The sequence below is a fragment of the Corythoichthys intestinalis genome, chromosome 10, assembly GCF_030265065.1.
Source record: "Corythoichthys intestinalis isolate RoL2023-P3 chromosome 10, ASM3026506v1, whole genome shotgun sequence".
In the NCBI taxonomy this organism is placed as follows: domain Eukaryota; kingdom Metazoa; phylum Chordata; class Actinopteri; order Syngnathiformes; family Syngnathidae; genus Corythoichthys; species Corythoichthys intestinalis.
Genome location: NC_080404.1, coordinates 50,790,733 through 50,862,821, shown reverse-complemented (window position 1 = coordinate 50,862,821; position 72,089 = coordinate 50,790,733). Strand labels below are relative to the sequence as shown.

Below are 72,089 nucleotides of genomic sequence, written 5' to 3'. Positions count from 1 at the left end.
ATACGATCCAAACGGGTTGTTAGCATGTGATCTCTTCATATAGTTTGAATTTCTTTTTTCTTTTTTTTTGTGGTCAGGATCGTATCATATCACACAATCTATAAATGTATAGTGGTGTGACTGTGTTCTGTTCACATCCCTTTTTTTCTGTGTTGCCACCATGCGCCCAGCTGTTCACACATCTAATCTCTCCTGTCTTATACCACTTCATCATGCTAAGTCTGCCACTTTATCACGCATTCTTACACACACATAAACAATCACACACATTTTTTGCACTGATATCGGCAGAACTTGTTTTTCTTTTCTCACACACTTTACTGTCTATGAGCTTTTTATAGAAACACTATTTTCTCTACATTCGTTCTAACCCAAGATAAAAAAAAAGATAATAGAAGTCCAAAATAAACCATGTAAACATGAAATATTTTTCATTTGTGTTTTTACTTATTTATTATTTGTTCAAAGCTCGAAAACTGGCATTCATCTCATGATGTTTTATTCTCACAAGATACGTTTTTAGCTCGTTATTGTCATGTCATCGTCATGAAAAAAATGGTTCGCCGACAAAATATTTTCGTTATAGTCATCGCTGACAAAAACAACACTGCACCTTCTGTAGGTTCACCTAATGGCAGCAGTTATTACAGTTAATTATAGATTCAGCAAGGGTTGCAATTACTTTTTCATAAAGGGCAAGGTAGGTTTGTAATGTTTTTCCCACAAATAAATAAACTTCATTTACACTGCATTTTATGTTTACTTGGGTTATCTTTGTCCTATATTTGCATTGACAATCTTAATAAAGAGGCTGAACCATACTCAAAAAAGTAAAAATTTGAGACTGGGCACATACTTTTTCATGGCACTGCGCATGTTTCGGCCCATAAAATCTGGCCCTCGAGGCTTTGAGTGAACTTGTCAGGACCCTTCTCACTTGAGTAGCGTTCATGTGTCAGTAGGCTTGGGCGCACAGTGACAAGTTGTCATTCGATCTGATAGCTAAGTTGTGAAATTGTCAGCTGCAGGAAGTTGTTAGTTTGTAATAAATACTGGGAAGCGGCAATAAGTTGTGGTTTTAGTTAATAATCTTGCAAGAAAGGGATACAAATGTTACAGTGTAATGTATGCGAATATATACAGGAGCGGAAGTATTTGCACCCCTTGTGATTTTGCAAGTTCACACACTTAGAAAATAGGTAGCGGTCTGAAATTTCAATCATAGATGCATTTCCACTCATAGAGACACAATCTAACAAAAAAATCCGGATCCACATTGTATGATTTTTAGGGCTGTCAAACGATTAAAATTTTTAATCGAGTTAATTACAGCTTAAAAATTAATTAATCGTAGTTAATTGCAGTTCAAACCATCTATGAAAAATGCCATATTTTTCTGCAAATTATTGTTGGAATGGAAAGATAAGATACAAGACGGATATATACATTCAACATACGGTACATAAGAACTGTATTTGTTTATTATAACAATAAATCAACAAGATGGCATGAACATTATTAACATTCTCTTAAAGCGATCAATGGATAGAAAGACTTGTAGTTCTTAAAAGATAAATGTTAGTACAAGTGTTAGAAATTTTTTATTAAAACCCCTCTTAATGTTTTCGTTTTATTAAAATTTGTAAAATTTGTAATCAAAAAATAAACTAGCAGCTCGCCATTGTCGATGTCAATAATTACACCATGCTCACTCCTCAAACCCATAAAATCATTTGGACCCAAGCGCCAGCAGAAGGCTCCAAACACCAAAAAAACAAGTAACAAGCGGACATTACACTGCTGTCATTTTAATCTGCTTGAGCGGTGCATGTGCATTAATTGCGTCAAATATTTCAACATGATTAATTTAAAAAATTAATTACCGCCCGTTAACACGATAATTTTGACAGCCCTAATGATTTTTCAATGATTTATTTTTGATCTAAGGTGGTTCATATACACGTAAGTATTTGTACCCATGAGAATCAGCAATAATTTTGACACTCAAAGAGTTGTTAGTCTACCTTTACCCCATGAGTATCCACCCACCCACCACCCATTTCAGCTCATTATTGTGACCTCTGCACCCCACATTCAGTCATAATCCAACTGCTACCATGGGCAAGACCAGAGAGCTTTTGAAAGACACCAGAGAAAAAATTGTTGTGCTCCACAAAGCTGGAAAAGGCTATGGGACAATAGGAAAGCAGCTTGGTGGGAATAAACAGTTGCAGCAAATGTTAGAAAATGGAAAAGGCGAAACGTGACTGATAATCTACCTCGGACTGGGGCTCCATGTAAAACCTCTCCTCGTGGGGCATCACTCATGATGATAAAAAGTGAATGCTCAGCCTAGAACTACATGGCAGGAACTGGTCAATGACCTGAAGGAAGCTGGATGCACGTTTCAAGGGCTACAGTAAGTGGAACACTGACATGCAATGGTTTAAAATCATGCATTGCTCAGAAGGTTGCCCTGTTGAAGCAAGAACATGTGAAGGCTCTTCTGAAGTTTGCCAGAGACCATCTGAATGATGCAGAGGGGTCATATGAGAAGTCATGTGGTCAGATGAGACCAAAGTAGAACTTTTTGTTGCAAACTTTACTCGTTGTGTGTGGAGGAAAAAGAAGGATGAGTACAATCCTAAGAACACCATCCCCACTGTGAAGCATGAGGGTGGAAACCTTATGCTTTCGGGCTGCTTTTCGGCAAAGGGGACAGGACGACTGTACTGTATAAAGCAGAGGATAAATGTTGAAATAAGTGAAAAAAGATTTGCGTGGGGAAATGGGCCAAAATCCTTGTTTCCATATGTGAAAACCTAGTGAAGAACTACAGTAAGCGTCTGACCTCTGTTTTGAAAATAAAGGCTTTTGAACTAAATATTAGCGCAGATTTTCTCAGGGTACAAATACTTATGAACCCCAGTAAATTACAAATAAATTATTGAAAAACCATACAATTTGAGTTCCGTATTTTTTTTTTTCTGAATTATGTCTTTATGAGTGGAAATGCATCTATGATTGAAATTTCAGACCTCTACCTATTTTCTAAGTGGGTGAACTTGCAAAATCACAAGGGGTGCAAATACTTTTGTTCCCCACTATATGTATTTAATCTAGTATTTTTGGCAACGAATGAAAATGTAGACTGTCTTGTTTTAATGAATCTGAGTCAAAAAGACTTTTTTCCAAGTTGTTTGTTCTTTCCAATTAGTAAAAATGTATTTATTAAGTAGTAATTCATATAATTAAAGATATGGCGGAAAACACAGACAAGACTGAAAAAGCAATTTCTGCTCTTGCACTCGTCTTTAAAATAAACTGCTGTATTTTTAAGACAAAACAACTGTTGTGTTTGATAAAACAATATGTCTATATGCTGCCATAGCAGATTCATGGTGCATTAAGCCCCCGAACTACTTTTAATTTGTCCGTTTTACCCTGAAAACCCCCGTTTACAGACGTCACACAACCGCTTTTGTTTCAACCCAACCATAAAACGTAGGTAATTAATTATATTTATTATTGAAAATGTTTGTCATTTTTAACTTAGAATCATTAATTGATGTCTAATATTTCGTTTAAAAAAGAAAACGACTGCAAAAAAATTATTCACTCGCATATTTTGAACTTTTAAACAAGTTACGTCACAATGAAAAAAATGGTGTCTGTGAGGTCACGGATATCTACCTTTTGACTATCGCTTAGTGGTATTTTTTTGTTATTATCGCATTTTCTCTGATATTTTAGATGATAAATAATCGATCCAAACAAAGAAAAATTGAAAAACAACGTTTAAAAGGGTAAATATATGAAAAAGAAAATCTCGACCACTCCTTGATGTCTGCGATTTCTGCATCGCGACCCTTGTTATATTACCATGTTTCACCCATAAAATCCACCAAAAATCCGGCTGTGGCCATTCACAGCTGTGTCTTGACTCTCAGTGATACATGCAACATGGAGTTTTTGGATCGAAACAAGGTGAGTACGTGATAATATCTCGTTAAAGTCACGGCGTCTGTAATTCTGCTCTCGTGTGCTCTCACCTCCAGATAGGGTTTTGCTGTTTAAAAAACTTTTTTTTTTTTTTTTTTTTTTTAAAATGCTCTCCTGTTCAAAATATTTCTTTCCCCAGAAAATTGAGATTTTAAGCTTTCCAATGATGTCTCACACATGCATATCGGACAATTTTGAAAGTTGCCCAAATTGGGGGTCTCAGAGCGGAACTTCAAGTCACCTGAGTGTTTTCCGCCATATATATGTTTTTATATAGATATTAGGGTTGTTCCGATCATGTTTTTTTTGCTCCCGATCCGATCCCGATCGTTTTAGTTTGAGTATCTGCCGATCCCGATATTTCCCGATCCGATTGCTTTTTTTTTTTTTGCTCCCGATTCAGTTCCAATCATTCCCGATAATTTTTCCCGATCATATACATTTTGGCAATGCATTAAGAAAAAAATGAATAAAACTCGGACGAATATATACATTCAACATACAGTACATAAGTACTGTATTTCTTTATTATGACAATAAATCCTCAAGATGGCATTTACATTATTAACATTCTTTCTGTGAGAGGGATCCACGGATAGAAAGACTTGTAATTCTTAAAGGATAAATGTGACTTTGTATATTGTGACTAAATATTGCCATCTAGAGTATTTGTTGAGCTTTCAGTAAATAATACTGTAGCCATTTAACTGTTCTGCCCAAATGCATGATGGGAAGTGGAACCATGACTGTGCGTAGTGGTACCAATTGATATATCTTCTCTGTGTTGGGAAATAACATAGGGTGTTAAGAAAAAGAGTAACTACTACCTCTCTTCTCCACATTGCTTACAATGACATTTCTAATCGAAGGGAGAGGGATTGTAAGGCTTTAGCCAATTAAAAAAAGGCTCCAGAGGCTGCCAAAATTCACTCTACTCATCTAACGCTGCCTTTTAGGTCTATTTATAGGTAAAACGGCGCCATTACAGATTGAACGAGACTATGCGTGAGTGGGTCGTGCAGTGCATGCGTTAATTGCGTTAAATATTTTAACGTGATGAATAAAAAATAATAATAATTACCGCCGTTTACAGGATAAATTTGATAACCCTACCTTAAGCCTAAACAAAAGACTCTGGATGAGTGTAACATATTATGTCTGTAACGTTAAATACAATTAGAAAACGATTTAATTAAAAAAAAATATATATATATATATATATATATATATATAAGGGATGTCCGATATTTTTTTGCCGATTCCGATACTTTGAAAATGACGTGATCGGACCCGATCGATCGGGACATCTCTAATAGATATAATTCTAAAGCCGAAATGTATCTTTGTAAGAATATTTAATTGTTACAACATAAATTTTCTATGTCATTGTACATAACTTTTGTTTGTTTTTTTTGTTTGGTAGTTTTTGCCCTCGCTTGGCAGAAGTCTCGAAAACAATTAATTGATTTGTGGGGGACAACCCCGCAGTCCTATACAATTATGGGATTTAAAAGATTAATAAGAGTAACAGAAGTAAATAAGTATCTAAGAATGCCTGTCGGGCACGAAACGTTCAGGAGTCCAAAAAGTCCCAAACGTTTCGAGTCGACATTTTTGACCTAAAACTCCCACCTGCAGCCGTATTCTCAATGCATCTGTTTGCCTGCTGGCTTGTCTGTCTCACACACAGGTTCACACACATTCAAACCAGTAGTGAAACTCTGAGAAAAAGTGTGATGCATGACAAGAGGCATCTATCTGCAATTGGGTGTCAGGTTGCAAAGTGACTGAGAGTGTTCTACACTTACGTGTGGACCGTAAATGTGTCATATGTTTATTATTTTGATTGACTAGGGCTAAAAGGCACATAAAGGTGTGTTTGTTAAAGGAAACAATTGAGTACTTTGTTTTAAGTGTTATGCCTCACCTTGTTTCTAGAGTTCAAGTATAGTTTATACTTGATATAGTCGTATCTCAGATTTGTTGTCAGTGATTAAATATTTTTAAGACAATTTTTTTTTTTCCCAAAGTAGTTGTGTTTTAATGGATTTAATATTACTAATGCTGTTTACTTCATAATTTCATACATTCTTTTTTTCAAGTTAAACCTCAAACTAGTGCAGTGTTTTTCAACGACTGTGCCACGTCACACTATAATGCCGTGAAAAAAATCACCCTCTTTCGCCTAATTTATGTAAAAATGTTTTTGGAAAGTCCAATGGGTAATCATGCAATACTCTTCCGTATCAGTAGGTTTTAAAAGGTAGCTAATCACTTTGTTTAGTGCTGGAAGCGGTACGAATCGCATTGTGGCTAGCGGTAGCGATGGCTAACTAGCGAAACTACAATAGTGACAGCGATGGAAAAGGTTTTTTAAAAAGAAAGATGCTAACTCAGAACTGGACAAAATTCATTGAATGGCGGTCAAAAGTGAGCAAAGACTCTTTCCTATTAGAGAGTTTCTGGTATGAAGCAATAAGCAAATGCTAGCTTAGATACACCGGTATATCGGCTAGCTGATATATCCACGATTTTTGAGCGGAGCTCGTTTGTTTTGTCCGAACTAGAGTTTAGATACGTGTTCACATTTAAAAAACGAAACAGTCTATCTGAGAAAAAGAACTCTGGTCTGTTTAAAACGGACCAAACTAGTGTGAAAGAGCCCTTAGGACACTTTCACATTAGACCAGGGCAAGGCAAAGCAACACAAATTTCAAAATTCAACACAAGGCAATTCAAAGTGCTTTACTTCACATTAAGATCCACGAGCAGAGATTTTGTTCAAATCTTTTTTCTTGGTTTTATGATAGTAATTTAATAAATCATAAAAATCACATTAAATCAGGAAAGGTAAAACAAAGACAATTGAAACTGGAAATAAAATTATACATATGCAAAGAGCTTGAAATTTGAAACAGAGAGTTATGGACGTGCTGTTTTAAAGGAGCTAACAATTCAGACCTTCAGGTAACTTGTTCCAGAGGTGAGGAACATAATAACTAAATGCTGCCTCTCCCTGCTTGGTTCTTGATCTTGGAACATACAGGAGACCGGTTCCAGAAGACCTTAGGTGTCAAGATGCTTAATAGGGATCCGACGAATCAAGCATGCATTTTGGTCCAAGGCCATTAAGTGTTTTGTAGATGAGCAGTTGTATTTTATAGTTTATCCTTTGACTCACTGGAAGCCAGTGTAACGATTTCAAAACCAGTGTAATGTGGTCCTCTTTCCTTATTTTGGTAAGGACTCTGGCAGCAGCTTTCTGTACTAGCTGCAGCTTCCTGACTGATTTTTTATCAAGACTTTTAAATATGCTGTTGCAATAGTCCAATCTACTGAAAATGAGTGCATGCATAAGTTTCTCCATGTCTTGATGAGTCAGACGCCCCTTAATTCTGGCTATATCTTTTAGGTAGTAATAAGCAGATTTAATGACGACTTTGGATAGCTATCAAATTTTAGGTCCGAGTCAATAATTACGCCAAGATTTCTGACTTGATTCGTAGCTGTAAGTGACATTGTGCCAAGGTGCGTGTTTATCTTTGACTTTTCCTTTTTTGGCCCAAAAAGGATCACTTTTGTATTCTCCACATTTAGTTGGAGAAGATTCTGGCACATTCATTCACAGAAATGGACACCGAAATGTAAAGTTGTGTCATCTGCATAGGTGCGATGGGAGATGTCATACTGTTCCTTGATCTGAGCAAGGGGAAGCATATGGATGTTAAACAAAAATGGTCCAAGAATGGACCCTTAAGGGACCCCACATGTGAATTGGGTTCGTTCCGACTGATTGGTTTCCGATTGACACAAAGAAATCCCTATCATGTAAATAAGATGTGAATAAGGCTAGGTTCATACAGCAGGTCTTAATACACAAATCCGTTTTTTTTTTTTTTTTTTTCCCGACTCGAGTGAGGAGGTAACTTGACAGTCTGAACGTGACAAGTCCCATAGAAGTGGACCATTTCACATCCGATCTGGATCACTTTCGTATGTGGTTTAAATCCGATCTGGACCAAATTTTTTCCAGAGTGTAGTAGTGTTCTGAACTGTCAAGTCTCCAAAATCGGAATTAATGCAGCAATTATGTCAGAAAAGAGCGAGAGAGAGACAGGGTACTACGGTAGCGGTGCAGCTGTGCATCATTAGCGTTAGCGCCTAGCTTGACAGCGGCTTTTGGGGAAGGAGCGGGCTTGACAACAGTCATAAAAAATCTAAATGGTTTGAGGATAAGCCTGAAAATGCTTCGTTTTCTCTCTGCTCCAAATAAGCAATATTTCAAGATCGCCAACACGGCCGGGAGTCGGGGCAAACTGTCTGCATGTGTGTGCGTGTGCGTCATGTGTAGTCATTTGTTTTGATGCTCCTTCTCATGTGGGTCAGTTGCTCAGTGCGTCTCGGACTTAGAATTAGTGCGCATGCATGATACTTGAACGGGCTCAACGGACAAAGGCAGTCTGAACGGGCGCGCCAAAAAAACAGATATGACAAAAAAAATCGGAATTGTGCATTAAGACTTGCGATATAAACCTAGCCTAAGAGAGGACCAGGGACAACACTAGAAAATGACTTGTTGAAAAGGTTCAGCATTCACACTTCGCCAACTGAACTATCAGCCTCCCATCCCTGCTGGAAAAAAGGTTGGGGAAAAAACAACAGAAAAATGGAGCTTTTTGTTCATGTGTTTGTTTCCTTAATACTAGTAACAATGACCAGGAAGTCGACAGTTTCGTCAGGTATTTAATCCTTTATTTTAGAACTTGTGCTACAGAACACAGCTACTGTCCGCTGTAGGTAGGGATGGGAATCGAGAACCGGTTCTCTATATCCGCGTGTATCAATTCCATTGAATCCTTTGGTAGATTATCTAACGATTCTCTTATGGATACCAAACAGTGTAATCAACGTCACGGACTTTACGCATGATACACACCGACAAGTAAGCTAGTATCACATCATGAATGCTCACAGTGTAACCATCCAACAAGCGTACCATAAGGTATCGCCACCTAGTGATAATAAAGTAGTATTCACAGGCCAAGTCAATATTCATGAGACTACTTAAAGAAATGGTGATTTTCAACTCCACTCTCCGCTCCTTGTGTTCTAACCGACACCCAGCACCCCGAGGCGAATGAACCATAAAACATATTGAGCCCAGAACCTCATACAGTCCATTAGTCCAAATTAGAATCGATAAGAGAATCGATAAAGAATCGAATCGTTAAGCAATATCGATAATGGAATCGGAATCGTAAAACTCATCAATTCCCATCCCTAGCTGTAGGCAACGCCAACAACAACAGAACATAGAAAATGACAGTATCCCACCCCACGCTCACACGGTGCGTTTAGGAACAGCACGGAAAACACACCTGCCACATTAGAACCTGATTCTATGTATAAGATCATTTTGATGATAGCGATGATTTTGAAAGCATGCGCGCTGTATTTCTGCTTCCAAGGATGCACTGCGTGTAGCGTCACAGCCTGGATCATTGCAGCTACACACTGTGAAGCTGCACGTAAAATAGCAAAAGCGCACCCTGCTCTACTTGCATTCACAAGTGAAGCAGGGTGCGCTTACAGTGGACCGAGACTAACGACATTTGAGCGAACCAGAATTCGTTCATTTGGTCCGAACTAGAGTTCGGATGCGCATTGTCATTTACAAAACGAAGTGGACTATCTGAGAAAACTGTTCCGTTGAAACGGACCAAACAGTGCTTGTGTGAATGCGGCCTTAAACACCGAAATTGGAGATGATAGAGCCATTTAAAGAGCTGCTGACATTAGTGACTGTTGCGCAAGTCTCCAACCTGTGTCACTGCACGACTGCCTTTTCCGTGTTCACTTAAGGCAGTTGTTTCCTCCAGCGTCTCTACTCACGGCGTGGCGAGTGTTTATTGTGTCCGTGATACTTGACACTTGTGGAATAACGAGCATGTTATGATGAGTGATCAGCTTTCACACCGCCTCGGCAGGCTCATGCGAGAGCAGGTGTGAACAGGTCAAAGTGTCAGCGCCGAGGTGACAGTGAGGTGAGAGACGCGCTCGGGCTGACAAACTGGTGGAAGATGATGTTCCTGCACCTCGGGATATTGTGTGTGTGCTTGTATGCATGCACGTGGGTTTCAGGCAGCGCATTAGTAATCGGATACGTCTGCAGTAGAATGCTGGAAACGTGTACCTCCTTATCTAGAGGGCAAGTGAGCCTTTGTGTGTCATTTTTCTCATACATACCTGATGTGGTTGATAAGATCGGCCATGTGTGTGCATGCACTTGTGCATCTGTGTCAATTTTTCGTTTGATTCCCCACCTGAAGGAGCAAAAAAGTCCCATTTAAGCATGGAGTTAGCATTAATTGTGAGAACAATGCCACTTTGTTTAATTTGCTAATTAGGTATATTAGCAGACATACTTTGCTACAATATGCTGGCAGTAAAAGTCATGTTGATGTAATCATTTTTGTCTTGTCATTTTCTTGTGCCAACATTTGTGCCATTCATAAACCAATGGTGCCACAGTCATGTAAGGCAATGACAACCTATTGAAAACAAATTAGCATTCCATGTCTTGCCCAAGGACACTTCAACAGTGGGCAGTTGAAGCCCGGATTCTCTACTTACAGAATTTTCAAGTTATGAAACTACTTCCAGAACCAATTAATTTCAGAAGTAGGTGTACGACTGTACAAGGAGAAAACAAACGTATGGAAATTCTAGCTAAATATTGTCAGGGAACCGGGGCAGGCAGGTGGTGTGGACCCAAATGCTGGGAAACAAAAAACGCAGTAAGGCAGGTGGCAGTGAACTCAAAAAATGTTTAATAATATCTAACAAAATCACAAAGTACAACCAAAAGGACTAGGGATCAAAAAGGCAATGTTCAAACAAAAACTTACTTTATCGGAGAGTTTAGTACACGAGGGCTTGGGCAGGACTTTGACTTTGACACAGTCAATGACGCAGCAAAGAGTGAAAAAAACTGGGAGCTTATATACACACACAGACGAGGGGTAACGAGACAACGAGGAACAGATGGGCGACACAGAAGGATGCAGGGTGGCGATACACTAGGAGCAGGTCCAACAGGTGAATTCAATGGGAAATCACATGAACACACTAGGAGGGAACCAACACAAAACCTAACAAATCTAAATTCGTTTAGGGTTATGGTTTAGGGTTGGGGGTAGGGTTAGGGATTTAGGGTTAGCTGTTAGAGGTAGCTACTCCTGTCATTATAGCGCTCTGGCACCGCCATCTAGGCGATGACGTTGGCAGGGTAACGATTTCAGATGATTTAGAAATCAGCCCAATGGAAGAGGAAGATTCAGAACAAGGAAAATGCAACAGAGAGCAGCAAAATTCAATCACTGTTTTTAACTCTCTACTCCAACATTTTTACAGGATATTCTTTTTTTGTAAGTATTTTTCGCCAATTGCTAAGTAAATTGTACGGTCATGACAACAGTCTTGTTCTAAATGGAATATGAAATATTGAAAATGTCTTTGTTTAGTACGAAAGGGCAAAATGGTATGGCATAATGGTCAAAACTGCAAACTTCTTAAACGTCCCTAATGTTATTTTATGCCACCAGAGTTAGTCCAGCTTTTGTCAATTCCCTGCAGGGACTCGGAGACAAGGTGAAAGTGTAAACAAAAGAGTGTGAGAGCTATGCTACATGCAAACCCAGCTGAGCGGCTTTTCCAAGTCTCTTTCTCACCTTTCGAAAACGAAAAATCACACAAAACTACCCTGACTCATGTCAGACACAGCGGCGGGGTTGACTGTCTTCACCGATCAGCCAGCCCCTGGCGGCGAGCAGGTTTCGGCCCGTTGGTCTGCTGCGGCCCCGGCAGGCCGGTTGTGCTTGTCGCCGGGGACGAAGAGGGGAATGAACGCTGAAAATGGCGCATTCTCAGTGGGCAAACTGGCCGACGTCGGAGCGCGTAGTTGTCCAAGCCAAAGCCGAGTACGGAGCTCTATAGGTGGGCACGCGAAAAGGACCGAGGGCGGCGGAAGTCTCAACACAATCGAGAACCGGAGATGAGAGCTGGGGGCTCCCGGGGCCCAGGCCGAGGATAGCGCTTTATAGGCGGGCACGCCTTTATCAGCCGGCGACCATGGTGTGCAACGAGCCACCGGTTGTCGGCTGAGTGGCCTTTTCGGTGGACATGGAGCATTGTCACCCACAAAATTCAAGCCACCTCCTTATTAAAATGTTTGCCATAATCCTAGTATTTTCCTAGTATTTGACATTGTTATGACCCTGTGGGTCAATTGTTCTTTTTTTACTGCTTTTTCCACTTTGTGTGTGCGTGAGTTGTGTGGCTGATTGAATGAATTAGGTGCAAGTGCTTCTGATTCAACCACTCCTGATTGGTGACCCCTCATTGGCCAAGGTTTGGACTTCTGGCCTACTAAAGAAGCTTGCCACAAGCACTCTGCCTCCTCGCCAGCCAGACCAGCATTCAGAAACGCCAGTTCGTGTGTTCGGTTTCCAGCAGTGATTCCTGTTTTGAATAATCTTTGTACATAGTGTAAATAGTTGAGCAGTAATGTAGGAGGGAGATGCCTTTTTGTGTTTTGCACAGTTTTCTCCTGTTTTTGTTGCTAGGAGGTAGGTAAAGGAAATGTCTTTAATTTGACCTTTGTAGTTTTGTTTTGTTTTGTTTGTTATTTTGGCGACTGTCTCCCTCTGAGCCAAATAAAGAAACTGCTCTTGACTTTTTTTCGTTTTCACTGGCTTTTCTGGGTGAGGGTTTGATGGGAGGAGCACACCCCATGTTGCGTCCTGAAACCCCTAGACCAGGGCGTAACAACATAACATAACATACATATACCGTAGAGTTTACTCACTTCGTCATCCATCCAATGGTCTCTAAATTGTTGGACTTGTTTTGCCCATTTTTCGCTGTGAACAGGATCTATTGGAAATCCAAAGAGCCTCACACCACTCTCCCTGGTGTAGCAACAAAAGCCTGCAGCACATTGGACTGTCGTGACGCAAAAAAATAAACAAATTAATCGAATGAATCCGCAGTCCTTCTGCATACTATAGGAATGGCTGTATTATGAAGATGATTAGTCCGCTGATGTCACATTCGTCTTCTTCCTCAATCCAGACTCTGCCCGGAACTCACTCATTGTCATGGCGCGGGATTCAAATAATTTATTGAATATATCGAACGCTTCCACACACATCCAAGCGGTCCATTTCATTCAGTAGCATAAAATACTACGTGTAATATGAAATAAACATGCTTTTTTTCTGTCACGGGCACTTTAGGTATCTGTACATCAATAATGTTATCATTCTCACCTATATGTGACCTTGTATAGCCTATTGCCAGTTTTGATATAGTTTATGACTGATCATTGGGCTATAAACAATGTATAAACATGCTTTTATATTGTAATTTGTAATGCATAAAACACAATTAACAAGGATTTTAGTGTGACACTCTGTGTGAGCTATTCCAGGAAGGCAAAGTCTGTATTTATTAGCATAGCTAATAGAATGATCCAGACCTCCATGCCTGTCAAGCGTGGTTCACTCACTTCACGCACCTTTTCATACATATGTTTGTAATAAAGTGTCTGAACTTGACCGTGGAGGCACAGGCTTCTGCATTAATGCATGCGTCTGTGTTTATCGATAGAGCTAATGGATTTTCTGCCGAGCAATAGGTTGTTTGTCCAGTAACCCAACACGAATGAGCCACTTCATAAGGCGAGCGTTTCAAAATAGAAGCATTGCTCACGACTCTGTCGGACACGCCGCCGTCCTGACAGTCGTATCGTGTGATAAGGGAGGCGAAAAGGGGACAATTGTGACAATCCAGAAAGCAAGAATAAAGTATAATCTGGGGGTTAATAAAGAATAATCTGAAAATGGGAAGGTAACAATTGGGACTGAGTATTTTTAATGGTAGTAACCAGTGTTGTTACTGTAATCTGATTATTTTCTTTTAGTAACGAGTAATCTAACGCATTCATTTTTCCAAGCCAGTAATCTGATTAAAGTTAGTTTCTTAGTGTCTGTGCTTTACTATTTCATTATTGTCTCATAATATGTCTGTAGAATGAAGAATATTGTAGTCCTGTACGAAGAGCATTTTGAATAGAAAATGTTAGAAAGGTTACCGCTATGTGTTCATTTCCATGGTAACCGCTCATAGTTCTTCCTGTTTTGGCATAGGTGGAGTTTGACTTTTAGGGCAGGGGGGACACAGCATGTTGATGACCCCGAAACGCAGTGTCAGACATAAAATTAATTTACAAGAAAATTTATAATAATATGTTGACAATGAGCGTTTTTTGTTTCCCATCATTCTTGAGGGGAATTCTAAATCAGGCTGCTTAGGCAATACTTTTCACCAAGATCGTCATCCATTGAATATGGTACGCCCGCCGGTGTCGTGCCAATGTAGTTACCCCAGCCAAAAATTGTATCCCCTGGGCGGAGCCATTTGGAGGTAAAGTTTTCTCTTTATTATTCAATCCCAAAAAAAGTTGCTTCAGTCAAAAGATATATTTTCAATCCCAAAAAAAAAAAAAAAGCCGTGTCAATAAAAAAAAAAAAAAAAGTGTTTGAATGCAAAAATAAATTTGGAACACAGAAAAATGCACGTGAAAGCTATTTTTCTTTGATTTTTTTTTTTTTTTTTTTTTTTTTTTTTTTTTTTTGATTGAAGCAACTTTTTTGATTGAAGTAACATGATTTGTGTCTGGGCCACATTTTGGCTAGGACGTTTTTGTCTTTTTTATTCATTCATAAAATAAGATGCTTCAAAAAATATATTATTTTCAAAAAGAAAAATCAATCAAAAAAAAGAAAAATTTCAATCATAGAAAACGTTTTTGAATGCGAAAAAATATTTGAGATGTGAAAATTTTACATTTGAACTCTTCATTTTTCATTGAAAAACTTTTCTTTGCTTGAAGCAATCCCTTTTGTGTCTGGGCTATATTACGGGTAGGACATTTGTGTCATTCAATCATTCAATCTCCAAAAAAGTTGTGTCAATCCCCCCCCAAAAAAAATATATATATATATTTGAAAAATAAAATTGCCCTCCCCTAATTTTTTTTTTTTAATTATATGCAAAGCAAATGACCGTCTAAGGTGGTAGTCACATGATATGTTTGAAAAATAATTTTGACACATTATATTTTTTAATTTCATTCATTTTTGTTGCAGTTTAATTGCTTTACAACGTTTATATATATATATGAAAGTAAATTTCATGCAGTGACACTTTCTGGCCACCGGGGAGCCTGCCCCCCCCCCCTTAAAATCCGCATATGTTTTTTGGTCTCAAGTCACATGCGCAGGAATGCCCATTCGAGCCGAGTGCAGCCACCTGTGGAGATGTGCGAGGGAATGTCGATCTGTGAGGATCCATGAATGAACGTGAGTTTTTTTCCTTCATTCTGGAGGGTTCCAGCGATAGGTTGGAGCCGCTACGTGCGTGGCCGTTTCGTAGCTTTGCTTTTGCAACGGCTACTAGTCGGCGACCATTGTTTATATCATATTTGTGTTGCAGATTTATGCCGTGACGTGTTTGTTTGTTGCTGCCACGTTTTGAGGCCAAATTGCCGGCATGTGTGTACGGCGTACTTCCGGGTTGTGCGCGCGCATCCGCGCCCGCCCCCCCCCCCAATGTGTTTATTTCACCGTACAATTCATTTGTGTGTTGTTGATTATTGTGCAGTTGTAGAGGCTTGGAAATTTAAAAAGAAAATTAAACACCCCCATAACTGTTTTTTTTTCTTTCTTTCTTCGTGTTAAATTATTTAACTTTGAAATATTTTAATTGATTCTAACATGAGCTCGTTTTAGTTAAATGTAATTCCTACTTTGGCCTGCGGACAGCGCATGTTGCGGTCTAACAGGGAAGAGCGGAGGCGCCACAGACGAAGAAATGACTTTTCTTTTGTTGTGGAGTAAAAACGGCTTGTAGCTCAACTTGTGTCCTCTACTCTGTCATCACAGGTTGGTGAAAACTCTGCATCCATCTGTTTAGCATATATTATCACTGTCAGGAAGTGTTTAGGATGATAATATACGATGTGAAAAGAAAAAAAACGATGTTAGTTGAGCGTTTTTGAGTCAAACGGGATGGGGTTGTATGCTAACCTGCGGAGCTAACGGCCTAGCGTAGGAAGATGATCATATACAGGGGTGCACATAATTTTTTTGCCCAGGTTCTCAGAGGAGGACCTGGAGATATGACTTGGTCCTCATTGAGCTTGAGAGACGATAAATTTATGACAAGCTTTACTTAGAGCCAATTAACTTTAATTAATTATATTAACAATTAATGCTTGATTAACATCAACTGGCACAACAAAATTGCCATTACTTTGAAGTGAAATGTAAAGAAATAAGAAGCACCAATTCAAAATAAAGAGCATTATGCGGCTCCCACATTAACTCCAAGCCTTTTTAAAAGTGGGATATCCTCCTCATAAGACCTCATTGAACGTGCATGTTTAGCTTTGTAAAATGCGAGCAAAAACACGTTTGTCAGTGCATGTCGCTGTTCATTACCTTTATTCCGCCACTTGTCCATAGGGCGAGTGGGGTCCTGTTTGACATCGATAGTTTGCTTAATTGCCACATGCTCTGTTTTTTTCGTGCTTTTCAAAGTTTGGATGGCTGAAATTCTTTGACCCTACATAAAATGCGCTGCTCTTATCGGCGACATTGGGAATCTCACGGCACATTTTTTTTCGGTAGCTCCGGTGACGTCTCTGTCATCTGGCTGTCTTTTGACGGGGGTGGGGGAACACGGAAGTAATTTAGTGATGGCCAAATGAAGCCTCATGAAGCAATGAAGCTTTGCAGCCAATTGGTTTGCACATGTAGCAAAGCTTCATGGTGCTTCATTTACCCTATGGCGCCATCAAGTGGTCTAGAAGCCCAAGAGGTCAACATTGTTAAGAATTCAATGGCTATTTGCTTAAGACAAAGATATGAATGTGCTTGTGTTAGTAATTTAGTATGTGAACAAAATACAACAAGTGCTAAGGGTAATTTGTTATTCATTTTTATTTAGAAATAATAGCTTTCCCACAGTGGCTGCCTTTAAATGTTTTTTTTTGGGAAAATATTTCACCAGCTTTAGAAAATATTCTTTCACAAGGCACAGATGAAGCTGGGGTGCAGAGAAATGTGAGTGCCAGTTTATATAAATTTGGGTAGGTATTCTTTTGTGCCTCCCAGTACACTAATGGATTGTTCATTCTGTTGATGTTTGGTTCAGATAGGTACACACACACTCACATTTATATTAAAGTAGTTTTTCTCCCTTACCTTATTGAAAGCAATCAAATCAAAATGTTCCCATACAGGGGAGGATCGCTCTTTTCGCGCAGGTTCCATCGCAAGCAAAGGACAAGGCTCGAAAAAAGATTGCACTGGTTGCACTGTTGCGCACAGATGTAACAAGTACAGGAGCCCGAAATCCACAAAATGTGAGATAACAGGCGATCGCCATTGCGTTTTGCAACCAATTTATACCGTAGTCTGTCCTGTTTTTGCAATGTGCGCCAAACGTTGGATCACTTCCGAAGCACTCATGAGATTCGGCCGGCCACCGGCCGCCGGCGAGGCTTCCTGCGTCATCATTTCCGGGTTTTGCCGAAATGAAGTGCTCCTCTCTACAAGCTTCGTGGAAACCCCCCTCCTATTACTCGACACAAGCTTCGGAACCTCGGCTCATTTCGTCCCATCACTAAAGTAATTACTCAGTGTGGCCTGCCTCTTCAAAATTTTGAGAAGTTATTTTCTCGTGTCCGCCGCAAATACAGCGGTCAGCCATCGGTACGCAAAAGCGTTTGGAAGTCGTTGAGGGCCAGCGTATTTGTCTACGTCCAGTACGCATGCGCGCATGCGGACCTCTTATGTGCACTCCTGATCATATAGCATACCCTTGCGGAAACCTGTTGGTACATGTTAAAAACGGTTGTTACAGACATCTATTAAGAATATTTGTGTATATGTTTAAAACGGTTGTTACATACAGATTTATTAAGAATGTCCAATGTTGAATTTAAGAACAAGGTACACATTTTATTGTGTATTTAAATATTCAAAAATGTGTATGCGAATGGTTGAAATTTTTTTTCTGCCCATTTGGACTTAGTGGACTTTTGGAGGCCATTTCTTTTTTTATGTACATATATATATATATATGTCTTGGCATATATATATATATATATATATATATATTTTTTTTTGTAAAAAAATGACTTTTCTTTTGTTGTGGAGTAAAAACGGCTTGTAGCTCAACTTGTGTCCTCTACTCTGTAATCACAGATAGTCACACTATAAGCCCAATTGGTTCACCTAATTTGCCCTCTGAATCCCAGAGGAGCAACACAGTCAATTTGAATTGTTTTTTTATTGGCATTGATATGAATTTCTGAAATAAGGCTTAGTCTTCAAGTTAGCAGCGTTTCATTTGTCAGTGGAGTTGATTTCAACAAATTCCGTGCAGTTTGTCAGTTATTTTGTTAGTCTCAGGGCTCCGGAGTGGCTTAGCTAGCACGAGTCAATGGTAGTTGGAATCAACTCCATCGACTTGTTAAACCGTATGTGAAAAATTCTGATCTCTGAAAAAGGATACGGCGTCTACGTCTCCACTAGGTAAGATAGAAAACACGCGCATTCACCCACACGCAAGCAAACACACACAGCTTGGATGCCTGTATGTACGCACATGGGCTAAGCTACTATCCGAGCATATATCTTATAAGTTAATTTTATAGCTGTCACTGCGTTTTGGGGTCATAAATATGTTTTGACCACCCCCGCGCCACAAAGTCAAACTCCACCTATGCTTTGATTACTTTTTGCTCTATATTTGTAATATACCATGTAAAAAAGCGGCATTAAAGTTGAAATATTATCATGTTATATCATGGTTTTAACCACTTCTACTGGTAGCCAAAGTGCTGGACTATGTTCTAAAAATGGAATGCAAAAGAGGCTTTATTTATGGGAAGAAAATTGGCCTTAGTAAAGAACCTTGTGGTACACCGCAGCATGGCAATTTATTCCGCCAGAGTTCCATTCGTATTGTCAAGAAAATGAGAAAGCCAGTGCAGTTTGACAAATGACAATGCCACACAGGGCACCTTTGCACCGCTTTCTGTGGGCCTCCGGCCATTGTGATGGCCGCGCGTTAGCACCTCATCATTAGCATTCTTTTCCACATATTAGCACGGGCTCCTCCAATTTATCGGGTTTCGGTCCTTAGACGCACGCCATCCCGACCCCAGCCGACTTCAACCCCTAGTACAATTTCTGCTCGAGGCCTCTCAACAACAAGTAGTTGGGATAAAAATATCTGGGGTAATTAAGGCAAGGGATGTTGGTTGGGCACAGGCATGTGCATGTGACTGGTGTTGGCCAATCGTAAGACTTCTACGTGGGAGGTGATGAGTACTGGGTTACCTTCATGTGTTTTATGGTGTTATTTATATCTGGAGTTAACGTGTAAAAGCAAGAAGGTCAGGACATTACTGGAGCACCTTGTTAAATGTGTGCCGAGGAGAGACATTATTGCACTGATGCATTTCTGCCAGCTAGGGTCTCACCTATGAATCTTTTAAAGGCAGGACAACATTACACACAAAACGTTTAATCAAACTCCAGCCTAGTGTAACTGAGATATTAAATGACAGAGTCTTTGAAGGACCCCTGAAAATGCACTCAACAATACTGCCTTAAAAACAAAGCGGCAAACTTGCGGTGTCTTTTTAGTAATTACTTAGTTTTTACTTAGTAATTACTAGTTGTTGTTTTTTTTGTTATTTGATCTACTGATGATACAAAGGCTTATCCTATGTTAACTGCAGTGGATGCTAGCAATGTAGGAGTTGGACTTCCTCGTAAGTCCAATGGTCCCACAGTAGTAGGGCTTGTTTTGACCAAAACTGAAAAGTTACCTAGTGTTGCTTTAAGTACCTCAGCTAAATGACAATCCGAAAAGTCAAAAAGTATTTTGTTAAATGATGGATGATACACTGCCCTCTAGTGGCAGCGTTGGGTCTGGCTGGCCTGTCGCCTTGTATGACTGAGAAGCAGACTCAGACGTCTGACATGGATAAAAGATAGCGAGAGACAGCTAGAACAAAAATTGGTTTTTGCTACTTGGCAAAACGGATTTTGCCATGTGGCATTTTTTCTGTGCCATATGGTATTTTTTTGCCATGTGGCAAAATGGATTTTGACATGTGGCATATTTTATGCCATGTGACAAAATGGATTTTGATATGTGGCATTTTTTTTTGCCATGTGGCAAAATGGATTTTGCCATGTGGCATTTTTTGACAAGTGCCAATATTGATTTTTGCCATGTGGCAAAATGGATTTTGACAAGTGGCATTTTTTTCCCATGTAGCAAAATAGATTTTGCCATGTGGCATTTTTTTTTTTTGCCATGTGGCAAAATGGATTTTGCCATGTGGATTTTTTTTGACAAGTGCCAATATTGATTTTGCCTTGGGGCATTTTTTTTTTTTTTTTTTGGCCATGTGGCAAAATGTGTTTCGACATCTGGGAGTTTTTTGGTATGTGGCAAAATGGATTTTGCTTTGTGGCATTTTTTGTTTGTTTGTTTTTTTTTGGTATGTGGCATTTTTTGGGATGTATGGCAGTTTGCAGGCCATGCACGTCCATGCCATTGATGGCTATGCACGTCCAAATTTTCCATTCATATTAAATAGCATATTAAAAAACATGTGTGGCTGTGATTTTTGACCATACACTTAGCATTACAGCGCATTGACATTCAACTGGCAACCAAGTCGGGCTATGGCATTAGTGGCTTTGCACGTCCAGATTTTCCATTCATATCAAATGGCAGAAAAACTGTGCTTTTCTACCCAAAAAAATAATGCCACAAACCAAAATCCATTTTGCCACATACCAAAAAAATGCCATGTCAAAATTCATTTTTGCACATTGCCAAAAAAAAAAAAAAAAAAAAGCCACATGGCAAAATCAGTTTTGCCACATGGCAAAAAAATGCTACAAGGCAAAATCCATTTTGCCACATGTCAAAAAAAATGCCACATGGCAAAATCCATTTTGCCATATGGCAAATACTACTTTTGATTCTCGGCCCTACTGAAGATAGCTGCGCTCTGGTTTGGCCCACATAAGGGTGTAAGTTGTTTCAGCTAATATATGTCTGTGTATGCATTTGTAAGTTTACAGCTACAGTTTCTGGAGTTATGTGTGAGCGATTTGCAATGAGAAATGTAAATACGTTAGCATTCGAGCATTTAAGCTATTGGACTTTTGCTCGACAAATTAGGCTAATTTAATCAATGAAATTTACTTCTTGATGAGACTAGATGGGTGTTTGAACACCAATTGTTTCGTATCAAGTGTTTTATTGTGAAAATGCATGTAGTTTTGAACATAAGTGTACAAATGTGTGCTACAGTTTTTCAAATTTTCAAATGTGGGGTAAGTAAAAAGCTTCAAAATGCACAATTGCCTTGTTTTCTGTGTGTAAAACTGAAAAACTTCATATTGATTAAGGACAGAACAAGTCATAATGATAAAGTAAAGTAAAAAATAAGATACTGTTAGGTCGAATAAGGTACTGTTCATGGGACAAAAAGAAAAAAAGGAGAAATCGTGTACGTCGAGTACATCGTAACCCAGGGACTACCTGTATTTGTAAGCATTAAGCTAGTGGATTTTTGGATTTCAATTGACAAAATTGTATGGGTTTGTCGAATACTTTTGTGTTTACAGAAAACTTAGTCGTTGTTCATTAAGTTAAATTTTTTTTTTAAGTACCTCCCCCACACACAAACTATTTTCACTATTATAATGCTTTGCTTACACTTCGTGACCTCTCGTCTTGTATTTGAACATTGTTTTGGACGTTTTTTTTTTTAAGTTGGTTGTTAAAAGGTTAAAACAAAGTTTAACCCTTTTTAAGCAATCATTTGGGAATGGTCCTATTGGTTATGAAGCACAACAGGTGTGCAATGTGCTGGAGCTGACAAATTAGTGCTGACTCGCTGGTTACTCAAGACACGACGTGATGAGTGACGCACTGTTACTATTTCAAGACACTGTTCACATTGGCAGTCAGGCCTTAGCGATGGAAGAGCCACATGTTGCTTTGCAATTCAGACATGAGAACTGCTCTGCGGTGCAAAAAATCTGGAAATGCATTCACAATCAGAAGAGCTCAAAGCCAATGAATTTGCATATTCCTGCCAAACTATGACATTGGGAAATAGTTTACAAGCTTAATGTTAGCCACAGTTCATCCTCGGTATCACATGACCGCAATTATGCCCTTGTCCAGAGTGATCAGACACACACTTGTGCTTGAAAAGTGTTTTTATGGCCTGTAAGGGTGAGTATGTGAGAATGCCGATATAGAAAAAGCAGACATTGGTGGGAGGACTGAAAGTCTTAGAGCAAAGAGATGAGTGGGTGGACAAGAAAGGCACCCTCAGGAGTCATCTTTGTCCACAGCTCTTTGACAGCGGCATGACCATATATAAATGCTCAGACGCTCCCCGAAGACCAAACGTTAGGCCCAAAGATTGCAGGTTCAGAGGTTAATGTCACAGGAAACCCCCATTGTGTGCTTACCATTACACACATGACAATTAGAATGGGGAATTCACATACCCTCAGAAATAACAGGTTTCAAGGCAATTTTCAAATAATGTGAAATTTTTAAGTTGCTCACTGCCAGCCTTGTAAAAGTAGCCAACCCTATATTGCTAGCTAATTTAGGGCGTTGTCATTGATTACAGGACCCACAGAATATTGTGTTGTATGCCTGTCAGTTGTGAATTGTTTTTTTACTTAAGTAAAAGTACAGAAACAGAGGCAAAAAATTACTTAAGTACAAAAGTACTTTAAAATTTACAAGTACCGTAATTTCTGGACTATAAGGCGCACCTGACTATAAGCCGCCAGTCACCAAATTTGACATGAAAACTGCATTTGTTCATAGATAAGCCACACTGGACTATAAGCCGCAGTTGTCCTCATTGTATTATGGGATATTTAGACCAAAAGATATTAACAGGTAACACTTCATTTGACAAGGGCATTATAAGACTGTCATGAAACCAAATGAACCACCATGAAACTTTGAACCAATTGGCTGCAAAGCCTTATTGTTTCAAAAATCTTAATTTGGCCATCACTACTCCCTTGGGGGAGACAGTCAACCTCTGCTGCCACCTGCTGTCAACACTGTTGTCATCCAGCATTCCTCCTAGCATGCATTGCGGCACTACAGATGTAAATAACAATCAAAATTCATGTTATGTGATAATTATTTCTTCAGTTACTGTTCCAGTTGTTTCATTAATTGCTGGCTGTTGTATTTGGTAACATTTTCCTGGATAGTGGTGCTATAATACTGTCATAATTATTGCATGACACTGTCATAAGCATTATTGAATGCTTATAATAGATGTCGGTTAGTGTCATCCAGCAAATTATCTCACTTTTGAATGGACGTAAAAAATCTGACCTGGACATAAATGGAGTTAGTGACATAATATGCCACGTCACATATTGACATCCGTCATCAGCATTCAGTAATGCCCATGATAGTGTCATGTCATAATTATGACGTTCTTATGACATTCTTATGATGCCGCCGTCAAATTAAGTTTTACCTATTAACCCAAATAAATCATCAAATAAGCCGCACTGGACTATGAGCCACAGGATTCAAAATGAGGGAAAAAAGTAGTGGCTCATAGTCTGAAAATTAGGGTAATAGTATTTTCTCTGATGCAAAAAATGTGATACATATTTTATATTTTAAATATACACAACTGTGCATAGTGGGAAAATAAGAAAGAATATTGACTGCACTGTAAACAGAAGCTTAACAAGCTCAAAAAACTAAAACATTTAGCTTAATGGCAGATTGCAAGCAACTATCAGGTGCATATCCTTACCTTCTGTACAAAAGTGTGCAGCACCCATTTAAAGGCGAGCTGCTCTCCTTGTTGGTTTTTAACTCATTCATTCCCAGCCATTTTCACCAGTGCAACCCCCTTCGCTCCCGGCCGTTTTACTGGATTTTGACTGATTTTGCAAGGCCCACAGAAAATTCTGTTCTATTGCTATATAAACATGGAACCCACCAAAAGAAAGATTAGACTCTCTTCTTTCAGCAGGAAAAAACTTAGTTCATATCTTTTTCCATTCTTTAGAAATCAGCATTAGAAATAAGCTTAATTTGAGCAATTTTCCAATTTCTGATGAAAAAACAGAGAAATTGAGCTTTTTGTGAAAGCATACATTTCAAACATAACTTTGACTTTAACATATTTTTTTTTAGTAAAGTCAACTTTTAATATTTTACAGTGTAGCTATTTTTTTCTTTAGTTACATCCCAAACATCTGAATAATGTTTTCCTTTTACAAAATAACATAAACAACAAGACAAATAGAGCTTTTGATAGCAAAGTAACAATTTTTTTACACATAACTGAGAGATGACTTAAATAAACTTTTCCCTCATCGCCACCTGTCTCATAAAGATGGATTTTTTTGAGTCTTTCTTTTGAGGTGACCACTGCCTCGTGGCAGAGTTCGCCTGGGGAATTTGTGTTCCTGGGGGGGAATTGGTTTTGCTGTGCGCGTTTCCGTGTGGGACACTGGAGGGTGCGGGGGACTGGAGCGACCAAGCACTGCGGCGCGGGCCCTGCTCGGCGAGCAGCACGGACTCAACGGCATCGTCCGCTGCACTGGTGGTCCCGGTTGCTCTGCTCGGTCGTCCGCCGCCTGGCATCCTGGACGTCCGTTCGGTCGTCTTCCGCGGGCGCCCCAGCCATGCGGCCCGTTCGTTCCACTGAATCGCTACTGCCCTCCATTGGCCAGTTTTATTGCTTTAAAATGGATTTTCAGCATTGTGCATTGGAGCTAAGGTGAATCAGAACCCAGAGATGTCTCTTGTGAAAAAAAAAAAACGTTATACGTCTTTGGGACACTGAAACAATTAAAAATATAAGTTAATAAGTTTTTGGGAGCAAATGAGTTAATGGTCAATATATTGTTCATCTTTCTAATCTTGCTTGTACTCGTGTTGCTGCCTCTAGTGCTTCATTACGGTATAGTTGCACGGGCCTTATCGACTGCACCGGAGGCATGAATAATGAAACTTTCATTTCACAATGAGAGAAAAGCAAATAGACAAAAGTAACGTGTAAAGCAGGCGACAATTTGAAAAGTAAAATGTAAAATGTAGTGAAGTTAAAGTAAAACGTACTTCATATTTGTACTCAAGTAAAGTCAAAATACACAAAAATGTACTTAAGTACAGTAACGAAGTACAAGTACTATCCGGGTTACGACAGACTCGACTTCCGCGATTTCGACCATACGTCGCAGGGGTCATGTCCGCCATTGTCTCTCGTCGTTTTTTTTTTTTTTTAAGCTGCGTTGACAGTACCTTATTGTACCACACATTCTCTTAATTTTAACTTTATTAACATGACGCGTTCTGTTCATAAGCGGAGTTTAAGGGGGCGCCCAGCCTCCCCTCTGGTGGCCGAAAAGTGTCATTGCATGTTATTGACTTTCCTATATATATATATATATATAAAAGTTGTAAAGCAAGAAAACAAACAACAAAATGAATGAAATGAACAAAAAAAAGATATTTTTATAATGGGTCTAAATTATTTTTTGAAGAGATCATGTGACTAGCACCTTAGCCGGTCATTTGCTTTGCATATCATTTTCAATTAAAAAAAAAAAAAAATGGGGAGGGCAATTTTATTTTTTATAAATGATTTTTTTCTTTGATTGAAAATATTTTTTTATGATTGAAGCAACTTTTTGGGGGATTGAATGATTTGGACACAAATGCCCTACCCATAATGTGGCCCAAACACAAAAAGGATTGCTAAAATTAAAGAAAACATTTTTTAATTAAAAATTAAGTGTTCAAATGCAAATTTTTGAGTCTCAAATATTTTTTCGCATTAAAATTTTTTTTCTATGATTACAATTTTTCTTTTTTTGATTGAAATGATTTTTCTTTTGAAAATATGTATTTTTTTTGTATGCAGCAACTTATTTTTTGATTAATTAATAATGACACAAATGTCCTAGCCAAAATCTGGCCCAAACGCAATACATTACTTCAATCAAAAATGTTGCTTCAATCAAAAAATTGACTTCAATCAAAAAAACAAATTCAAATAAATATAGCTTTCAAATGCATTTTTTAAAATTTCAACTTATTTTTGCATTCAAACACATTTTTTTTGATTGAAGTGACTTTTTTTTAAAGTTGAAAATATGTATTTTGATTGAAGCAATTTAAAAAGTTTTTTTTATTAAGGCAACTTTTTTTTTTTTTTTCATCGAATCCTAAAGAAACAAATCTACTTCCATATGGCTCCGCCCAAGGGATACAATTTTTGACTGAGGTAACTACATTAGCACGACACCGGCGGGTGTACCATATTCAATGGAGGATGATCTTGGTGAAAAGTATTGCTGTCCTGCCAGCAGCCTGATTTAGGATTCCGCTCAAGAATGATGGGAAACAAACAAACAAACAAACAAACCAAAAAAAAACGCAAATTTTGAACTTGTTATTATTAATATTGTTGTAAGTTAATTTTATTGCTGACACTGCGTTTCAGGGTCACCAACATGTAGTTAAAAAGGTGAGAAGGGTGTGGAGGAAATATGTTCCGGTACACTAGGGCTGTCCTAAACGACAAATTTTCTCCTAATTAGTCAGCCAACTAGTTTTACGATTAGTTGACTAATAATTTTTTATTTTTTTTACTAATATAGCAATGAAATTTTTGTTGACGCTTATTAATTCACGAAACCATTTTTGAACACTTAAATTCTTTATTGAAGTACAAATAATCACGTAAATAACTCATTAATCACAAATAAACAATGAGGTTAAATGCTGATAGCATTTACTATTGAAAAAGAATGGAAAGTAAACAGATTCAGAACTCTGACTTTGCCTTTCCAACATTATTCAAAACAATTATTATTATTATTATTTTTTTTACCATTATTATTATAGTATACTACTATATGTAATAGTAGTATAATAATTATAATAATTACTCATTGCCAATCATATTTGTCATAAAGTCATTTGAAAGCTATTCTTAGTGTAGAATCTGTATTCTATAGTATTTACTCAACATATTGTAATATTCATTCTGAAGTATGTGGGAATAACTCCAGAAATCGTTATTTATATGACGAACATGACATGCTTTTATTTTGAAATGTTCACCGGAAGTACGTTCACTAAACCGCTAACCAAAAGCTATACACTCCGTAAAAAAACATTCTTCGTCATTGCTTGTGGTGTCACTAATATATTTTTTTCGTTAGCAAATGCTGTTAACCAGCTGTTGAGTGTTATTGTATGACTGATTAGAACTGTACTGCATTGTTTCGCCACAGGGTGTGCTGTCGTGTATTGTATGTTCGGTGTCAAGAAGAAGAAGAAAGTTCAGAGGCATTAGCGGCCTGTTCATAATTTCTCCCTCACTGCACTTTGGCTCTCATGGAGAGCACGTTCGCTCATGTGTTCGAAATAAACGATAGCCGACGTGCAAAGTAGCAAGTGAGCTGTAAAAATAGCGAGCCAAGTGGCGTAAAAAACGCGGGAGAGCTAAGTGAAGCTAACGAACAGCTAAGCGATACTAACCGGAGCTAAGCGAAGCTAAACGGCGCTAAGCGACTGATACTCAGTCCGTCATCGTGGAACAGTCCATTGTAGTGCGTGTGTGTGTGTGGGGGAGAGATAATATAAATGCAGCATTCAAATGGCTTTCTTTCTTGCATTGTTATTTGTTTGTTTGTTTGGTATGCTTACGTAATTATACATGACGAATAGTCGGGAGTGCTGCTGGCTCCGGTGGCCCAAGCCCTTGCTCGTTGGGGCAAGGGCAGCTGGTTGGGGGCCCCCTACTGGCTGGGGGCCTAAGGCGATTGCCTACTTCGCCTGAATAGTAGATCCGCCTATGCTGATGACCGTACATGGGTCACTCCATAAATGGAGGACATTGTTCCACCGCTCAAATTAAATTTAAATTAGTATATAAAATACCCCAAAAATCTGAAGTATCTCCTAAAATGTCATTTTCCCTGTAGTTTTAGAACTGGATTTCTGAAAAAAATGCAGTGCAGCATCAGAGTGGCTATATCTGGGACTTTAAGGGTGGGGTGGGGTGGGGGGGGGGGGGGGGTCCGTGGTATCACCTTTCACTAGCTGTCATTTATACTAGCACGACGAGACCCTTTATGGGCCTCAAGCAGACTTCAAACAAAGCCCAATGGAGATAGGCAGAGAGAGCAAGGGAATGCGTTTATGAAACGTTGGGAAAAGGGCGGTGTGAAGAAACAATCGGACAGATGAATGAGCAGGCAGACAAATTAACAAGGGACGTGGGAACATTCGCTTTGTCTTCCCAGCTTGAGTTTCTTCTTGGCTGCTTTGTGTTGAACAATTGCTACTATGTCGACGAGATGATAAAAAGTGACCGTGAAATGGTCAGGAAAACAAGATGGGCTTTTTGGAATCAGACACGATGAATGAATGGAGAAACAATTGAGTGAAATTCCTGCAAAAGCCCAGCCATCTTCAATGTCCAGTGTCAAATACAGTGGAGACAAGAGTCCTATTGCCTGTGGCCTTTTTTTACATCTGTAAGCGTGGTTATTTTTCCGAGTGGCCACCAGGCAGGGAGCTTTATCAAATCAAACAAATCACCTAACCGCCACCCACTAATGCAGTCCGCGGGAATGTGGGATTTATTTTTCTTGTGCGATACCAATACTATCGAAATAGAATGTTTTGGAACTTAAATGTTTACTCTATGGAAGTGTAAATAAAGGCTGACCAGTGAGAGAAGAAGTAACAGTTAGGAATTGTCACCTATATGCCATCATGTTTGTAGATTTTAAAGGGATCCTCGATCATAAAGACATGTAGGCTCTAATAAACCACAATATTTCTCTTGTAGTAAAATATGTTTTTAGAAACACATAAAATGTTAAATCAATGGCAATATTTTAGAATATTTAGTACATATTTTGACCAATAGTTGGCGCCATGTTTTGTGGGCTCGGAGTGATGACGTAATTGGGACGTTTCCAATTGTGTATTTCTGCCTAAACTCGCGAAGTAAAATGCCACGATGTGATGCTTTTGGATGCAATTTCCAGTCAAATGGAAACAAGGAGAGTGATGTGAGTCTCAACAGATTTCCTATTGACAAGAAGAGGTGAAAGGTTTGGGAAAATGCCTGTAGACTGACAAAAGACCCAAAGCTTTGTTCTCGCCATTTTTCTCCTACCGTGTTCGAGGCTATTAGTCGACGACAACTTATGAAAGAGCTCACTGGAGCAGCTAGATATAAGTGGAGACGAAAATCAAATGCTGTTCCAACTACAGTGGCGCAAATAAGTATTTAGTCAACCACCAATTGTACAAGTTCTCCTACTTGATAAGATTAGAGAGGCCTCTAATTGTCAACATGGATAAACCTCAACCATGAGAGACAGAATGTGGAAAAAAAACCGGAAAATTATATTGTTTGATTTTTAAAAAAAATATTTCCAAATTAGAGTGGAAAATAAGTATTTGGTCACCTACAAACAAGCAAGATTTCTGGCTGTCAAAGAGGTCTAACTTCTTCTAATGAGGTCTAACGAGGCTCCACTCGTTACCTGTATTAGGCACCCTTTAGAGTAGGGCTGTCCCAAACGACTAATTTCCTCCCGATTAGTCAGCCGACTATTTTTACGATTAGTCAACTAATCTAATAATTGAATTTTTTTTTTTTTTTTTTACTAATTTAATAATAAAATTTTTGTTAAAGCTTATTAATTCACAAAAAACAGTTTGGAACACCTAAATTCTTTATTAACGTATAAATAAATAATATAAATATCAATAATAAATCACAAACAATGAGGTCAAATGCTGCAGGCATTAAACTGGTGCAAAACAATGTAAACGGAAACACTGTGACTTCACCTTTTTAACAGGAGTCAAAACAATTCTTACTCTTTTTGCGGTATGTCATTGTCAATCATTTTCAGAATACTTTGTGTGAGTTCAGATGCTCTTTCCGGTGTGCTTTCCGCATTTTTGGGGGAGGGGAAAAATTGTTCAAGTTTTGTTTGTTTTAACCTGAAGATAACGCAGAGGGCACACTGAAATATTACCATAATTATTTTGGATGAAAGGCACACATACCCACAGTAACAAAAATTAAGTATATAGTATTAATTTTATAGTATACTACTATATGTAAAACATTATAATATTAAATAACTAACATTAGTGCAGTCATGGATTACAGTAAGCAGGCCAGTGGTGTTTCCATATATATTTTTTATTATATTATGTATATACAGGATATACAGTATGTATATATTTTCCCTATGTGGGAGCTTCCATGATCGTAATAAATTTAATAATAATTTTAAAAAATATATAATTATATTAATTATTTTATTAAATACAAATGCGCGTTGATACGACGCACATAAAGGCAACTTCCATTTAAAAAATCGTTAGAGAGTTGTATGGACTTACAATCCACTAGCTTGTTGTTTCGTGTTGTCTTCGAAAATTATACTTGGGTGACGGCGCTTCAAGTGTTCGTTTATAGCCGACGTGCTACCGTGGTATACGAGCTCAACTTAGCAAAGAGTACACACAGTGGCACCCTCCATATTTTCCTTGAAATAATTCCAGGCTCTGGCTATTCTGGTCCACTTTTTTGGCTTTATGCCGCTTTCACGTGTTACCATCTCTGCCCTTTTTGGAAATTGGCATTGTTTTCAACTCCTCACCGGCGATTCACTTGGCTCGTTGTCGTCGGTTCGTCTGGGTTTGTCCGATTTCCTCTTCGGGAAGGCGGCGGCGTGCATAAAAACACCGAGAGGCGTCTGATGGCTCTTTAAGGATACTTTTATTGACCAAACGTGGGGGATGAAGCCACTCAACTCTGCGCTACCCGCGCACTTTTCCAACTCGCCGATCTCGCTCCCTCTCTCTCGCTTGCCCACTTTCTTCCTCTTTGCTCAATCTGACAACGCCGGTCACATTGAAATAACAGCGGCCCCCTTGGGGGTGCCAGTAACAACCGCCTGTATCGCGAGCGCCCGCCATTCTAAACTTTATCCGCATGTAATTTTTTTTAACCCGTCACTACCCGTCGACGGTATGTTTTGCCGTCGACGCATTTACGTCATCGATGACGTTGACAACGTCGACTAGTCGGGACAGCTCTACTTTAGAGTGGTATGAGAAAGTTTTGGCACCTCTTAAAATTTTCAAGCTTTTTCTTCATAAATCATTGGTTTTATGGATAAGAAATTTAAGTTAAATATATGATATAGCAGACAAACTGAAATACTTGAGAAGTACTGACAAAATAGCCCCACAGCATGATGGAACCACCACCAAATTCTAAAGTGGGTAGCAAGCATTGGTCTTGGAATGCTGTGGTCTTCATCCTCCACGCAAACTTTAATTCCACGGTCACTCCAAATGTAGAAAATGTAAACAATTCAATGGTATAAATTAGTTTCTCAATTAGTGATAGCCAAATGTCGTATCTGCAACTACAAGTCAATTTTTCTCTGAATCTGTCATCATATTGACTCATCTTCTTTTATTTATTATTTATATTATTTAAGTCTCCCCAGAGCCTTCTGTGTAGTGTTCACTAACTAAACTTATGAACACCAGCAGGTCTTAACCGTTTTATCATCCACGCAAACCCGACTGAAAAGAGCAGATGGAGTAGAGTAGATGCTAACTTTTCAACATGAAACTTTCATTGAATCGTGCGGCCTCTGAGATAAATAAACGAGCGGCAGCACTTTGCTGGTTTCTAATGGAGGAGCTTTTACAAATGTAAACGCGTCTGAAAAAAAATACATGGGCACTTTTAAGCCATGCAAACAAAACACACATACACTAACACAGGTCCAAGTGAGCGTGGCATTTGATTTGACAGAAAAACAAATACACACACGTACGCCTAACTGGCTAATGTCAATGTCAAGAGTGAAGTGTAAAGAAAATTCAGTCACACATAAATGCACATGCAGGAAAAATAGACTCACGCCTGTCATGTATGTTTCAACTGCGGCCAAGACCCACACACACACACCCACGGCCACAACTCCCACTTTCCAATATGAAACATAAACACAAGAAATAGACCACTGCAACAAAAGACAAGGTTTATTTTTAGTTGAATTAAAACAACAATTGCAATAAGTCATGTGTGACATTGACGTTTTGCGCTTGTCACCCAGATAACTTGAATATTAGGATCCATTGGTTTGGTGCTAAATGAAAAATGCCAGCGTGAGAGTTGCTCCAGATCTGTTCATATGAGTTACCGCAATTTTCAGACTATAAGATGCTACTTTTTTCCAGACCCGGCTGCAGAAAGAAATTACAGGGGGCGCATTATATTTTTTGGGGCGGCACACTTCTTCAACGTAAATTTAGCCTGAACAGTGGCGTTATTACCCGTGCATTACTTCATCAGTGCACTGAAATATTTTCTGTCACTGAAGTCACAGGTGGTAGTTCATCGTAAAATCTATAAGACAAATGAAAACATACCTGTCAACCCGAGGCCGTTGGCAATCTTACAAATAGTCACGTATGCCCTAATAAGTTGGTGACTAATCTTACAACATTCTATATAGCATGCAATATGAAACAAAAATAAAACTGAATTTTTTAAAATAATATGAATTTATTTATAATATTGTAACATATAACCTGCTGCAATCAAAGAACAATCAATATCTTCAGCTACATCATGATTACTAAAATTTTACAGTGACTTTTGTCATAATTGTATGTAGCACTTTTGGCAATTTCTGTCATGTCTTGATGGCTGCACTTCAGCTCGCAATTCAGTTTGACTTGAAGGTAGTTCGTTAGTGTGTCCAATTATAAATTAAAAAGGTCAATTGATAAAATTAACTCACCGATAATCTTTGAGTCAGGAACATTCCTTTTGCTAATTCTGAGGAGTGATCAGCAACAGTTGCAGGCAAATTGTGTTCGGCAACAAACTGGCAGAATTAAATCTCGGCTTTCGTCACTTTTTATTCTGCAGACTTCATCTTTCTGACCAGTGTTGGTAATCTTTTTTTTTTTTTTTTAAGGTAATTAATTAGTTACAAATTACTTCTCCCAAAAAGTAATTGAGTTAGTAACTCAGTTACCTGAAGGTAAGAGTAATTAGTTACTTGGCAAAGTAACTGGTGTTACCTTTCATGTTTTTTTTTTTCCTTCCAAAAAAACCCCAAAAAAAAACATACTAACCTTTGCTATGTTTGGAAACCGTTTAATGTTGTGAATCAACTGTTAAAGTTGTTAAAATTGCTACTGTTTTTGCATTGGTTCCCTTCTGTCTACTTTCGACATGTTAATGTTTTAAAACTGTTTCGTCATTTAAAGATAGATTCAAGTCAAGATTTTGCCGATTTAGGAGTATTTTAGATAAAACGTTACTTAAGTTCGCGAGGAAGAATCACTACAACAGAGCCTTTCTGAGAAGTCCACTGCTTCAAAATGGCGGCTGTTTACTAACGCCGCCGTCTGTCATTTCACATGTAGTTCTATAAGCATTTGATATCTAGGCGTAGATTGTAGGCTGTCGGCTACAGTCAGGAGCCACCTAGCCAAGCATCGCGTTTGCTACAGCGTCAAAACACTCTTCTCTCTCAGTGTTTCTGACCGTCGTGTTGCCCAACGACAGCCCCATAACATCACTGCTCTAGAGGAGATCTGCATGGAGGAATGTGCCAAAATACCAGCAACAGTGTGTGAAAAGCTTGTGAAGATTTACAGAAAACATTTGGCCTCTGTTATTGCCAACAAAGGGTACATAACAAAGTATTGAGATGAACTTTTGGTATAGATCAAATACTTATTTTCCACCATGATTTGCAAATAAATTCTTTAAAAATCAAACACTGTGATTTTCAGTTTTTTTCCCCACATGCTGTCTCTCATGGTTGAGGTATTTGTCTCTTACTTGTCAACAATTAGAAGCAGTAAAGATCCCCAACAACGACATCTCTCTGCTTTCTGTCTGTCCTCACCCACATTTATGAAGGCATTCATTTGTATACAGTACATGCTCCTTTTAGAATGTGTGTAGCTACATGGGCTAGACAAAATAAAATGGGAAGAGGCGGGGTAACCGAGCAAAGCAATGAAAGATTGATCGCAGCTAAGTGAAGGCCTCACGTTTAATGTGCCTCATTATGCAGATGAGTTGCAACTTGATACTCCACTCCACCAAAAGCTCATTATGGCGCAACTGCAGCGCTAATTAGCCCGTAAACGCGTTCTTACTCCACAAGTACCATCATTTGTACTGTAATTGTCGCAAACACAGACATAAGGAGAGAGTGCAGCCTCATTTACAGTTTGAGGGCAGGCTGTGGTATGTTGCTTTAGTTGTTAATGCTGGATTGTAAAGATCACTACTGCTGTGTTAAGACTCCTGAAAGTCACGTTATGCTGACATCTGATACAGCCGCGTCTAGACAATCATCCGCTGCTGCTATTTTATATGATTATTAGAGCTGGGAATCTTTGGGCACCTAACAATTCGATTCCGATTATGATTCAGAGGCTCCGATTCGATTATAAAACGATTATTGATGCACCCCCCTCCTTTTTTTTTTTTTTTTTTAAAATAAAGTTTTGTACATTAGTTCCAAAATTGTTCAAAAATACTCACAGGCTAAACCAAACTACTATTTCAATATCAAGTTAACATATAGCAGTAAACATATATATAAAAATAACATTAAATAAAAAAAACTCCAGTCCCCATTCTGTATCAGCAGCTTTAAACTACATTCAATTAATTTAATGTTGTGAATCAACCGTTAAAGTTGTTAAAATTGCTCCAGTTATTCCATAATTTCCCTTTTGTCTACTTTTGACATATGAAAGTTTTAAAACTATTTTAAAGATAGATTCAAGTCAATATTTTACCGATTTAGGAGTATTTTAGATAAAAAGTTAATTAGGTTTGCTTGGAAGGTTTGCTACAACAGCCCAGCCTTGCAGGGAAGTTTACTGCTTTAAGATGGCGGCCGTTTACTAACGCCCACATCTAGCGTTTTGCAGATGTGCTGCTACCGCTACGAGTCTATATTCCATCTAGTCCTATATAAATGATATCTACCGTAACATTATGTAGCTGTACTTGTAGCAGCTTTTCGGCAGCAGTCAGGTATGTTGTTGTGTTTTTTTATCTCGTGGCATGAGTTGAGCTAGAGCCGTGAGTTGAGCGTTGGCATTACCCGAGGGGCCGGGTAATGAGAAGCATGATGTTTAGCTACTCCCGCTCCGTTCTGTCTCGAAGACCGCGCGGCGCCCTGAGTGTGTTGTACTTCCGCTTTACTTTGCATATTTTAATAATCGGAATTTGGATGTTTGTAAATCGTTCTCGAATCTGCTACGGCCGAATCGCGAATAATCTAAGAATCGGAAATTTTGCACACCTCTAATGATTATGTATATACTGTGGAAGTCTGCGTTCCACAGCTATTTGCTGTTTTCTGTAAACAAGCAACATTATTCTTACTGGCCATGTTTACAATCATCCAATATTAAAAAGCATAATATTTCATATTTAACGCGGTATTTTATGCTACTGAATGAAATAGACCGCTTGGATGTGTGCATTTGCGTCTCCATTCGAACAATGTCGCAATTCTGCATGAAAACAATGTAGTATTCATGCCAGGCCCTAGGGGGCAGTGCATATTTACAGGGCAACAGAGAATGATGCACTTTGACCCCACCAAGCTCCATCAGCCCGGAAAAAAATATCCCCACCCACTCGAAGCAATGGCATTTTTCTTTTGTTCAAAAAGGCACAAAAATTGAAACATTAAACACATTTAATTTAAAAATATTATTAAAACAGTAAATTAAAGCCGACATTCCGCCATATTTGCTGTTTTTAATGTTTAGTAGCACCGCTGCGCACGCCCAACGTGACGTGTACGAGTGCTGACGTTAACGGCACGAGACAATCGGATTCTTCCACTTTGGAGGCAGGATTTAGAATTTTTTCGTCTTCGCCGACACCATATGCACGCGAGGCGAGTCCGCTACTCAGTCATTGCGTCTTTGTGTCGCAAAGTCGCCATGTAAACTGCCCCGCAGTTGTAACCTGCTACCACAAATCCTCTAAGCTTATTGTTCCATTAGTTTCTTTCTGAGTCAGTTCCAATTGGGCATTGTTACCTAGTTGGAGGCCTTGATACAACTTCCAATGTTATTCACTGCATTGTTCCTACTTCCATGTTAACAGATCAGTGTCAGCTTTGTTTATTTGCTCGTTGCCTGCATTAAGTTTCCATCCTTTTGTGTGTTACCCTACGCAAGTGTTGTGTTGCAGATGTTGTGCCTGTATTAAGCAGGCATGATAGTCATACTACACAGGCAGTGTAGGGTTGCCAACTTGGCCTGAGCTGCACTTTGCAGGAGCGTTCAAATCACAAACAAACACACACTGATTTATAAGGCTTCGGTTTATCACCTGACTACATGATGTTTAATGTTGAAAGATATTTGTTTAGGTGAAAATGTTTATTATTGAAATAAATGTCAGGATTATCCAAGAAAAATGTTACATTTGCTTTTTTGGATGGATGGTTTAATATTACATATTACACATCTACGTATTGTTGTGGCATAATTCTATGAGAATGAAATACTATTTCTACTAAATAATTGATTCTATAGTGAAAATATTTCAGACCTTAAATTCGAAATACAAATAGTATTTCTTTTTAGATAAATTATTATGTGCTAAAAGTCATTCTTGAGTTTTGTATTAAAGCAACGAAAAAATATTTTTTCCCCCTGATTAAATACAGGTAGTCCCCGGGTTGTGACGTACCCGACTTACGTTATTTAAACTCTACGACTCTCTATGGCGTGGCTCCCGAGGCGTGGCCTCCTCTCTGCCTGGGCTGCCGGCCGTGGGAGTGGGGGGAGGTCAAGGCTCCGGTCTCGCGTCGCCCCACGGCGGCTCCTCGGCGTTCTTCGCCTTCCTTTCTCTTCTCTAACTGGGTATCTGCCCTGTGCTCCGCCGCGGATCCCTGGCTGGGCGGCGGTGTATCGGCTGGATGTTGCCTGCTACGGCGGGGGACCCTGCTCTGGGCTTGGTGGGCCGTTGGGGGCCCCGTGGCGTGCTGTGCTGGCTGGGGGGCTGCGGCAGCGGCTCGTGGCCCGGGTGGGCGGACGGGTTGGGGACGGGCGTGGGGTTGGTGGTGCGTCCCCTCTCGCCATCCCCGAGGGGCCGGTAGATGGGCGCGCGGGTGGCTCAGGGGACCACCCTGGATTCCGGGGGGGGGGGGGGGGGGGGGGGGGTAGTGCTCCTTTGCTGGGCTGCGGGAGGAGGGATGTGCGATTTTTTAAAAATGAAATCACATTACGATTCTAGAGATTTTTATTTGGTTGGTTGAATATTTGTATTTATAAAAAGTGTATTTTTAGTTCACTTTCTATTAGGGCTGTCAAACGATTACAATTTTTAATCAAGTTAATTACAGCTTAAAAATTAATTAATCGTAATTAATCGCAATTCAAACCATCTATAAAATATGCCATATTTTTCTGTAAATTATTGTTGGAATGGAAAGATAAGACACAAGACGGATATATAAATTCAACATACGCATACGGTACATAATCACTGTATTTGTTTATTATAACAATAAATCAACAAGATGGCATTAACATTATTAACATTATCTTAAAGCGATCCATGGACAGAAAGACTTGTAGTTCTTAAAAGATGAATGTTAGTACACGTTATAGAAATTTTATATTAAAACCCCTCTTAATGTTTTCGTTTTATTAAAATTTGTAAAGTTTTCAATCAAAAAATAAATTAGTAGCTCGCCATTGTTGATGTCAATAATTACACCATGCTCACTCATTGTGCTGAAAACCCATAAAATCTGTTGGACCCAAGCGCCAGCAGAGGGCGCCAAACACCAAAAAAACAAGTAACAAGCGGACATTACTCTGTGCTATCATTTTAATCTGTTTGAGCGGGGCATGTGCGTTAATTGCGTCAAATATTTTAACGTGATTAATTTTAAAAATTAATTACCGCCCGTTAACGCGATAATTTTGACAGCCAAACTTTCTATATCTTCCTCTTTTTCCTCAAAAACAAAAAGTAACAAGAATTCCAATTGAAAAATACTCTTTCTCTTAAAATGTATTGTTGTGAGTTCATAATTACTATTAGTAAATATTCAGCATTTTAAAATCTCTTCATCGTACGGTACTTACCCAGTCTATGAAAAAGAACTATTAATGCCAAATCTGTATTTGTTGTCTGTTTCTCCGAACATTATCCAGCACTTATACATTTTCAGTAGGGTTGTTCCGATCATGTTTTTTTGCTCCCGATTCAATTCCAATCATTCCCGATAATTTTTCCCGATCATATACATTTTGGCAATGCATTAAGAAAAAAATGGATAAAACTCGGACCGAATATATACAGTACATTCAACATACAGTACATAAGTACTGTATTTGTTTATTATGACAATAAATCCTCAAGATGGCATTTACATTATTAACATTCTGTCTGTGAGAGTGATCCACGGATAGAAAGACTTGTAATTCTTAAAGGATGGATGTGACTTTGTATATTGTGACTAAATATTGCCATCTAGTGTATTTGTTGAGCTTTCAGTAAATGATACTGTAGCCATGCCCAAATGCATGATGGGAAGTGCAACCATGACTGTGCGTAGTGCTACCAATTGATATATCTTCTCTGCGTTGGGAAATAACCTAGGGTGTTAAGAAAAAGATCAATTACTACCTTGGTTCCCCACATTGCTTCCCACGATATTTCTAATTGTAGGGAGAGGGATTGTAAGGCTTCAATTAAAAAAAGGCTCCAAAGGCAGCCAAAAGTCACTCTACTCATTTTACACTGCCTTTTTCTCTCTCTATATAGGTAAGACGGCGCCATTACAGATTGAGCGCGACAATGCGTGAGTGGGTCGTGCAGCGCATGCATTAATTGCGTTAAATATTATAACGTGATACATTTTTGAAAAAACTATTTACTGCCGTTATCGGGATAAATTTGATAACCCTACCTTAAGCCTAAACTAAAGACTCTGGATGAGTGTAACATATTATGTCTGTAACGTTAAATACAATTAGAAAACCATTTAATTTAAAAATATATATATATATTAAAAAAAGGCGTGTCCGATACTTTGAAAATGACGTGATCAGACCCGATCGATCGGCATCCTGATTGATCGGGACATCTCTAATTTTCAGCATTACGATCTGTTTAAAAGCATCCTATGTCAAGATGTCATCTGCTTTAAATTTTAATGAAATGTTTACAAGACTCAACGGTTTAACTTCAAGTGAAACTCCTCCACTAACACCGTCTTTTCGGAACCATTTTAATATATTTGAGTGAATTATTTTCATCAGTTTTTATCCTCTTAAGACCCCTGCTGCGTGTAAAGAAATATCACGGCAGAAGGTTTGGGGAAAAGGCAGATTGGCTTAGATTAGAGGCCAGTGTTTTAGAAGAGAGAGGGCACAAGGTGTGTAATTCTATCTACAAGACCCCCTCATTCGCTTCAATAACTTACACCTTAAGCCTCTTTCAAACAAATTTGCTGGAATCAAAGTGGCACTTATGAATAATGATGTTTCTGGGCCTGGAATAAGAAGGAAAACAATTAACAGTGCAAGATTTCTCTTTTTCACCCCCTCATTCTTCAAGTTGGCCTGAATGTGTGCGCTTGAGCATATGTGTGCATGTGTGTGTTTTGCCTTGATAGCTCGGGGAAGTATCTGTTTACTTAGTGATTACAGACAATTTGAGTGTCGCAGCCTAGTAAATTCAAACCATTCACTTGGCCAGATTGGCCCAGACAGCATCATCAAGCCACAATACGCACAGAGAGAGAGAGATTCACATGGGCTCCAGTCAACATGGAGGCACAAGACTTCGCTCTGCATCCCCGGTCCTGTTTGGCCAGCTTCCCCTCAAAGACAAATAAACGTTCACATGTAATTACGGCCAATTCTGTATATTTTCACGTCCATTTCCTCGCCTCGCTCCGAGGACCGCAGGCCTCTTAGAGCGCGGCAAGTGCGCCTTGATGAGTCGACGCGTGTTCTCTGAAAGAGCGTCATTTATTGATTTAGAGGTAAAAAGGTAACGGCAACATAAGTCGTTCTGTCCTTCGCCGGGCATAGACACCGCGTGTTTGGGCTACACGGGAACGTAGGCGGCCTATGTGATTTGCCGATGAAAACATTATCAGAGAGAGTCAATATTATTGGTATTAAGAAGGACTTTTGAAGCAGAATGTGCTGAATTGTAGCCGCGGCTCACTTGTAGCAGTGTTGCCTGAAGCAGGTCACAGGCTGTGACGTTCTGGAGATTCTACCACCAATCTGAGGATCAAATATAACCATTTAAAAAAATAAATAAGAAACACGTTTCCATTACAATGCGAAAAATCCCATTTCTTATTTTTTGTTAATATCCACCTCAAATGTAGTAATCGACATACGATCCTTTTGACATCCGATGTAAAATTTGACTCGTCATTTATCTCGACATACAGTGGGGCAAATAAGTATTTAGTCAACCACTAATTGTGCAAGTTCTCCCACTTGAAAATATTAGGCCTGTAATTGTCAACGTGGGTAAACCTCAACCATGAGAGACAGCATGTGAAAAAAAAAAAAAAAAGAAAATCACATTGTTTGATTTTTAAAGAATTTATTTGCAAATCATGGTGGAAAATAAGTATTTGGTCAATACCAAAAGTTCATGTCAATACTTTATTATGTACCCTTTGTTGGCAATAATGGTGGCCAAACGTTTTCTGTAACTCTTCACAAGCTTTCCACACACTGTTGCTGGTATTTTTGCCCATTCCTCAATGCAGATCTCCTCTAGAGCAGTGATGTTTTGGGGCTGTCCATGGACAACACGGACTTTCAACTCCCTCCACAGATTTTCTATGGAGTTTAGATCTGCAGACTGGCTAGGCCACTCCAGGACCTTGAAATGCTTCTCACGAAGCCACTCCTTTGTTGCCCTGGCTGCGTGTTTGGGATCATTGTCATTCTGAAAGACCTAGCCACATCTCATCTTCAATGCCCTTCCTGATGGAAGGATATTTTCACTCAAAATCTCTCGATACATGGCCCCATTCATTCTTTCCTTTACACAGATCAGTCGTCCTGGTCCCTTTGCAGAAAAACAGCCCCGAAGCATGATGTTTCCACCCCCATGCTTCACAGTGGGTATGGTGTTCTACGGATGCAATTCAGTATTCTTTCTCCTCCAAACACGTGAACCTGTGTTTCTACCAAAAAGTTCTATTTTGGTTTCATCTGACCATAACACATTCTCCCAGTCCTCTTCTGGATCATCCAAATGCTCTCTAGCGAACCACAGACGGGCCTGGATGTGTACTGGCTTCAGCAGGGGGACACGTCTGGCAGTGCAGGATTTGAGTACCTGGCGGCGCATTGTGTTACTGATAGTAGCCTTTGTTACTGTGGTCCCAGCTCTCTGTAGGTCATTCACTAGGTCCCCTGTGTGGTTCTGGGATTTTTGCTCACCGTTCTTGTTATCATTTTGACGCCACGGGGTGAGATCTTGCATGGAGCCCCAGATCGAGGGAGATTATCAATGGTCTTGTATGTGTTCCATTTTCTAATAATTTCTCCCACAGTTGATTTCTTTACACCAAGCGTTTTACCTATTGCAGATTCAGTCTTCCCAGCCTGTTGCAGGTCTACAATTTTGTCTCTGGTGTCCTTCTACAGCTCTTTGGTCTTGGCCATAGTGGAGTTTGGAGTGTGACTAAGATTTTGGACAGGTGTCTTTTATACCAATAATGAGTTAAAACAGGTGCCATTAATACAGGTAACGAGTGGAGCCTCGTTAGACTTCATTAGACCTCGTTAGAGGAAATTAGACCTCTTTGACAGCCAGAAATCTTGCTTGTTTGCAGGTGACCAAATACTTATTTTCCATTCTAATTTGGAAATAAATTCTTTAAAAATCAAACAATGTGATTTTCTTTTTTTTTTTTTCCACATTCTGTCTCTCATGGTTGAGGTTTACCCATGTTGACAATTACAGACCTCTCTAATCTTTTCAAGTAGAACTTGCACAATTTGTGGTTGACTAAATACTTATTTGCCCCTTATGCCTTACGACAGCGTCTCAATTTCATTGTTCTTCCGTGAGACGGACGCATGGCGGATTTTCTTGTGGGAAAAATCAACATGGGTCCCAAGAAGGTTAGTGCAGGTGGTGAAAAAAGGAAAAAGATGACGCTTATCATTAAAATTAAGTTGGAAATGATAGAAAAATCTGAGCATTGTGTGCACGTCAGTGATCTGGCTAGATAATACGGCCGGAATATGTCGACATTCTCGATGGTCGTCCTCAGACCTCCGTTCGCCAATTTTTATAATTTATTATTATTGTAACATCAGCAAGGAACTTGCCAGGCTTGTCAGGTTTTTAATAATTTATTTCAGAACTTGTGCAAAACAACACGGCTACTGTCCGCCGTAGCCGACAACATGAAAAGAGAAAGTAAAATCTCGTCTTCACTTCTCTCACTCTGTCGTCAGTCTCATGGTGCGTTCTGGATCAGCATGCAAAACACAAGCGCCACATTAGAACCCGATTCATTACATAATTGTTATTATATTATTTCAATTTGTATTTATAATTTGTTTTTCTATGTGTCATTGCTATTTGTAATTGTACCAGGAGTACAGGTAGTTATGATGTACTTGACTTACGCGATTTTATCTTTACAACACTGGAGTCTCGTCCGCCATTTTGTCTCCATTTTTTTTTTTTTGTCGATAAACAGTACCTTATTGTACCTTGCAGTATCTTATTTTTCAATTTACTTTATTAATATGACGTGTTCTTTTTTTTTTTTTTTTTTTTTTTTTTTTTTTTTTTTTAAACCTGTCCTGTTCAGCTGTTTGACACAGAGAATGGAAGTCTAAGTGCCCAGATTCTGAACAGTTTTAATGTTTCACATTGAGAGTCTGACATACTCCCATTGTGATCATTTAAAATACCTTTTTATTATGACAAAGCAGCGAACAGGAAGGGATTATGGTGGGACAGAAGAAAAGAAATACAAGAGAAGAAGGAAAAGAAACACATACACAAACAACAACTAGAAACACATTGAACATCTAAACTAGTTACTAATATGCTGGTGCTATCGTCAGCGAGATGTATTTCCGGTTTACACCATGTGGGGGCCTATTGGCCAGTGAAAGAGGAGAATGGGGGTGGGGGTGTCTATAAGCCTATAAGCTAAGTGATTGAAAGGGGTAGAGTGTACACAAATCAGTTCTGTGATGTAGAACCCAGTAATCGTGTGAATCTCTTATGAGTAAGCCCGTTGGCGACCAACCCTACGCCGCCGCATCGCCAATCCCGGCACCGGGACCCCCGACCCGAGAATGCCCTACCACATCCAGCAGCACGCAGGCCCCACCGGGCGCGCGACAGCCACGCAGACGGGCGGAGAAGCCGCACGGGCGCCAACCCAGGGCCACAGCCCCCACCCAGCCAGCCCGGGGAGGGAGGGTGGGCGCGGGGGCGGGGGGCCATGCGCAGCCCATCCCTCCTCCCGCAGCCCAGCAAAGGAGCCATCGTCCCCCCCCCGGGACCCACGGTGGTCCCCCGGGCCACCCGCGCACCCATCAACCGGCCTTCAGGGATGGCAGGAGGGGACGCATCACCAACCCCACGCCTACACCCACCCCCGCCCGCCACCCGGGCCACGAGCCACAGCCGCAGCCCCCCAACCGGCACGGCACGCCACGGGACCCCCAGCGGCCCACCAAGCCCCAGGCAAGGCAGGGTCCCCCGCCGGTGCAGGCGACACCCCGCTGATACACCGGCGCCCAGTCAGCGACCCGCGACGGAGCGCAGGGCGGATGCCCAGCCAGAGAAGAGAGGGGAAGGCGGAGGCAGGAGAACGCCCAGGAACTACCACGGGGCGATGCAAGATCGGAGACCCGACCCCCCAACCTACTCCCGCGGCCGGCAGCCGAGGCAGAGGGGAGGCCACACCCCAGGAGCCACGCCATATAAAAAAGTGTGGGACCCACCTACCACCCTATTACTGTGGCTGCCAGGTTCCCGACTGGCAGCCACAGTAATATGACGTGTTCTGTCCTCACTAAACGTGAAGTTGTTCAGCTTTACAGACAGCAAAGAAGGCAATTGTGCTTTTTGAAGCATTTTACTTCCTTCACTTTTGACAAATTGTACAGCTGTAACACACATGCATACACTTAAGTTTAAAATGACACACATTTTAAAAATAAAGCACTTGACACCAAACAATTGGTGTTCAAACATCCATCCAGTAGGTCAATATGTAAATTTAGTAGATTATATTAGCCCAATTTGCCTCAAAAAAGTCAGCTAGCTGAAATGCTAAAAATGCTAACGTATTTACAACTCTCATAGCATAGGGTGACCAAACGTCCTCTTTTGCCCGGACATGTCCACCTTTCACGTTGTATCCTTGTCATCCGGCCGGGTTTTATAAATTCATGAAAATGTCCGGTTTTTATGATCTTCCACGGGACCAATTTGAAGAGAATCCCTCCGGCCGCTGGGGGGCAGCGCTTGCCTGCGTCGTCGTGGCTCCTACTAGTAGGGGCGGGAGAAGGAGTACAGTTTACCCCTTGTATTATGGGGCATTACCGCCATCTACTGGGTTGATGGTTTGGCAAGAAAACAGGCAGTTACAGACTACAATAAGGAGTAGTTGTAAGAGACGTTTATAGTGCTCCATACACCTTTCTGTAAGTTTATCTTCTGTTAATGTCGCTCATGTGTCTTCTGTTATATACTATACAATATATGGGTACAAAGAGATGCAGTATGTTGTATTAGTCTTGTATTAATTGTTCTGCATTCGTGTATTTGGTTGAATGTTAGTATTATATTCTAAGTGGGAGCGCCTGCACAGTTGTTAAGTTTTTTACGATAAATACGTATATAATGACAACGGTTGACTTCTGTCGGAGTTTTGTACTAGCTTGATCTGTAAAATCCCGTTTGGTGTCGCATCGTTGTGCTACAGATGATTGTGAACTTATATAGCAAAGTTTGATTTTGCCTCGTCTCCCGGTACTCGCTAATAGGGTAGCTATCAGTGAGCTAACTAAACCGCACTACGCATAATGGGAAAAGTAGTTTTGAACTGCTGCGTTTGGAAACATGCCAGTTGAATAGTTTGTCAGTTTATTTTAGTTATTGTTTGCGTGCAATCTAGAACATTGAATGAGAATAAGAATTGAGTGGGAATAACAATTTCTCAACGACAATTGTCGTGACAATAATTTATAAAAATATATATGTGGCACAAGCCTACTGGGTGGCTGTATTGACTGTACTATATTTCCACGAGTCTGCATGATATTTTTTTGGTCATTATTTAAAATTTTTTGGGGCGTTTTTTTTTTTTGTTTGTTTATGTTTTAGTAAAAATAAAGCCTGTTGTGCAAAAAAACTTATTTCCATATAGTATATAATATATACTATTTAGCTTTTTTTTTTTTTTTTTTTTTTTTTTTTTTTTTTTTTTTTTAAATAAAACTGAATTTTTCTGTCCAGACGGAGGAGGCACACTTTAAATTTATTAAAGTGATACAGGCATCTTTGAGTGAACTTCGAGTAAAATTCAAGTATCTCGAGGCTGGGCAAAGTGTCCTCTTTTTTGGAAATCAAAATATGGTCACCCTATCATAGCATATCGCTCACACCTACCACCACAAACTGCAGCTTTAAATATAATTACAAATGAATACACAAACATATATTAGTTAAAACAACTTACTGCCTAATGTGGGCCAAACTAGAGTGTAGCTGTCCTTTACCCATGTCAGACGTCTTAGTCTGCTTCTCAGTCATACAAGGCAGTCCAGCCAGACCCAACGCTGCCACCAGAGGGCAGTGCATCTTCCATCATTAACAAAATACAATACTTTTGGACTTTTTGGATAGTTATTTTAAGATTTAGGGGTTCTCAAAGGGTTAATTCCGATTTACGCAGAAACTTGGGTTACATCGCCAGCTTAGGGACGGAACTCGTTCATAACTCCGGGACTACCTGTATTTATTAAGGATTTAGCGTAGGTTTTTGGGCTGTGGAACGAATTAAATTATAATGAATTGTTATCGGAAAAATTCCACTTGACATACAACCATTTCGACTTACAAACCAGGTCCTGGAACAAACTAAATTCGTATGTAGGGGTACCACTGTATTATGAGGTTTTTTTTTTTTTTCAGTTTTTCAGGATAAAAAGGTCATATTTTAAAAACAAAATTATGAATTTGTATCAGAAAAATCATATTTATTAGGGGGAAAAGTGTTTTTTTTTTTTTTTTTTTTTTTTTAATTAAGTTTATAATGTACATTTGACAAGAAAAGTCATATTAGGTAATTAGAAAGTTTTCAAATGAGAGATTAGAGAGAGGGTGAGACGCTCGGTCATCCAGGTGGCGCTTAGAGTAGAGCCGCTGTTCTTTCTCATTGAGAGGAGCCAGATGAGGTGGCTTGGGCATCTGATTAGGACCCCTGGGAGTAGGACCTGGCGATGACCCAGGAAATGCTGGGGTGACCATGTGCCTCGGATAAACCCCAAAGAATGTTCCATGTAGGCTTTTCATGACTTTATTTGATTTGCTTTTATAGGACTACAGTCAGAAGACCAACCTTCAATTTACTGTAGGTCAGAGGTCTCAAACCGGTCCTCAAAGGGCCGCAGTGGGTACTGGATTTCATTCCAACCAAACGAGAACAAGCCCTTTTCACCAATCTGGTGTCTAACAAGTGTAATCAGTTAATTGCAGTCAGGTGCTGCTTACTTTAGCAGAAACCTCATTGGTTGAACTGTCTGTTTTGGATCTGTTGGAACAAAGACCAGGACCCACTGCGGCCCTTTGTGGAATCGGTTTGAGACCCCTGCTGTAGGTATTGTGTAGTTTTCTTGGGGAGCGGCAAAAACATACCTTTTGGAGTCATGGCCTAAAGGTTCTACCATGGTCTCACCTCGCCTGGTATACCATACTCACTGCTGTTCCAGCGAATGAATCTGGCGACCGTCTGGCGAATCAAATTCCGAGGGTGGAGCAAGCCACAGCAAACAGACAGCGGAGTGGAGCAATCAGCGACGGGCAGACGTGACGTTAAAGCGACAAGTAATTAGCGTGAGCGGAGAATGGAGAAGTTTATTAAACATGGCTAGCGCGAGCCATGTTGACTGTTGTCAATGACTTGTTTTGATGTGTTTTTGGTCATTTAAAACTGGTTTTACCACGGATTGGAACATATTCTCGGCTCTCCCGTTCGCCATCTGTGTTGTTGTAGAGACGACTTTCGGCGCGCAAGAGTGACGTTCCTCGTTAAGAACACGTCACGCAAATAAACGAATCTGATTGGACGGGTGATTTTGTATCTTGCTCGAGAGGCTGTTAATGAGCTGGGTCGCAGACTATTTCTCACAGTGTTTGAAAAATACAGGGAGAATAGTCTGGCTGTGCCAGGCAAGGTCTCATCGGGACATATTCAATTTTGTCACGTTCAGGAGATTTACATTGTATCTTTAGTGAATTTTGACTTGCCATATTTACGTACTTACTAACTACGAAGTAGTAAGTAACGCTGGTAAACATTTTTTAAAGAGCAATTCAGTGAACTTACTCCTCTACTATTGAAACATGGAATACTTTTAAAGTAAAGATGCATGTTGTTGGTCTGTGGTTGTAAACCAGAAAAGCCACACAAGCACAGAGAGTGTATCTTCCCTCCTTGCCGACTGGTCAACTGGCATGTTTATTCCTGCAGCCCTCTTCCTATGCTTATCCGCTGCAAACTGCCTGCGGAGCATTTTGTGTGTTCTGCTCACCGTTGGTTTGTTTTGAGGTTGTGCTACACGGCTAAAATTTCTGCCACTTGCACGTCCGTCTCATCTTGTTGACGGTGGTTGATTGGCAGTACGGCCAATATGCGTGTGACTGGCTTTCATGGCTCTGCTCATGTGTTTAAGGTGTGTATGCTGGGGTGTGTGTGGTGGCAAAGTGGGGCGAGATCTGGATAGTGTCAATGTTGCCAGAAAAGGATGTGAGTAATTACCAATACTCCAAACATGACTTTGCCCCATTTAAACGACATTATATTCTTCCCACCGCCACTGCACACCGCCATCTAAGCATTACAACCTGTCAGCAAAACACACATGCACAAATTATCATCATCATACAAGTAGTCAACAGTGCTAAAATGATTGATCTAGGCAAATGTTTCCATTCTTTTGTTACTGAAGGGAAAAGGTACCGTTCTCTCACACACCATATAATTGTTTGCATTAGTCTAACACATTCATTTAACTCTAGTTTAGGCAGACTTCACTCAGTGGCCTTGACACAGTAAAGTTAATCACCTTATCAGGGCTCCTGAGGGGGAAATGGAAAAATGGTACCATTTCTCGTAGGCACCGTCTAACTGTTGGCATTACTCGAACACACGGAACACAATTAATCAGGGAATAGTATAATTTCTCATATTTACTGTAGGACTGTACTGCTCTGACACACCTAGTGTAGAATAGATAGTACACCATAGTTTAATGAAAAGAAGCGGAATAAATACACAATGCCATCTTATCATAGAGGCCAAACTTGTGCGTCACGAGCAAGACTGACGCACCAAAACTTGCAAATCAGTTCTGCAAGGACAAAGCGCTCTTTGTCCGACAACAAGTAGAGCCAGCCCAGATGATAAAGTTGATAACAGGCGCTTGGGACGACAAAACCAGCGTCGGTTGCTGTGGCAACCACATCCCGTCCACGGAGGAATCTAACCGCCTAAAACCGGCCACAGAGGGATGGTCCCGGGACAACACGCAGCCACACCTTCTGCCCGACCTCCTACACCACGGACTTAAAAACACTGGACACTGAGATAACACAGATTTGCCGCTCGGAAACATTTTCTATGTAGCCTTGCTTTGAATCCAGAATGGTCCCTCCGTCGTCTATTTTTGCCTTGTTTTTGACCATTGTCGACGAATAAATTGTCAACCTGTTTTCGGTGAGTCTTCTTCAAACTTTTGAAACATGGAGTCAGTACAAAGGGTTAAAATAAGAAGAGAACGCGCGGAGTTTTGTTTCCTCCCGGTTTGGCTCGCGGGGGCGGTAAACAGCGGAGCACCAGTTCCGTTCGGCTGCCGCCATTTCCGTGCTGCTCTGGCCGGGGGGACTAAATTATATGACCAAACAATTATATGGTGCGTGCGAGAACGGTACCTTTTCCCTTCATTACTTAACCAAAATACACCAGATAAAAATAAAAGACGTTATTGCAAGCTTAAAAGTTATACTTTAACAAGAAAGAAATGGTCAATATTCCATATTGTTGCTGCAATGATTAATCGATTAACTCAAGTAATTCGATTAGCAAAAGATTCAAATTAAATTTTGCTGTTTCAAGTATTCGTGCAATTAAAGTGGCGTTGTAATGGTTTGTTTTGAAAGTCTTTGCGTGTAGTTTCATTGATTTGGGTGGATACACTGCCCTCTAGTGGCAACAGTGGATAGAACATAACTCATTTCACATGGCTGAATCCGGCTGCTCTCTGTTAAGACCAACATAAGATAGGTTTTTGTTTGAGCTAATGTTTTTTAATGCATTTGTAATTTAGTTTAGCTTAGTCATTTAATTATTAATTATTATTGTAATTTCGTTTATAGGTATATTTACCATTTTTTTGTGGGAATATGTGTTTGAACCATTTGTTTAGAGCATTGTAAGAACAAACAAAACAAAAAAAGTTTGCATTTTATAGCATTTAAGCAAGCTATGTGTATTAGCCAATTGTTATTTTGTTGCACTTAGATCCTCATTTATTTATTTATTTTTTAATACTATTTGAGGCTCAGCTCAGGTATTTAAATTTTTATGTTCCTTATCCGATGACTCGATCGACTAGTTCATCGATTAATCGACAACTAAAATAATCGACAGCTGCACCCCTATACCATATAGAGGCTATATTTGGGAAATCGTCATATCGCAACAATAAAAACATTTGAAAAAAAGGTCAAGATTAATAGATTTTTTACAACATTTTCAGGAAAAAAAGTGTCACACTTTCAAGTTTTAGTTTTTTAATTTTCTCAAAAAAAAAAAAAAAAAATCATGATTTTTAAAAAATTGAATATTTTTAGTGGTAATAAAACTACTTTAATCTTGTAAAATGAGTTCATTGTGCCTGAACTTCCACTTAAAAGGACAGCATGTTATCGCCAAATATCTGTGTTTTAGACATAAAGTGACAGCTGGTGCTTGTGGTGGGCGTATCTATTGCTAATTGAATAGCGGGGGGCGCACAGCTCGACAGTGTTCGTCTTTCGTGGGGGGTGGCAAAGGCAGCGAGTAGGGTGGTGTCTGCTCTTGCTGACAGCGGAACTGAACGAATGGAGGAAGCTGATTAAGTTTAAGAGGGCCTCGGGGCTTCATTAGGCATATCAAAACAAACAATTAGTGGAACTCTGGACGCACACACTACATACACTGAGCAAATACAAAATGTTTGAGACGCTAAAAATCCTTCAACTAATAGAGATTTTACGTCACTAAAATTATTGATTACAAATCACTTTCCAATGTCTAAATTTAAGTAGGTTCCTAGAGTTAATACTGATTTTACTGTTAAATGGGCGATCCCAATCAATTTGTCACTGACGTGACGCCCCCCCTCAACCAATCTCGTCCGCGCTGACGAGTTCAGGTGGGTGGGGTGGGGGGGGGGCTGTGTAAGGGGAATACGGTACAAAATCAAATGTTTCAACATCGTCATATCATATGCTATTGTTTAGCCACAACTGGATTCATTACCTCATTACTAATCATCCTTCACACTGCCTTTGGAAAGAGAAATGTTGCTCAATCCATCTGCAGGCGACTCGGCGATCAGGATTTTACGACACTGTGCACTGGACCTCATGGGAAACGCAGTCTTCCTTGAGGCAAAATACAACCGCTTTTGTCCAACTGCGTGGCTAAAATCGACCAAAGTTAAAAAGCGACCAAAGCTAAAAAGTTACCAAGTTTTGCTTTAAACGATAAAGCAACATTTAATATTCTCTCTGGCCAAGAAAACACATCTTACCGTGTGTGCAAGCCTGCATGGAGACTGTTGCTGAGTCGGGAAGGGATGGGGGGCAGCATGTCAGGAGTGACATAACCAGATACTGCTACGATGCAGGCTAACTACATATACTGTAAATGTCACACAATGGTAACGTGTTGGAAAATATTGTACATTTTCGTCTCATTCTCATCTTGTCAGACAATAACTAGCATTCGTCTCGTTATGTTTCAGTCTCCAAAAACAAGTTTTTAGCTCATTACCATTTCGTCATTGTCAGTGCTTAATTTGTAAATCATAAGGTTCTGGAACACAAACTACATATACAGTGGGGAAAATAAGTATTTAGTCAACCACTAGTTGTGCAAGTTCTCCCACTTGAAAATATTAGAGAGGCCTGTAATTGTCAACATGGGTAAACCTCAACCATGAGAGACAGAATGTGGAAAAAAAAAACATAAAATCACATTGTTTGATTTTTAAATAATTTATTTGCAAATCATGGTGGAAAATAAGTATTTGGTCTATACCAAAAGTTCATCTCAATACTTTGTTATGTACCCTTTGTTGGCAATAACGGAGGCCAAACGTTTTCTGTAACTCTTCACAAGCTTTTCACACAGTTTCTGGTATTTTGGCCCATTCCTCCATGCAGATCTCCTCTAGAGCAGGGATGTTTTGGAGCTGTCGTTGGGCAACACGGACTTTCAACTCCCTCCTCACCCCGTGGCGTCAAAATGATAACAAGAACGGTGAGCAGAAATCCCAGAACCACACGGGGCGACCTAGTGAATGACCTACAGAGAGCTGGGACCACAGTATCAAAGGCTACCATCGGTAACACAAAGCGCCGCCAGGGACTCAAATCCTGCACTGCCAGACGTGTCCCCCAGCTGGAAAAACTACACGTCCAGGCCCGTCTGCGGTTCGCTAGAGAGCATTTGGATGATCCAGAAGAGGACTGGGAGAATGTGTTATGGTCAGATGACACCAAAATAGAACTTTTTGGTAGAAACACAGGTTCTCTCGTTTGGAGGAAAAAGAATACTGAATTGCACCATACCCACTGTGAAGCATGGGGGTGGAAACATCATGCTTTGGGCCTGTTTTTCTGCAAAGGGACCAGGACGACCGATCTGTGTAAAGGAAAGAATGAATGCCCAGCATGACAATGATCCCAAACACACAGCCAGGGCAACAAAGGAATGGCTTCGTAAAACATTTCAAGGTCCTGGAGTGGCCTAGCCAGTCTCCAGGTCTCAACCCCATAGAAAATCTGCGGAGGGAGTTGAAAGTCTATGTTGCCCAACGACAGCCCCAAAACATCACTGCTCTAGACAGTGTGTGAAAAGCTTGTGAAGAGTTACAGAAAATGTTTGGCCTCCGTTATTGCCAACAAAGGGTACATAACAAAGTATTGAGATGAACTTTTGGTATTGACCAAATACTTATTTTCCACCATGATTTGCAAATAAATTCTTTAAAAATCAAACACTGTGATTTTCAGTTTTTTTTTTTCCCCCACATTCTGTCTCTCATGGTTGAGGTTTACCCATGTTGACAATTACAGGCCTCTCTAATATTTTCATGAGGGAGAACTTGCACAATTAATGGTTGACTAAATAATTATTTGCCCCACTGTAGCAGCGCAGGGATGACGAGACGGGTACAGTTCCCGGAAAATATGCAGAAAATGGTGCTGAAAACAACAAGCAAATGCCTACTCGCCATACTGTGGGACTTACAAGCCTCAATTTCAAATAATATCCATGGTATAACTGTTATGACAACAATTTACAATTATTTAGGCCAGGGGTTTTCAACCCAGTCCTCAAGGCACACTGTGGGTCCTGGTTTTTGTTCCAGCCGATCCAGCAGAGACAGTTGAACCAATGAGGCTTCTGCTAAAACAAGCCACACCTGACTGCAATCAACTGATTGCACTTGTAAAACACCAGATTGGGGAAAAAGTGTTGTCATCTTGTTTGGTAAGAATGAAATCCTGCACCCACAGTGTGCCTTAGTGGAATAGGTTGGGAACCCCTGATTTAGGCTATACTCTGCACAGCACGGGCAATTGCCCACATAACCACTTGACCTCATGCTGCTGTTGAATCTTTGTTGTACATATGTCCAAAACTGTGTCAATGTTTACACTTGGTACTGATGGGTATTTATTTTATGGGTTTTGCACTTTACCAACATAGATGCATGAGCTGTATGGATGCTCCAAACAAAGTTTCGTTGTGCTTTTTGTAACAATGACAATAAATATTCTGAATCTGAACCACAGGTGGGACTTGCAGTAACTTACACTCTTGTAAAACATAAACAAAAACAAAAAAAATCAGAGATAAGAATAAATAACACAAACCCATTCTTTTGCGAGTTTCATCCCCCCTGTCTTCTCTGGCCCCAAAGTTCCCACCGCCTTACAAATTGTGCAGCCCAAACCAGAATTTCCAATAAGGGTACTGGCCTGTTGCTCCGGCTTTTGGTGGTCCACCTGGCTGACTGCTGGCGCTGTACCTGACCAGCTGCTGCGGCGCTAGCCACCTGCTGCACCAGGTCCTGCCCGTTAGCATGATTGCTGCAGCTCCCCTCATCGCCGGTTGTTGCTTTTCTGATTCATTTTGAACCATCATCCTTCTTTTTGAAAAAAGACAGTAAATGCAACTGTCTTTTTGGCATGTTGAAATACCGTTTGATCCTGGCTGCTTGCTCCCCAGATGCCGCAAATTTCCTGTTTTTTAAATTTTTTTAAATTTATTTATTTATTTATTTTAATGTCAGGAGCGTGGTTTGTTGGTCCAGCTTTTCAGTGCATCAACAAATCTCTGACTCTTTCAAATGATGTTCAATTTTTATAAACAACATGCAATTCTTGGGATTTATTTTGTAAATGAATTCATGCATATTATTATTTTATTTTATACTGTAATGTCCATAACTATGTACGGTCCCTTTAAAAGACGCTGGGAATGGAGAGGTAGTAGGAAGCGGGGTGGAAACGGGCGAGAAGCAAAAGTTAGCGGGCGAATGTGGCGACTGTCCGCTCTTATTTTGTTTATTGTTTTCTTATCGTTGCCACAGTAAAGTGGAAAAAGCCATCAATGAGTCCTCTCCTTCGTACCTCCCATTCGGGGATATTACAATCCATTAAGGGGAAAAAAAAAAAAAACAAACAGTTTTTATATTATTATTATTTTCGATAGGGTGAGGGAGGTGCCGGATCTGCCCAAATAAGTCCCGGAACACAGGGAGGCCAAAATCAATAGGTGCCGGACAAGGCCGGCCCAGCCTATACACAGACTATGTAGCTGCTTAGGGCTCCTGACCACTAGGGGGCCCACAATCTGGTAACCTCATTTTATACGTTGTTAATAGAGCATCGTGAATAATGTGGACCGCATTGCCGTTTATCCATGCAAACATCCATTTTCTTGTCATTACATGTCATTTGGGGTGAGAAGTTTGAAGTATGCAGTGCAACAAAATATGATTAATATACAAAATATGGACGTATGGATTGGATTGCATGTATGGGTTTCACAGTACACTGTGACGAAATGGTTGGCCAAAAATATGGGCCCTTTGGCATTATTTTGCTGAGGGCCCCCAAATGGCCTGGGCCGGCCCTGGTGCCGGATCTTGTTTTGGCAGGATCTGGCACAAATTAACCCCTGGTCATTGTCATTAAAAAGGTTCGTTGACGAAATATTTTCGTAGTCGTGAATGTCGTCATCGTTGATGAAAACTGATCCCATAGTTGGGACAGTACTGTAATGATAACGGGAGCGGGCGGGTTCGAGAACCCATAAATAGAGGATGATTTTCACCTGTGTTAAAGATCCTAGAGGACCAAAGCGTCCATTTCATTAATTGAGTACTAATTAAGTACTGGAGTGACTCGGGGACGAGTGGTCTCTAAAAAGAACAATTGACTGATTTTTCTAATGATCAATTTAAAGGTGTAACTTAGTACAAAAAAAAAAAAAAAAAAGATTGAGGAGTGGGACGAATTTCGACTGGGAACGGGGTGGGATTCGGAGTCATTCTACAGGAGTGGGATTTACATTTTGACTCAGGCCCGGGATTGGGATGGAATGGGAGCGGGAGGGAACGTGAGTGAAAATTCACTCCCAATTCATGCTCTATTTCCCACATGTCATTACACCTTTAGTTCAAACCAAATCCAGTGTAGAATGGCTAATGACTATTAGATAGATATTTCCATTTAATAAGTGAAACAAAAACAAACATGTTGTGTAACGACAGCACACAGAATATTTCTGCGCTGTCACTAGTACGAAATGATCCACCTGACCTGCCGCAGCAGCAGCCCAAGCGTATTAGTGCTAATAACTCTCATTACTCAACAACAATGTCCAGAGCCCTTGTCAACGTGATGATTAATGACTGGCTTTTATATTTTTGCAAAGTTTTCTTTCTTGGTTTCTGTCTTGAGCTGCCTCCATGTATAAGGGGATATCAGGAACATATTTCAGTATCACTTCTCACAAAACTAAAAGTTTGTGTGTAGTACTTTGAATGATAGCTTTTGAGTAATGAATGAGACTGTTTCAGTAATGTACATGCAGTTTTTGTATTTACGTATATATTTTGAGGAAAAAAATCCATGAAGAGGAAGTCGAGGTAATGTTTATTAGTGCTGCTAATTGCATAGCTGTTATTACTATATTAGCAGGTAATCATAGTCGCGGATTTACAGTGGGGCAAATAAGTATTTCGTCAACCACCAATTGTGCAAGTTCTCCTAGTTGAAAAGATTAGAGACGCCTGTAATTGTCAACATGGGTAAACCTCAAACATGAGAGACAGAATGTGGAAAAAAACGAGAAAATCACAATGTTTGATTTTTAAAGGATTTATTTCCAAATTAGAGTGGAAAATAAGTATTTGGTCACCTACAAACAAGCAAGATTTCTGGCTGTCAAAGAGGTCTAACTTCTTCAAACGAGGTCTAACGAGGCTCCACTCGAGTTAATGTGACTGTTTTTGATGATGTGCCGATGCTAACTGATAGATGCTAATCGTTTGTGTAGACTTATTGCTGTATCAGCAGCTAGTTCTAAATGCTAATTTGAATTGCTGTCACTGAAGATGAAACTGATTTAATTTAATTTTCATTTTAGTTTATTCTGCAAGTGTCATTGTCATGAGCAGGTGAATAAAGTCAGCAAACCACACGGATGTCTGACATCGTCATTTCGGAGCTTAGCCCGTTGTCTAGCTAGGACTTAGCTCCATCGTCTTGGCGAGGATACTGTATAAAACGAATAATTAGCATGTTTCGTTGTGGAGACATTAATCTTGGGATAAAATATGTACAGCATGTTGTTTGATTTTATACATTCATGTCTGATTAAACTGTTACAGTGACCTTTGTGTGCGCCAATTGTTGCCACTAGTCACACCAGCTATGATAACACATAATCACTTTTGCCACACACATAGCCACAACAAAATGTTCCACAGCAAACAGATGCAAAAATGTCAGGGACATGACCATAACCTTGTACGCCCTGAAATTAAACGAGCTGCTTGACTGGACGCTAAGTTACTAAACTCAGATTGTTGATTGTGTTATTGTAAAGTTTTGATGTATGTTCCATGCCTGAATGTGCGTCTTTAGTTCTATGGGGGACGGGAAACTGATAAGCATATGCTTCATCCCGTCCGCCTTTGTCTCCTTCTTCGGTTCCTTCGGGCAAATCATATCACATTTTGTAATTGTCAGTGATTGTCAATGATACCGATGATGATGACAATAAAATTCCATTCCAAGGACAGTACAATGACGTATAATAATTGTTTATGTATAGTTATTTTGAGATTTAGGGATACGTAAAGGGTTGATTCCAACTTAGGTGGAAATTCGGGTTATGTCGCTAGTTCCAGGCAATAGCCAATGGCAGAGCAGCTCTAAGCATGTTATGTTCAGCGAACTCTGGAAGCTGTGAGTACCAGCCATACTATATTTTTGCCTTTTATATCTTGAAATTTCTTTCTTAACAAGAGGCAATCTTTTCCCATTGTAGCGTGTCTTAACCTGGAAAGTATGTAGAGACGTTCTTCAGTAGAGGTACCACTGTCTACGCTTTTTGCTCATCTGCCTTGAATTACAGGTCTCTGCCATTTGATACTCTGTAGACTTGTGTGGCCATTTTTAGTCCTCCGGTTGGTGTTAAATGTTTTGTTTTATGGAAAGGTGTGTGCGTATGTGTGTGTTTTAAGCGGCTTGGTGGGGACAACAGCATGGAGTACAAAATTCAATTTGAAATGTGTTGTGTTTGGACAGAAGTTGAGCATTAGCTGAGGTGGCATCAAGTGCACATCACCCCCCGACACACATACACACAATTTTTCCAAATAAGCACTACACACGAAGCAATGCGATCATGTTCTATAGTCTCCCACAATAATGAAATCTCCATTTTCCCATCATGCGATATTATCATTATGCCGAATGCTGCGAGGTAATAATGCTTAATGTGATCCAGAGCCGTAGATAAACAGCTGGCGGCTAAGGAGCTCCCTTGTCCACGTTAAAAGGCTGCCAATGAACGTAGCTCAAATGCAAATAAGCAAGACGTGAATGTGTTTCTTACTTCTGAATATAGATTCAAATTTATGTACAGATATATACTCTTGTCTGTGTCCCTGAAGGTGCAAAGCAATATGATGGAAATTTGCATAGAAATTGGAGGACACGGTGTTAAGAGTGTGTCTATACAGTGTCTCGTGTTTTTTATTTATTTATTTATTTATTTTTTGTCACGTAATAGTGTCTCGTCCGCCACCTCTCAGCATTGATGGTAAGTACATCGTATCATTTATCATATAATTTTGTTATTTATCAGAGCACCGGTGACGGGAATACGGTACAAAATCAAACGTTGCTTATTATCAAAATCGTCATATGCAATTGTTTAGCCACAAGTGGATTCATTACCTCATTACTATTCATCCTTCACACAGCTGTTGGAAATGTCATTCAATCCATCTCCAGGCGACTGGGAGATCATTATTTTATGACACTGTGTGGTGTCATCATGGAAAACAGTCTTACTTAAGGCAAAACACTACCGCTTTTTACCATCTGCGTTGCTAAAATCGACGACAACTGACAAGTTACCAAGTGTTGATTTAACATTTCAAGAAGGCAGAGAAACGGTAAACGGACTCGAGAACCCCCCCCCCCACACCCCTTTAGCTTGCTTTTAGCTCATTGGCTCATTGAGCAGCATTCATTTTCACCGCTGGACCAGTGCCAATTGAGGTATGTTTTTCGACTCGATCTTATTTTTTAATTTTATTAATATGACATATAATACATGTTTTTAGATACTCTATCCCAGGGGTCGCGTTAAACGAATATTTTCCGTCGTTGACCGGTTTTTTAAAACGGTGACGGAAAAAACTGAAGTCAGTCCGTCATTTTGACAGGTTGCAATTCACACCCCAGACCACAGGGTGGCGAGTGAGCATACTAATTAGCTATTGTCTCTCTTAATGCATGACGTCGTTGGCTATTCTGTCAGAATATTGTAGCATCACCGGGGTCTGGCGGCGGCACTGTGATACTCTGCTGTATCCAATCTTTTTTATTTTATTAATATGGTGTATAATACACATTTTTGGACACTCTACTCTACTCTAGTGCTTAATTTGTAAATCATCAGGTGCCAGAACACAAACTACATATGTCAGCGCAGGGATGAAGGGACGGGCACAGGTCCCGGAACATACACAGAAAATGGTGCTGAAAACAACACGCAAATGCCCACTTGCCGTGCTGTGGGACTTACAAGCCTCAATTTTAGATAATATCCATAGTATAAATTTTATGACAACAATTTAAAATTATTTAGGCTATACTCGGCACAGCACGGGCAATTGCCCACATGACCACAGGTGGGACTTACAGTACACAGTCAGCCTTTAGTTTCTCAACAGGTCAAACTTGTAAAACATTTAAAAAAAAGAATCTGAGATTACAATAAATAATACAAACCCATTCTTTTGCGAGTTTCATCCCACCGTCTTCTCTGGCCCCAAAGTTCCCACCGCCTTGCAAATTGTGCAGCCCAAACCCGAATTCCCCGTAAGGGTACTGGCCTGTTGCTCCGGCTGTTGGTGGTCCACCTGGCTGACTGCTGGCGCTGTAGCTGGCCTCCACTCCGGGTAGCGCTGAACCTGACCAGATGCTACCACGGTAGCAGCCTCCTGCCCCGGCTTGGCTGGCTGGCTGTCAACCTGGCTAGCTGCTTTGGCGCTAGCCTCCTGCTGCAACTGGTCTTACCCGTTAGCTTGATCGCTGCAGCTGCCCTAATCGCCGTTTGTTGCTTTTCTGACTTCTTTTGAACCATCTTCCTTCTTTTTGAATAAAGACAGTGAATGCAACTGTCTTTTTGGCATGTTGAAATGCCGTTTGATCCTGGCTGCTTGCTCCCCAGATGCTGCAAATTTCGAAAAGTTTATTTTTCTTTTTTTATGTCGGGCGTGATTTGTTGGTCCAGCTTTTCAGTGCATCAACAAATCTCAGACTCTTTCAAATGACGTTACATTTTTATAAACAACACACAATCCTTGGGATTTGTCCTGTAAATGAATTTATGCATATTATTTCATAAATGTTGCAAAAACGTTTGTATATTGTAGCGAATTTTAACAGAATTCACCTGCGGAACTAATGTTGGCGAGGGTTAGGTTCAAGGAAAAGCCGGAGGTAAAACAGTCTTCACCCGCAATTGCATGCATGTGTGACGTGTGTTGTTATTTTGTGCGTTTTTAATGTCGAGAACAATGTGGCTTGGCTCCGTGGTTCGACACGCCTCCTCAGACTCCTGTCCTAGCTCACCACAATATTGTTCTATACACGAGAAGTGCCGGATCTGCCCAAATAAGTCCCAGAACACAGGGAGGCCAAAATCAAGAGGTGTCAGATCTTGTTCCGGCAGGATCCGGCACAAATTAAACCCTTCCCTAAACCAACCCCACCCCACCCCACCCCACCCAACCCAATCCGACCCAATGAAAGAAAAAAAATTAATAATAATATGACGTATAATACATGTTTTTGGATAGTTATTTTGAGATTTAGGGGGTAATTAGGGGTACTTAAGGGGTTAATTCCAACATACGTGAAAATTTAGGTTACTTCGCCAGCGTAGGAACGGAACTCGTTTGTAACCCGAAATCTCCATTCCTGATGATGGACTTGAGACTGGGCAATTTAGAAACGCTTCTGAACTCTACTTTTCTATAATAATAATGTTTTTTCATCATAGTACTACATTTGATTAAGTTGATATTAAACATCTACACAACCCTGTCCAAATGATTTTTGTGATTTTGTGATTTGAGTGTACACTTGTCCAAACATGTTTATTTTTACTCCTATCTCTACTTAAGGTTTTTGTCATATTAGTGGAACATTTTTGTATTCCTATTCATCTTGGTAACATTTTTACAAAAACCTGCCATTTGAAAAAGAGTGTGAAAAAAAAAAAAAAAAAAAAGGGTGTACTTTTTTCTCTTTAATTTATTTATATCCGTTGCATGAGAATATGACTGGCGAACAAGCAGTGATTGTGGTCTGCTGGTAGTCAAGCAGCAGGCCTCTCAATTTCACGTCTTCCCATCGCCCGGTTTCCTGTCATTGATCACAACGACCCTTCTTCTTCACGTGGTTACACAGAGAGAAACCTGATCGTGGTGAAAAGTGGAGGAGATGGACGGGTGCTTGTTGAAAGAGAAGGAGAGGAAGACAGGAAGGAGAACAGAAGGGTAAAGGCATCAGTATTGTCTGCAGCCTGGTTTATTCACCTTCTAAAAAGATGGAAATGGACGATTTTATACTGCTTTAATCTTATTTCTGTTTGCCAGGATGCCAACACAGGACAAGTCTGAAAGGTTTTTTTTTTTTCGTCATTATCAAGTGACAGTTTCATTCTCATGCCTCCGGTGCAATCGATAAGCCCTGTGCAACTAATTGAGCACTAGATGGCAGCAACACAAGTACAAGCAAGATAAGGTGAATGAACTACATACACGTAGTTCTGGGCTTTCGAACGAGTTCCATTCCTACGCTGGTGACGTAACACGAATTTCCGCGTAAGTCCGAATTAACCCTTTGAAAATTCAAAATAACGACCCCAGAAGTATTGCATCTTGTTTATGGTGGAGGATACACTGCCCTCTGGCGGCAGCGTTGGGTCTGGCTGGACTGTCGATCGATAATGCTTCCATACAGGAGCACTCAGACGTCTCACATGCGCTCTGGTTTTGCCCACATAAGGCTGTAAGTTGTTTCAGCTAATATATGTTTGTGAATGCCTTTGTAATTAAGTTTACAGCTACAGTTTGTGGAGTTATGTGTGAGCGATTTGCTAGGAGAATTGTAAATACGTTAGAATTCGTAGCATTTAAGCTAGCTGACTTTTGTTAGGCTAATTAGGGTAATATAATCTACTAAATTTACATATTGATTAGACTAGATGGACGTTTGAACACCAGTCGTTTTGTGTCGAGTGTTTTATTGATAAATTAGTTTTGAACAGATGTGTACATATGTGTGTTACAGCTTTACAAATTGTCAAAGTGAAGGAAGTAAAAAACTTCCAAAAGCACAATTGCTTTGTCAAGCTGATCAACTTCAAGTTTAGTGAGGACAGAACAAGTCATGTTAATAAAGTAGAGTAAAAAATAAGATACTGTGAGGTAAAATTAGGTATTGTTTTTGCAACTAAAAAAAAAAAACCAAGAGTGGAGACAATACAATACAAATGAGCGATAGTTATGAGGTAGATATCCGTGACCTATTCACAGACACTATTTTTGTCATTGTGACATAATGTTTTTAAAAGTTTAAAATATGCGAGTGAATAATTTATAATTTATAAATAAAGTTTATTTATTTTTATTTTTTTTTAGATTGGACATCAATTAATGTTTCTAAGCTAAAAATGATAGCCATTTCGAATAGTAAATATAATTCAATCTTCTTTTTATGGGTTAGTTGAAACAAAAGTGGTTGCGTGATGTCTGTAAACGGGGGTCTCCAGGGTAAAACGGACAAATTAATAGTTTGGGGGCGTAATACGCCATGAATCTGCTATGACAGCATGTAGACATATTGTTCTATCAAACACTTTTGGCTTAAAATAAAGCAGCGAGAGCAGAAACTGCTTTTTCAGCCTTGTCTGTGTTTTCCGCCATATATGTATTACAATTTTTGCATCAAGAAGAAATACTTGTACTTTACTTTTTTAAAAAGTATTTTAAGAAAAAAGATTCTAAAGCAAGTACTTTGAACTTTTAGGTGAGTGATTTTTTTTTCTTAGTTACTTGTACTTTTAAGTATTTTTTTGCACCTATATCTGTGCTTTTACTTAAGTGAAAAAAAAGTGAATACTTCATACACCATTGCCTTCCTATTGTGTTAGAAGCAATTGTCGCTGACAACAATTTGACTTCTAGGTTGTAACAAAGGCCGATTGGTACTTGTATAAAGGTATGAATTGACATACACTTCTCCCACCTGTTAAAGTGAAATCTAATCCCATGCAAATCTTCATATAAAATAGTCTGTTGACCGCAAAAGACTAGTTTTTACCTTTTTTACGGCTTCTGTTCTGTTATTCTGTATAAATAACACAGATTGTAGAGACGGCAACCTGGATTAGGCAGGGCAGCGATACAGATACTATGCGGATATGATGTGTGATCCTTGTATAAATGTGTCTTCCTCCAATTGTTTAACACCTGACTTTCAGTTCTCTCTCCTACATTGTTGTGTGGAAAGCAATTGTCCTGGCATTAAACTCCAGATCTCATATTACGGGCCCAAAGTGTCAATTTTGCAGATTCTCAGTGTGAATAAAGCTCGTCACTCATCAAGTGGAGCCAGTGTACCTTACACAGCCATAACACACGTCCTTTTCCACCGTCCTTACACACACACTTTGACTGGCAGTCGTTGTGGCCTGCTGAGGGAGGTCACCACCCTGTCCATCTGTTCCTCATCGCACCCCGGCATAGAGCGGCGGTCTCATAGCAGCGGCTCGTAAACACCAAAAAGATGTGGGGTGAAAAATAAGTGTTTGGATTTTTTGGTTAAACACATTCAGAGTGTGAAACTTTACTGTGAGGAACTCACATGGTCACGTGTGGGGAAGGGGTCATAGAAAAGAAGTCATTGAATCCATAACAATATTCACGAGCACGATGTGCTTAAAATGTTGTCTTTCAAAATAAAACAATGCTCAGTTCTGATTGACGTGTCAGTGAAGTATTAATTGAATGTAATGTTTGTTGTTGCAGGTATAGTTTATATGAACATCTGTACTGTGTCATACTCAGCTGTTTCTCATATATGGAACCTCCTTTGTGGATTTAAAGAAGGCATGCTCCTAATATTTTGACTCTCTTGAAACTAAATTTGAGACTATCCCTATTATTTTGATGTCCTCGTGCAGCTGAATGGATGAGGCGTGTTCCTGACATTTTGAACCTTAGTTTATTTACAGGTAGTCCCCGGGTTATGACGTTTTCGACTTCCGCGATTTGGACTTTACGATGCCGGAGTCTCGATCTGCATTTTGTCCCCAGTCGTTTTTTTGTTTGTTTGTTTGTTTGTTTGTTTCCTGTCCCATAAACAGTACCTTATTGTACCTCACAGTATTCTATTTTTTATTTTACTATATTAATATGTAGGGTTACAGCTATTGATTCTTTTAGTAGTCGATTAATCTATCAATTAGCTAGTTCGAATAATCGATTAATCTGATTTGAAATATTTAATCCGTTCAGAATAAATTTTAGGAGATGTAGAACAAAGGCTTGCTAAAATTGCACTTTCAAAAAAGCATGAAATGCGAATGCAAAATAGAATTCCAGTGTTTCTTCAAACTGCAGAATTCCACTTTCATTTAGAAATAAATTATAATACCTGAGCTTAGCCTCAAAAGATATAAAAATATATATATATATAAATAAATGAGGATCTAAGTACAACAAGAGAATACTTGGCTAACTGGCATACAAAAAGTCAGCTATCTCAAATGCTAACATTTTTTTTTTTTAACAATGCTCTTAACAAATCTTTAAAACACTCATTTCCACAAAAAAATGGCTAAATATACCTATAAACTAAATTAAGAATGCATGAAAAAACATTAGCGCAAACAAAAACTTACCTTATGTTGGTCTTAACATGGAGCAGCCATGTTAAATGAGTTATGTCATATCCTCACTTTGGAACGCACTCCCTAAAACCATCCGCACCTGTTGTCATCTTCCAACATTAAAAAAATTGTTAAAAACTCACCTTTTTAAACTGGCTTTTAATTTGTAATTCTTTTCTCTATTGTTTTGTACTGCCCACGTTTTGTGAGCTTCATTTATTTATTTATCCCCATCCCCCCAAACGCCCATCTAGTCTGATCAATATGTAAAATTACCGTAAGTTTGGCATTACAAGGCGCACCTGACTATAAGCCGCCACCCACCAAATTTGACACAAAAACGACATTAGTTCATAGATAAACTGCACTGGACTATAAGCCGAAGCTTTCCTTACTGTATTATGGGATATTTACACCAAAAGATATTGAACGATAACACTTCATTTGACAGCGGTACCATACGACTATCAAAAGACCAAATGAACCACCATTCATTGCTTCAAGAAGCTTCATTTGGCCATCACTGCTCCCTTGGGGGAGACAGTCAACCTCTGCTGCCACGTTCTGTCAACACTGTTGTTGTCCAACATGCTTCCTACCATGCATTGCAGCTCTACAGATGTAAACAATCAAAATTCATGTTCGGTGCTAATTATTTCTCCAGTTATTGTTCCAGTTGTTTCATTAATTGCTAGTTATGGAATTTGGTAACACTTTATTTGACAGTAGCGCCATAAGACCGTCATTAATCAATCATAATTATGACATTACACTGTAAATAGCATTAATGAATGCTTATAAAAGATGTCATTTAGTGTTATCCGGCAAATTATCTCACTTTTGAATGGATGTAAAAAATCCAAGCTGGACAAAAATGGAGGTAGTGACATAATTTGCAGGATGACACTTAATGACATCTGTCATAAGAATGCCCATGATAGTGCCATGTCATAATTATGACGGTCTTATGATGCCGCTGTCAAATAAAGTGTTCCCTATTAACCCAAATAAATGAACAAATAAGCCACACTGGACTATCAGCCACAGGATTCAAAATGAAGGAAAAAAGTACAGTAGCATTTTATCGTCCAAAAATTACGGTAGATTGAATTAGCCTAATTTGCCTAACAAAAGTCTGCTAGCTTAAATGCTAAAAATGCTAACGTATTTTAGACTATACAGACTACATATACGTAGACTATACAGTTAGTCCCTGGGATGCGACTTACTCGATTTACGCGATTTCGACTTTACGACACCGGAGTCTCGTCCGCCATTTTGTCTTCAGTCGTTTTTTGTTTTTTTTTAAGTCACATTAATAGTACCTTATTGACCTCACAGTATCGTATTTTTTACTTTACTTTATTAAAATAACGTATTCTGGCCTCACTAAACGTGAAGTTGTTCGGCTTTACAGACAGCAAACAAGACTATTGTGCTTTTTGAAGCTTTACTTCCTTCTTCCTTCCACTTGCGTCCTTCACCTTTGACAATTTGTAAAACTCTGACACATGTACTTATGTTCAAAACGACGCGTATTTTAACAATAAAACACTTGACACGAAACATTTGGTGTTCAAACATCCATCTAGTGTGATGACTGTAAATTTAGTAGATTAAATTAGCCTAATTTGCCTTAAAAAAAAAAAGTCACCTATCTTAAATGTTAGGAATGCTAACGTATTTACAAATCTCATACCAAATCGCTACACGTAACTCAACAAACTGTACCTGTAAACTTAATTACAAATACATACACAGACACATGTAAGCTGAAACAACTTACAGCCTGATGTGGGCCAAAACAGAGTAGCGCTATCCTTTGTCCATAGCCGTCTGAGTCTGCTTCTCAGTCATACGTCTCAGCGACAGACCAGCCAGACCCAACTATGCCACCAGAGGGCAATGTATCCTACATTATTAAACAAAAAAACAATACTTTTGGACTTTTTGGATTGTTATTTTGTAGAGGTACTTTTGTGTTAATTCCGATTTACGTGGAAATTCGGGTTATATCGCCATCGTAGGAACGGAACTTGTTCGCAATCTTGGGAATACATGTATTTTGAACCACTCTTTTGCTAAAATTATGGATGTTCTCAATATTTTTACCCCATCATGTTGTGTAACTGTATTTTGACCCTTTTATGTTGCTAAAACAAGCAATATTCCAAATATTTTGACCTGATGTTTGACATTTCTAACATTCTGACACACACACACAAAAAATCTACATTCTTGGGTTTTTATTTTATAGACATTCTCATAGAGCACAAAATGGGTGTTTTTTTTTTTTTTTTATTGCAGAGGAGGGTTATAGTATATACTTAACATTATTCATTATTTTGTAACAACATGAGTATCCATAAACCCAATTTTGACTTTTTCGAAAGCATCCTCTACTCAAACAAAAGCACTCGAGGCATTTTTCTGCATTATTGCAGCTGTGCTGAGCTAATAGAGTGTGCTAATGAATTTACTCCCAGTCGCCAAAGCACTTTTTAATCATAAATTTCCCTTCCCTCTATCCTGCTCGATTTTTCTTATTGCCTGCGGTGTCCGTGCAGGCACCTTAGAGACCTGCAATTAGGCCCTAATGGCATTACGCGGTCTTATTAGCATTAAAGCCCCTCTCATAAGGTATTATTAGCAAATAAACCAATAACTACAGTACTTTGCCTTGTTTATGACTTGGACACATATACTTATATGCAATATGTTTGACTTAATTTTAGGCAATTTAATTTACTTTCAATTAAATAAAACCCTGACTCTTGACTGGCTTTAAAAGCAAAAATGGATTATATTGTGTATGTAAAGAGGTGAAAAAGGAGGCATTTTACTGTGTAAATAAATGATTTAATGCATTGAAACCTTTTTTGAGGGGAAAGGAAATGGAATGATTTCATTTTCCGTGCATTTGTATGTTTGCGGGAACAAATGTGTGTGCGGTGGCCACAAATTCAACTTGATGCCCGCATCCACACCCTGCAGTGAGCTTTGAGCTGAGCTCATAGTAGGGTAGAGTATCTCCTTGTAGCCTGCTGCTGTGTGCTTTGGCTGCCGCTGCTCACTCCCAATAGGCGGCAAACTAGCTGTTTCCTAATTGAATTAAATGAATTAACGAGGAATTCCAGCGCATAAAAATGGATTTATGGATTTTCTTCAAGCACACATTTGCAGTTCAATTTGGGGCGTGATGTTACAAACAAAAATATTTTCGAACAAAACTAATAAAGTACTGTAAAATTGTCAAAAACATGTATTTTCTTAAATTTAAAAAAAATTTAGTGGTTTCTTGTCATTTTCATTTCTGTTATGTTTTTTTCCCATTATTGTGAAATATTTTTAGATTTATTTTCATGGATGTGATGGTTCATGATAGTTTCAATGTCTGAAGTATTTGTAGTTTTCCTGCCATTTTTGTCAATCCTTGATCATTGTCAAACATTTTTCACCATAATCAAATATTTATATTATTATAATTTTATAAATATAATACTTATAATGTCAAATATTTTTATCAACCAGTTTATAACTGTTTCACGAATACTGCTAAATAATAGTACTTTTTATGTATTTTGTGTAATTTTTTTTATTGCAACTATTTTTAATTTTTCCATTATAAAATATGTTATATATCTAATTACTGTCAATTTTAAAAAAGAAGTGAATATTTCAAAAATCAGAAACTAGGGTTGTTCCGATCATGTTTTTTTGCTCCCGATCCGATCGTTTTAGTTTGAGTATCTGCCGATCCCAATATTTCCCGATCCGATTGCTTTTTTTTTGCTCCCGATTCAATTCCAATCATTCCCGATAATTTTTCCCGATCATATACATTTTGGCAATGCATTAAGAAAAAAATGAATAAAACTCGGACGAATATATACATTCAACATACAGTACATAAGTACTGTATTTGTTTATTATGAGTATAAATCCTTAAGATGGCATTTACATTATTAACATTCTTTCTGTGAGAGGGATCCACGGATAGAAAGACCTGTGACTTTGTATATTGTGACTAAATATTGCCATCTAGTGTATTTGTTGAGCTTTCAGTAAATGATACTGTAGCCATGCCCAAATGCATGATGGGAAGTGGAACTATGACTGTGCGTAGTGCTACCAATTGATATATCTTCTCTGCGTTAGGAAATAAAATAAGGTGTTAAGAAAAAGATCAATTGCTACCTTGCCTCCCCACATTGCTTCCCAAGATATTACTAATCGTAGGGAGAGGGATTGGAAGGCTTTAGCCAAATAAAAAAAGGCTCCAAAGGCTGCCAAAATTCACTGTACTCATTTTACGCTGCCTTTTATCTCTCTATATAGGTAAAACGGCACCATTACAGATCGAGCGCGATAATGCGTGAGTGGGTCGTGTAGCGCATGCATTAATTGCGTTAAATATTTCAACGTGATACTTTTTTTTTTAAATTAATTACCGCCGTTATCGGGATAAATTTGATAACCCTACCATAAGCCTAAACTAAAGACTCTGGATGAGTGTAACATATTATGTCTGTAACGTTAAATACAATTAGAAAACAGTTAACAAGTCAAACAGTTTTATTGTTTTTTTCATGACTGATTTAAAATAATTATAATAATAATGATAATTTCAAATGCGTCCGTTTTTATTGCTTTTTGCTATGTTTTCATATTTACATCAGGTAAAAATCAGTTTTTTTATGAGTGCGTGAATGTGGGATCCAGTGCAGATGTATTTAATGTTCAGACCATTTAGTGTATACAGTGTCAATCTCTCTCACTGTGGCCTTTGTGCTAATGTAGCGAGGTTGGGGATTGTTTTCGTTAGCAAGTGTCACACTGTTTGGATCACCTCTCCATGCTCCGAAAGCATCCTCGTCGACGGAGCCCCTTATCTAGTCAGGACCCCCACAGGTGTCTAAACAGCAGCTAATGGAAGCTCTAGCGCGATGTGCCGTAAACATGGCGAGCCTTTTCTAAATCCCGAGAGTCTCCTCTGCACTTGATGAATTCTCCCCACCTTTGACCTCTCTATGATGGATGGTACTCCAAAGGGTAAACGGAGGCCATACGGACCACCGCTCTCCTCATTCTGTTTATAGGAGACCCTATCATCCCATTTGTATGGAACCCCCAAAGGGTCCAAATTAAATAAATAAAAACTACATTTAGAAATAAATACCATTTTGCTAAATAACGGACAAATTGTGTAATATGGACCTTAAATTGTAAAATGACACAATATTATTATGATAAAGATTTTACAAGATAGAAAGCTTTTTTCCTGGGCTGTCAAACGATTAAAATTTTTAATTGAGTTAATCACAGCCTAAAAATGTATTAATCGTAACTAATCACAATTCAAACCATCTCTAAAATATGCCATATTTTTCTGTAAATTATTGTTGGAATGGAAAGATAAGACACAAGACGGATATTCAACATACTGTACATAAGAACTTGTTTATTATAACAATAAATCCACAAGATGGCATTAACATTATCAATATTCTCTCTGTTAAAGGGATACACGGATAGAAAGACTTGTAGTTCTTAAAAGATAAATGTTAGTACAAGTTATACTAAATTTATATCAAAAACCCTCTTAATGTTTTTGTTTTAATAAAATGTGTTAAATTTTCAATCAAAAAATAAACTAGTAGCTCGCCATTGGCACGTGAGATCCCTGCCGTTCTTCCACAGTGTCTTTAACTACGTAAGGTAGTGATTGAAATACACCACAAGGTGTCAATGGCTAGTTTTAAAATAATTAGAGATTTCGCCAACGAGTGCGTTTCGCCCCTCGACTGACGCCGTAGTTTCCGGGTTAATTGTACCATACGTTCATTTGAGTGTTGGCTTCACAACGTACGAGACCTCTGATAGTTTGTATATTGTGACTAAATATTGCCATCCAGTATATTTGTTGAGCTGAACGAGAGCTAAACAAAATGTTTGAATAGGGTTTGACCAAAGTCTGAGTAAGTTTTATGTGTATTTTGCATAGCTATTTTGATTGGAATGCCAGTTTTCTTTGCACTGTTGTTTAACTGTGTGAGAATAGGGCCTCATTAATACAGATTGAAGCGCTTTTGTTTTTGTGAACATTATTTTTTTTTAGAGATATCATTTTTGTTGTGCTTTCACTAAATGATACTAATGTTTGTTGTGAAGGAGTTGCCAAAGCTTATGCCAATAAACGGCGCAGTCCATTGAACGCCTGTCTCCACTCGCCTTTTGTAATATTTTTATTTATTAAAAAATTAATTACCGCCCGTTAACGCGATAAATTTGACAGCACAACTTTTTTCACAATGTATCTTTTTTTAATTTTCTAATGCCTTTTTACTAGGGTTGTTCCGATCATGTTTTTTTTGCTCCCAATCCGATCCCGATCGTTTTAGTTTGAGGATCTGCCGATCTTGATATTTCCCAATCCGATTGCTTTTTTTTCAATCGTTCCCGATCATTTTTGCCGATCATATACATTTTGGCAATGCATTAAGAAAAAAATGAATAAAACTCGGACGAATATATACATTCAACATACAGTACATAAGTACTGTATTTGTTTATTATGACAATAAATCCTCAAGATGGCATTTACATTATTAACATTCTTTCTGTGAGAGGGATCCACGGATAGAAAGACTTGTAATTCTTAAAGGATAAATGTGACTTTGTATATTGTGACTAAATATTGCCATCTAGTGTATTTGTTGAGCTTTCAGTAAATGATACTGTAGCCATTTAACTGTTCTGCCCAAATGCATGATGGGAAGTGCAACCATTACTGTGCGTAGTGGCACCAATTGATATATCTTCTCTGCGTTGGGAAATAACATAGGGTGTAAAGAAAAAGATCAACTACTACCTTTCTTCCCCACATTGCTTTCCCACGTTTAATTGTTGAGAGAGGGATTTTAAGGCTTTAGCCAATTAAAAAAAGGCATATACGGCCGATCGTCGCCATTATAGATTGAACGCGACAATGCGTGAGTGGGTCGTGCAGCGCATGCTTTAATTGCGTTAAATATTTTAACGTGATTAATTTAAAAAAAATTAATTACCGGCGTCAACGCGATGAATTTGATAGCCCTACTTTAAGCCAATACTAAAGACTCTGGATGAGTGAAAGACATTTTGTCTGTAACGTTAAATACAAATAGAAAACGATTTAATTAAAAAAAAAATATATATATATATTAATCGCAATATATATATATATATATAAATATATATATATATATATATATATATATATTTGGGCTGTCAAACTTCACGCGTTAACGCGCGGTAATTAATTTTTTCAATTAATCACGTTAAAATATTTGACGCAATTAACGCACATGTCCCGCTCAGACAGTATTCTGCCTTTTGGTAAGTTTTACAGCAAGGCTTTTTCTGCTGTCTAACGGCGAACTCTTGTGGTCGCTTTGCAACATGGTTTATTGTTTTCTTGCCAGTTCAATATGGCTGCACGACGTCTCTGTTGTGCTTATATGATCCTTGGACAAGATTTGTCCGTAAGTACGG

The 72,089-nt window shown here is 39.2% G+C and overlaps 1 long non-coding RNA gene across 1 annotated transcript; it reads left to right on the top strand.

Annotated features, from left to right (window-relative positions):
- The first annotated feature begins 15,918 nt into the window (after window positions 1-15,918).
- LOC130923138 (uncharacterized) lies at window positions 15,919-61,462 on the top strand. The gene is made up of 3 exons (XR_009064654.1): window positions 15,919-16,007; window positions 61,070-61,158; window positions 61,258-61,462. It is a non-coding gene; the product is annotated as an uncharacterized LOC130923138 (long non-coding RNA).
- The last annotated feature ends 10,627 nt before the right edge of the window (window positions 61,463-72,089 follow it).